General features: G+C 37.7%; 2 protein-coding genes across 3 annotated transcripts; both read right to left on the bottom strand.

Moving 5' to 3' along the window:
- Positions 1-11,009: 11,009 nt before the first annotated feature.
- On the bottom strand, positions 11,010-12,218 carry LOC110919622 (extensin-like). Its single transcript, XM_022163891.1, has one exon. The coding sequence runs from the start codon at positions 12,216-12,218 to the stop codon at positions 11,010-11,012; it is 1,209 nt and encodes a 402-aa protein (XP_022019583.1).
- A 31,990-nt stretch (positions 12,219-44,208) lies between these two features.
- On the bottom strand, positions 44,209-52,743 carry LOC110918409 (heat shock 70 kDa protein 16). Of its 2 annotated transcripts, none has more exons than XM_022162735.2 (10): positions 52,602-52,743; positions 50,305-51,492; positions 49,043-49,255; positions 48,547-48,636; positions 47,914-48,030; positions 47,586-47,759; positions 46,156-46,302; positions 45,759-45,887; positions 45,527-45,657; positions 44,209-44,498 (listed from the first exon to the last, which is right to left on the bottom strand). In XM_022162735.2, exons 2-10 carry the CDS (start codon positions 51,472-51,474, stop codon positions 44,396-44,398), a joined length of 2,274 nt encoding a protein of 757 aa, XP_022018427.1. In that variant the 5' UTR covers positions 51,475-51,492; positions 52,602-52,743; the 3' UTR covers positions 44,209-44,395. The 2 variants fall into 2 exon arrangements, with proteins under 2 accessions (XP_022018427.1, XP_035841065.1); XM_035985172.1 differs by having other exon boundaries at positions 50,305-51,576; positions 52,602-52,715.
- Positions 52,744-72,089: the final 19,346 nt, after the last annotated feature.

Below are 72,089 nucleotides of genomic sequence, written 5' to 3'. Positions count from 1 at the left end.
GTGGGCATCTTCGGCTCTTTCCAATTCATGATAGCTTCAATCTTAGCGGGATCTACCTGGATACCACGCTCACTTACAACATGTCCAAGGAAGTGGACTTCACGAAGCCAAAACTCACATTTTGAAAACTTGGCGTAGAGCTTCTCATGCTGAAGAAGTTTAAGAATACAACGAAGGTGCTTCTCATGGTCAGCTTGATTCTTTGAATAAATAAGAATGTCATCAATGAAGACGATAACAAACTTGTCCAAGTAGGGTTTGCAAATGCGATTCATGAGATCCATGAACGCTGCTGGTGCATTAGTGAGCCCAAAGGGCATCACTAAGAACTCGTAGTGACCATAACGAGTTCTGAATGCAGTCTTATAGACATCTTCATCTCTAACCTTCAGCTGATGGTAACCTGACCTTAAATCGATCTTGGAGAAGTAACTTGCCCCTTGCAATTGATCGAACAGATCGTCGATCCACGGCAATGGATATCTGTTCTTGATTGTGACCTTGTTAAGCTCGTGATAATCGATGCATAGACGCATCGATCCATCCTTCTTCTTTAAAAACAGAATCGGTGCTCCCTAGGGAGATGAACTAGGTTGAATAAAACCTTTGGCCAACCAATCATCCAGTTGAGTCCTCAATCATTTCATCTCTGTTGGTGCTAACCTGTAAGGTGCTCTTGCAGCAGGTGCTGCTCTAGGAATAATGTCGATTCTGAACTCTACTTGCCTATCTGGGGGTAAACCAGGTAGTTCTTCAGGGAATACTTCTGGATATTCGGAAATGACAGGGATGTCTTCAACCTTGGGCTTTGGTTCATCAATGGTTACCTGTGCCATATAAATGACACAACCTTTCTTCAAACACCTTGACGCCTTAAGCATAGACACTTGCTTAGGCAACCCTGTTGGTGCACTACATCTGTTGATTCCGTCTAGGTGTCTAGGATCAGGTCTTGCATTGTATAGTATAGGGCACGTTTTACGAGAAAACAGGAGTCTATAGGTTTTAGGAGCATGGATCGCTCATAGGGTCTTTAGAGGCTTGGGTCGCTTATTTGGCACATGTGGGCCGCTTATGTGAACAAGTCTGGATCGCTCATATGGACAAGTGTCACATGAGCGGTCCCAGAGGTCTATATATAGGTGAGTAAGAGCGATCCTTAGTAGTCAGTCCTTGTATTCCACGCCGAAGCTTTGCCGGTGTGAAGATCGAGCTGTAAATCCTTTCAAATCAGTAAAACAAGCAGTTAGGAGGAAGAACAAGCTATATCTACTTGCATTTCTTATTATTCCGCATCTGAATCGCAAGAGTTAACCTCTGAACGACTCATTTGGGTCAGCATTCGATCCTACAAGTGGTATCAGAGCTTGGGAGGAGGTTTTCTGCAGATTATAGCCGAATTTCAGTGTTTCTTCTCGTTTCTACATCTTCTTTTCATATTTCTAGGAGATTTCACGGTTGAATTTCGTTCAAAAGCTCACAGACTGTGTAACATCATACCTAGACAAACCCTTGGAAGTTTCAGACCGAAATTCAGCTTAAAAACAGATCAAAACATGTTCGGAATGTGGACCGCTCGAAGTGACGTCATTGTGAATCGCCCTTAGGTCACTGTTTGGACCGCTCATTCGTTCACATTTTAGCTGGACCGCTCGTAAATTTGCTTCTGGATCGCTTTTAGAACAACTTTTGAAACCGCTCGAACAAACAATATCTGGACCGCTCGAGTGATCAATTCTATTTCTGGACCGCTCGAAATTCTGTTTCTGGACCGCTCGAGTGTAAACTTTAGGACCGCTCCAAAGATATTTTCTGGATCGGTTCAAAGGACATATAAAGATCGTTCTTTTGGTTATTATCTGGGATCACTTATTTGTTCAGTGTTTGAATCGCTCATTTGTCATTTGTCTTGAAAATCGTGCTAAGACAACATGAATTCTGAGTTTTACAACGCCTTTGCTACATCGACAACTCCAGCCGCAATCGCTCAAGCAATGAATTTAGAAAATGAGACGGGAATGACTCAAAATCCCCCTAGATTGATGAGCATTGAGGAGTATTATGGGTGGAAGGATAGGTTTGAAAACTGGGTTCAAGCAAACCATCTTAGATCTTGGGAGTGTATATTGAAGAAATACACTTTGCCTAGAACAGAGTTGCAAGTTATTAAAGAGATATCTGAGTTTACTGAACAAGAACGAGCAATGTATAGAGCCGATAAAATGATGATCAGTTTGTTGCAGCAGGCTATTAAAGAAGATATCTTCATTTTGTTACAACACGACAAAACTGCTAAGTCTATTTGGGATGCATTAAAAGTCAAGTTCGAGGGAAGTGAAAACATGATAAAGAGCAAGAAAGCATTATTAAAGAAAGAGTTCGATCTGTTTAGTAGTTTGCCAGGAGAGGATACTAAGAAATTGATTGAAAGATATTGTCACCTGGTGCGATCGTTATCGATGTTAGGAGTTGAAAAAGGTCGAGAGGAATGGGTGGATAAGTTGGCGGATGCGTTACCTCAGAAAGAGTGAACGTATTTGATGATCTTAAAGAATACTGGTGTGTATGATGGGCTGACAATTTCACAGTTTATTGAGAAAATTGAGAGTCAGGATCTTGAACAGCAAAAGATCGCGAGGATGAATAGTCCGAGTGGTCAACAAGATGTGAAGATGTATTATCGTGGTAGTATTCCAGCTACTGAATCTGAAAGAAGTCCGAAAATTCAAACTGCTTTCAGTGCTGGTGATTCATCTGAGAAAGCTGATCAGGGCTCGAACAAGAGTAGCAGCGGGTTTTCATCGTTTCCAAGTGTGAATCCGAAAGAGACTAACACAAGTTTTCAATCTCAAAGTACAAAAACTGGAAACGGATATGTGATTCAATGCAACATAGCTCTCAACCTACCAGAAGGTCAAAGCTTTTCTGAAGACACTGCGAAAGATCATATGGCACTTCTGGGTTCAGTTCTGTTATCCTATGAAGGTCTAGTGGCTGGTCGGATCGGAAATCCTATGCTCACTAAAGAGGATTACGATCAAATAGACGCTGAGGAAATGGAACTTATGGATATCAAATGGTGTCTTGCAAGTGTTCTTCGTCGGGCTGAGAAATTCAAAACCATTACCGGGAGAAATGACTTTTTAGATGCTCATGTTTCAACTTTAGGTTTTGATAAATCTAAAGTTACTTGTTTTCGATGCAGGGAAAAAGGCCATTTCAAGCGGGAGTGCAAAGGAAGAGAAGCTAGCGGAGCACAGAATCCATTCGGGAAAGATGATTATTATCGCAAAGCTATCTATCAGCAAGTTGGACAATCCCAAGAACCTCAGACTGCTCATGGGAGAAAGATTGAAGATCCTAAGAGAGCATGTTTGGTAGATTTCAGCTGGAGTGATTACATATCATCTGAAGCCACAGAAGCACGCATTATCGATCAAGATGATGAGAAACTACCTGAAGGTTTCAGTTGGGATATGTTTGTGGATAAGAAGGGAGAGTTCAAAGCCTTCACTGCCAAAATTGTCCGAGAACCAAATTTGTTTGCTACTTGGATGAGATCTATCAGAGAGAATGTGAAAAGTGAAGATGAAAAGTCTGTGTCATCTGATGAAAGTTCAGACAGTACTGATAAACTTTCAGAACACTCTGGAGATGTTTCAGATAGCTCAGTTGATAGCATACAGAGTTTAGATGAACTTGAGCAAAATGAAAATGTTCCAGAAAAGGAAGTTGTTTTTGACAAAACACCGTCTGATTCTGATATATCAGATGGTGATTCTGATAAATCTGTACACTTTGATAAATCACCTGATAACAGCAGCAGTGATGATGAGAAAGAGAAACACATAAATATTGCAAAATCTCATTTGTCTCCTAAAAATTTTCATTTTTATTTTGCAGAAAGAATGAAGACACTGAAGGAAAAACAAGCTGCAAAAGAACAACAATCTGAATCTGAAGGTGATGTTCAGAATGTTGAAAGTGTTGATGAGAAGGTTATCAAGGTAGAGAAAGAAGTAGAAAAAGTGATTGAAGTTGTAAAAACAATCGAAGTTGAAAAAATTGTTGAAGTCGTCAAGCCATGTGAGAAGTGTTTGGAAGCTTGCAAAGAATGTGCAGCAAAAGGTGACATCATAGCTGAGTACGAGAAAAAGAAAGAGCAGTTATTGTTCAATCTCAATTATGTGAAGGAATCGTACGACGTGTTGAACAAAACAGTAACTGGTCTCCAAACAACAAACTCAGAAAAAGAACAGGCACTGACAATGATGAATGCAACTTTAATGTCGAAGCAAAAAGCTATAAATTTTTACATTGAAGAAAGTGCCAAATGGAAGCAAGAGTTAGAAACTAAAAAGATTGAAAATGAGAGAATTAGGAGGTTATTGTTGAGTTATTCTACCTCTGATTATCTTATTGATCGTGTTTATCCAACTGTTGCAGGTATGGAAGCTTTTCAAGACGAGAAGCCGAAAGAAAAGAAAGACTGTGGTAAGAAAACAACTGTTAGCTATAACAAGTGTCCACCTCCAATTTGGGATGGGTATTCACCTAGGAAACCAAATGAGGAGCAACTTGCAAAAGCAGTCAATATAAAGCTTAAAACCGACACAACTGACGTTTTACCAGAAAACATTGATGTGACGTTTACCTCATCCGATACTGATCATGAGTCTGAATTAATCAAAAAGGTGGTCGATCAGGTGTTGGATACTGATGAGGAGACAGAGTCGAAATCTGAGTCTGAAAAGCCAAAGTCGTCAGTCAACAGTCAAAATTCGTCGGTTAAACGGTCTTATAGTAAAGAATTTTTGTTATCAAAGGCAAATTTGAATGATGAAACATTCGAAGTTGTGTATACTTTGAATGGTTCTGACAAATTATATTACAACAAAGAGTTTCCGATAATGAGTATCAAAACGGAATTAATCAACAAAACTTTTAAACTAATAGAGGTTAATATTCCTGAATTAAAAGTTTTGAAAAGTCTTGATAAACCTAAAAAATATACTTCTAGAGTTCAACAACGTCTAAACAAGAAAAAAGGTTACAATTCCGGTTCTGGTTTTTCAAAGAAACTTAACCAAAATCGTAGCTACAAAAAGAAAGCTTTAGGTTTTGTTCCACCAGAAAATCATAAAAATGAGAAAAATTCTAAATCAAACATTGAATTTGTATCAGGTGGAAGCTCGGAAGATGAATAGCAGAAACCATTTTGGAGACAGTCTAACAAAGAGTTTCTTGCTGAGAGGAGAAGGAATGGAACTGGAGTATTTCATCCGAGAAATGCTCAAACCTGTTTTAAATGCAATAAAACCAGTCACATTGCATCGGATTGTCCGAAAGATATCAAAGCAAAACAGGGAGTTTCTCAGAAGTCGAAAGAAAAAGTTGTTGAAAAATCTAAAATTTTTGAAAATTCGAAAAATGAGGTTGGGGAATGTTCAAAGAAACATTTTTACCAAAGGAAAGGAAAAGACAACCAAGTGTGGGTTGCAAAAAAGGTAGAAGGAAAAGTCGGCGATGAATCTGGTTCCACAAAGCCAGAAGAGCCACAAGTTGTGAAGAAAATTTCAGTAAATGATGATGTTCTTCCATCACTGAAGTTTGAGGAAGTTAAAAAGAAAATTGGTAAAATTGAAATTTCAAATCAATTTTATGATGATAAAAAAGAATTTGATGTCGAGAAAACATTCAACGGAAATGATAAGAAAATATTTGGGAAAATGTTGAGTGGGAGAGCTAAAGGGGTAAAAGATTTTTACACAACTAAAAAGGCGACATACAACCCTACAGCTGAAGAGTTGAAAGCCCTCAAGTCTGAGAAGACTTGGAGGGAAGTTTGTTTCCCATAATAGTTGAAGGACTATGCCGGAGATCCCAAGTTTATATCGTGGATCAGGAATCGGCATCTTTCTAGTATTTAAGAAGTTTGTTTGTAAAATTTTGAAATGTTTGGATGTTTGCAGGTTGAAGGACTATGTCGGAGCTTCCAGGTCGGTAAGTGCGAAGCAGGAATCGGCATTCTGATTGGTAAAATGGTGATGTGGACGTAACATTCCTACAAGTGGTAACCTTGATATTACAAGTGATATTAGTGGTTATGGTTTGAGATGTTTACATTTACAAGTGGTACAGAAGAGTCTAAGATGCAAATGGTAAATCAGGGACATTAATTTGTACTTGATTTACTATTCATGATGAAAGATAGACAAGATGATGAACCACATTCCCGTTTTTAAAAATGATAGACCTAAAATTGGTTTTATCAACACAAATTCATTTTCCGAAAAAGTCATTTTGATTAAAACAAACTTAAGTGTTTTGAAATCTAAATGAGAAAATGATTTGTGAAAGGGGGAGTTCAGATTGTTTATGCATAGTGAATGGCGGTTTGATGTGATTCAGTGTCAGTTGTCAAGTTTCTGTACAGTTTGTTTTTATGTTTCTAGTAGGTCAAGAGTCTAGAAGTTTTCAAATTTTCTTTACAATTTGTTTGCATTTTAGGGAGAGTAGGGAAATTTTCAGAAAATCCAAAAACATTTGAAAATTTGAAATGCCAAAAACATGATAAAATTCAAAAATGAGTTTTTGTTGCGAAAAAAGAGGAAATGATAGTACATCAGTGGACTATCACGGCACGCTAAAGAATTGAAAAATTAAGAAGTGTTAAACAATCTTACTGCGGATGTGTCAGTAGATTTTCGCACATTTAGTAAATTGAAACGAGATATAAACCTAAATCAAACTTGCTTGATTCGTGGGTAACTATTCTTGAATATATGGGTAACCCCCGAAATCTTGTTTGAAAGGTCCCATATTCTGAGATACTAGGTCTTTATACTCAGTGATATCTGGGGTATTATCCCGGGACTTCTGCTGTATGGAAATACTGACCTAGTCCCCGGATAATACTTTATGCAAATGCTTGAAAAAGCGTCGCCCTCAGCATGCTGATGAAACAATAAAATTGATAGTCGCTGCTGTTGAAATGCAAAAAGATCCTCTAAAGGGGACCCACCAAAAGTCGAGCCGTCATCTCTCTGCTGAACGGAAGTTCTGACCTGAGCTCTCATGGTTTCGCACCTAACCCTTTACAGATATCAGCTGTGGTATACTCACCTGTAAGACTGAATATTTGGGATCTGGATACAGGAGTATATTCAAGTGGAGTGATACACAATTAAGTTTAAGTCTCTAAAACATTAATATCGTATCTCGAATCGATTGAAATTTGTGTTGAGAATTTAAGAGGACAAACATACTGACAATCTAGGTAAATTGTTTAAAGCTTAAAATGAAATCAAGCTTAACGGTGTTGGTGATTTGTCTCATAAACTGATATGATCCTCTTGCACGAACTCACAAAAATATTGTTTGTAAATATTTCATTTTTATATGTTTGTATTTTCAAGTGGTGTCAGATAATATCTCTCAGAAAATCCAAAAACATTTTGTGTGTGTTTTAGCATGATTTTTTAAAAAAAAATATCAAAAAGATTTTCGGCAACTGGCATTGGAAAATTGATTTTCAAAGTTCCGAGTGCTAAACATGATGAGCTGAATTTGAGGGGGAGTGTTTGTGTAAATCTAATTGTTTTCATTAATTCTAATCTTCTTCAAGTGGTTCATCATAAATTGTTTTGAGGAGAGTTATGTGTTAGTATATAGTGATTTGAAATGTTAGTGAAAGAAATTTATTTCTAGGTTGAGATTGTGCAGGTAGCTAAGTTTCGATCCTGGAAATCAATTCTGAAGATTTCTGTTAGAGTCAGATTGATAGATTCTGAAAGCTTGTGAAGATCAGATTATGATTCTAAAGATCATGTCAACTGTTGATGCTGATGAACTTAAGGAATCAAGAGATCTGATCAAGAGAATTAGAGAGTTTTATAGCCAGGCATTGATCCTGAAGATGTTACTGAAGAACAAAAGAATGCCAGTAAATCGAGAGGGGGAGTCTGAAAATAGAGACAAAAAGAAAGCCCAGAGACTGATCAAGATTAAAGATGTGAAGACGGTGCTCGATAGTCGACTCCATCAACATCTGAGGGGGAGTCTGTTGGTGCACTACATCTGTTGATTCCGTCTAGGTGTCTAGGATTAGGTCTTGCATTGTATAGTATAGGGCACGTTTTACGAGAAAACAGGAGTCTGTATAGGTTTTAGGAGCATGGATCGCTCATAGGGTCTTTAGAGGCTTGGGTCGCTTATTTGGCACATGTGGGCCGCTTATGTGAACAAGTCTGGATCGCTCATTTGGACAAGTGTCACATGAGCGGTCCCAGAGGTCTATATATAGGTGAGTAAGAGCGATCCTTAGTAGTCAGTCCTTGTATTCCACGCCGAAGCTTTGCCGGTGTGAAGATCGAGCTGTAAATCATTTCAAATCAGTAAAACAAGCAGTTAGGAGGAAGAACAAGCTATATCTACTTGCATTTCTTATTATTCCGCATCTGAAACGCAAGAGTTAACCTCTGAATGACTCATTTGGGTCAGCATTCGATCCTACAAACCCATACTGAGGATCTCCTTGTATGGTAAGTGGCTCACCATACGGAGTCTTGACAACCACTTGTTTCTTGTCACAAACAATCTGGGCTTGGTTATGAGATAACCAATCCATGCCTATCACTATGTCGAAACCAGCTAATTTCAAAGGAAGCAAGGATAACGGAAAGGAGTGGTTCCTAATGGATAAACATCCATCTAACATAGTTGAGGCAGTTTCTATGGTACCATCGGCCAATTCTACTTCATACTTTATGCTTAGGGTTTTAACAGGCAGATTTAACAATTTACAAAACTTATTATCGACAAATGACTTATCTGCACCCGAATCAAATAGTGCCCTTGCATAAACATTATTAATAAGAAAGGTACCTGTTATCACGTTATCATCCTGAACTGCGTCCCGTGCATTCATTTGAAAGACCCTAGCATTGGTCTTTTTGCCTTCTTCGGGTTTCTTGGCATACTTTGGGCAGTTGGACTTGATGTGCCCCTTCTCGTTACAGTTATAGCACGTCGCATCCTTTATCTTCTTGCAGTCTAACGTCTTGTGCTCATTCGACTTACAAATCCCACAAGCCCTGGGCTGCGATTGGGATTTCGATTCGTACCTGCATTTTCCCAGATGACGTTTCTTGCAAATTTTACACTTGGGCTTTTCACCCGACTGTTGATCATCCTTTCTAAACCCGGAACTTTTCTTGTGATCAGAGTTCCCTTTGTGCTTCTTATCGAAACGTCGTGAGCTCTCATCCTTACGCTTCCTCTTTCTCTCGTCCGAATTCCTAATTGATCTCTGTCTGACCGCGTCGAGGGTAAGAGACAAAGATAAATCAGCTACAGACCTAAAGGTAGTAGGTCGGGATGCCTTCACACTGGCCTTGATCTCCGCGGCTAAAACCCCAATGAAACGGGCTATTCGTTTTGGTTCCGGCGTCACCAAATAAGGAACCAATCGAGACATGGTATTAAAACTTGTAAGGTATGCTTGACAATCCAAATTTTTCATAACCAATGTCAGGAAGTCAGTCTCGATCTTCTCAACCTTATGTTGAGGACAAAAATTTTCCTTGATCAAAGTCACAAACTGATCCCAAGACAGATTGTACAACGGGATCTTTCCAGTAGCTTGGATTAGAGACCTCCACCAAGCTAGTGCTTCTCCTTTAAACGACTGAGATACAAACTTCACAACATCCCTATCAGCGCAACCACTGATATCAACCATGGTATCCATCTCATCTAGCCACGTCATGCAGTCAATAGCTCCTTTTTCCCCAGTGAAATCCCTGGGTTTGCAAGAGACGAAATACTTATAGGAGCAGGTCTTTGCACGTGGCTCCTGATCAAATACAATCTTCTTAGACGGAACACTATGCTGATTTGAGGAGTGTTGAGCATCATCCTTCTTCGACTCATGTAGTTTAGAAAGTGGCTTACTATGAGCCTCAGAGTGAGTCTTAGGGTGTGATTTGGAATGGGGTACTGATAAGGTCTTGCTATGTGTACCACTTGATTCCCTAAGCTGCCTATCCACGGCTTTAGCAACAGCACTATCGATCAATGCTCGAAGTTCATCCCCAGTTATATTGATCCTGGTAGTATCATGATTTTCCAAAGGGTGACTGTTGACTTCTTCAGACTCTGCCATGTAGCTTGATTGCTACATAAAATGATGACAATGATTTATTCAGAAGTCTATAACAGAATTGTCATCTTGATAATTTATTAACCATGGCATTAATAAACCATATTGGTTAATTTGTTAAGTATTTTCATTCAGGATTTTCATTATAATTATCCTTAGTTATAATTAAAAATATAATAATGGCACAAAAGTCCAAGTCACAAGGACAAATTTAATTTATAAGCCAAGATCTTATAGGATCGAGGCATTAAGGTTTGAATCATAGTTCATTACCTTTTCTTGACAGTGAGTCGTAGACTACAACTGTCTTCAGTCTCAAAGGACATTAATTATGGCCCGTAGGCACTTCGTCACTAATGAATGATTAAATGATAATTAAGAAAAGGAATTGGAAGAATCCAATATGAGGATGACTTATGCGACTTTATCGAATCACATTTGCCAGGAGTGTTAACATGTTTTCAGATGTTAACTAGGATCTGAATCTTAATAAGGAACTACCATCATGGCCCTGTCTTAAAATGACATATGGGCTAGGTTTTGCCTTTAAGACTTTTGTTTAATAATGACAGATCTTATAAAAGGAATGATATTTTTATTTTTTTCATATATTATATTTATGCATATAATGACAAAAATGAAATTTTTTTTAATTTAAACATTCCACTAATATTAAAAAGGAGTACATATTTGCCCTAAACGGGACTTTTAACAGAAATAACTTGCCCATGCAAGGGCTAAAATGAAAAGACAAGTCCTCGCAGGGACTAGGTACAAAAATAGATAAATGTCCACACAGGGACTTGATTGAAAATTAAAGGAATATAAAACAAACAATTTAGAAATTTCAATGATCCCTTCTGTTCTTCCCCTTTATTAAATTTGCCAAACCCTTAAGGAATCCCCGGTGGCTTCTACGCTCCTCTTGCACTTCACGTTCCACCTGGCTCAACCTTTGAAGAATCTCCTGCTGCTGCGGTGGTTGAATCTGCGGTGGCTGCGGCTGCAGAGGTTGAGGAGGTGGCGGGTATTGGTACCCATAGGCCGGGTATCCAGTCTGCCAGGGACCTCCATAGGGCCCTTCAGGATGGAGAGCATTGTAGTTCGCCGCTACAAGGTATGGGTCAACCTCAGCGTAGTTGTAGTTGGTATGGGTTGGTTGCTCAAAAGGGTTATACGCCGCTGTACCGGCGTATGAAGGAATCAGGTTATCATAACCCATTGGTGGTGGTGCGACTGGCGCAGAGTCCACCTCAGAAACGGGGTTCGAAGGCCCACCCATCTGCTGGTCTTCATAAAGTGGCGGGTAGTGACTGCCACTGGAAGGTTGAGGGGTGCTGAAACGGAATCCCCCTCTCACGGACATCCGTGCGTTTGATCTTCTCCGCCTCGGTGGCTCCGGGAGCGGCTGCTGCTCTGGCGGCGGTGGCGGTGGCGGTGGAGTGACCGCTACAAAACATGAATCCTCCGAGGGATCCTGCTGTTGATGCTGCTGAGACGGGTTGTAAGAGGGAGTAAACACCCAGTCGTATTGGGAAAATCTCGCCTCATAGCTGTCTGGACCACGATAGGGTGATCCATGAAAAGATGACCCATCCGAAATCTCGATGGGGTGAGTAGGTGTCCCAGATGGTGGTTTGGCAGGATCTGGGTCATCATCCATATCCATGTCCTGAGCTTCAGGAAAATGGTCTTCAGGGCCCAATGGGTTATGACCCATTGGTTCTTCAAACTGATTTGCCGGGTTAAACTGGCTCTGGAAATACGGGGTCGGATTTTGAAACGCGCGGTGTGACCCCGACCGCTGCAGTGGTAGGTAAGAGTGGTGTGAATCATTGGGCTCGTTCTTCGATTGTGGCCCAAAGGAATGATGGTAAGAGGGTGATGAGCTTAGCGAGATAGACCACCTCGCGGGCTCCAAATATGTCCTCCAATCCTCTTGAGGGCTTCTGCTCATTGTTGCAGACGGAGTTCGCCGGTGGGAAGGTCCGACTTCATGATCATGGCTGGTGAATGGTGCCTTGCCTCTTCCTCCTCTTTGGAACCTTGGTGGCATTTTTGTTGATCCTGTCAAAACAACAAAAGAAACAACAAACGAAACAATAAAGGGCAAAATAAAATGAATTAGGATTAGTCCTAAGTTCTTTGCCTAGAATTGGAAGTCGAGGAATGTGTAAACTGTGTCATTGAGATTAAACACAAAAGGCTAGTGTTTAATTCACTCAATGTTGGCTCTGATACCAACCTGTCACACCCCCAATATTTCCACATATTACCGGTGGGCCCGGTGGGGAGTATCGTGACGTAGTTGATATCATCATAGACAATTTATCACAGTTTAATACACAGCGGAAGTCGAAAGATAAAAACATTACAAACCGAATGGAAGTAATATCAATTATTACAAAAACGGTTGTAAGGGATCCACAGGCGGATCAAAGTTAAAAGGAACATTGTTCAACAGATTTATAAACATCTAAGCTTGCAAGACTCTTTATTGATGCTAGGAGTAGCCATCCTATTCCGCCTAGTACATGCACTTAGTCTTTTTGGAAAATACATCAGTTTACACTGGTAAATACAGTTAACCGACTCATTTTGAAAATGTTTAAGAAAATTAATTTAAATGCACAACGCACAAATAATCTTTATAACTTGGGATAATTATTTAAATATAAACTTGTTAAAGGATTACATGTTTATTATACGTTCAGTAGCCCGGGCTGAATATCGGGTTAAAGATTAATAGACACACCACATAATATATCCCACGGCGAGTTATTCTCGATCAGGCGGGGATATTATTTTTACATACGCACCGGCAGGTGTATGCCTACACTCGTGCTTAAGTCGTGGCCATTTCAATGAATGAGCCGAGGATATCCAGGACATGGTCATTAACCCCCCAAAGGCTTAGAATAAACAAAACAGATTAAACGGGTTATCTCAATAATTTAACCTTCATACGATTAAAAATTCAATAACCGACCAAGCGGTATTTTATATACCGTACTCCAAGCCCGTATAAGGGAAAATAAGTTAAAAGTATTTACCTGAGCAAATTATACAATTTATCCCAGCCGTATACAATTGGCAAATGCAGATATCTTTTACTGGGCTCCTAAATCTGGAAGGAAGGTTTTAATAACCTATTAGATTCCTAACGGGTCTTAAATAAGTCTAAACTTAGACCGGTTAGTTTTAAAGGAAGATATACGGTTCAAAACGCAAGATTAAGCGAAGACCGGATTTGAATGTGATTTAGACCCAACAAGTTTGGAGATTTGTCTAATATGGGTAAACTAAACACATTCTGGATTTTGAAATAAAATGATAAGGTTTGACCCGTTTCGGTCAATTTATGCAAACTAGTCACACAAACCGTACCGAACGCGAAAAATGCATAACGGGTAACCAAAAGAGTCATGAACAGGTTTCCTAAGTTAATATGCCTTAAATATGTTGTGATATCAGTAGGATACCTTCCATTATGCCCAAAATGAATTTAAACTCAAATTAAGCCCCGTAGGGGTATTTTGATCATTTTAAAGGTTATAAAAGAGATTAAATTTTAATCTGAGGTTCAGGTCTAAAACGATTAGTAAAAATATTTAATTCAATAAGTTATATCAGTAGGGTATTGCATATATGTGAAATTTATCATTTATAACTAAACTATGCACCGTAGGGGCATTTTGGTAAATTCACATAAGCTTTAAATGTTAAATTTGGAAATCTGAGTTCAAAACTTTTGCTTACTGTTAAATTATAAAAATTTACTTAAAACATCAGTAGGTATTAAGTCTTATATGCCAAAATTAGTTTTAACCCATACTATGCGTTTTAAACGCGTAAAAGTCGGTTTTAAGCGATTTTCGGGTTATAATAGGAAATCTGAGTTTTTGATCAGTTTATAAGGTTCAAAATATTTTATTTATTATATAAAATCAGTAGCAAAAAGTTTGGTATCAAAATGCTATGTAAAACTCATTTTATTAGCAAAAAGGGTATAACCGACAATTACCGAATCAAAGCTAGAACCCTATGTTTTGATCAGCTTAAAAATAAATAAAAATCTTCAAAAATCCCAAAATATTATATTACATTAGTGGGTAAAAAGTTTGGTGTCAAAATTTAGGTTTAGATAGGCTTTATTCTAATAATGCCGTTTAATTAATAAAAAGCTTTCAAATTACGATATTGAGCATAACTCCTAATTTAGACCTCAAACTGATGTCAAATTTTTAGGACGTGTTTATAAATCAGTATCAAAGGTTTTTGTCCTCTCACATTTTCAAAAATCTCGTTTTAATGTCAAAAGGGCATAATGGTCAACATTAAAGCAATTAACGGAAACATGCAAATGAATCGGATTACAAAGGTACCACATTGTATAAACTCAGAGGGTTATACTAATATGTAACATGGTCCTAATGGAACCCTAAGGCATTTCTAAAACATGCTAAATCGGGTCAGAACTGAAAGTCAAAGCAAAAGTCTACTTTTGCGACTTTCGATTCCGAACCGAGCTTAAACTCAAAATTGTCGGGTTGAACATGCTTAGACATGTTCTTACATTAATTACCAAGTTATATAAGTGTTAAAACAGGTTTCATAGCTTCTATATTGTTAATTATGAGTTTATTTGCAAAATAGCTTTCTATTGACTTTTTATAATTAAGTTTGACCCGACAATTGACCTAGTTAGAATGGAAATCAGAGGGTGCCCTTTTAAGGGATTATTACCCACATAATTACCAACTCATAGCCACTTTTAATTCGAAAAATGACTGGACCATTAGTGATTAATCACTAAGTCAAAGCTTAATTACGATGGCTTTGACTTTCGGTCATTAAGCTAATAAAACATGAACTAGAGAGGCTAAGAACACTCACAATGGTCCTTAGCACGAATTAAGAGCTGATGGAAGCTTGCTTGAAGTCCAGAGAGCTCCAGAGAGTGGTTTAAAATGATTTTGAAATGAGCAAGTTTAATGTTGCAACTTAGGCTCCTTATATAGTGATTTCAATTGCACAAGATCATTACACACAAGTCTACCATCGATCCCTGATGAATCCAAGTGTCCTCTATGCATTAAAAACCACTGGTGCAGCCCCTGAATTCGGAAACCATTCATCTAAAGCGGTGGAACAGGCTGAACAGGCAGCTGTCCATTTTTCTGCCCAGTTACAGGTCTTACGGACTGTAAGCTTAGGGCCTTACGGTTCGTATCCGCTTTTAATCTTTATCGCCCAGATCAGCCACCTTACGGTCCGTTAGGTGGTCTCTTTGCAGTCCGTAAGACTTGGTCAGAAGACAAAAATTTTGAGAATTTTTAACATTTGACCATGCAACCTATCATACCTCGAATCTTTGGTTATTATTAGCAGCAAGGGCCCTTATGATCAGGTCTGAAACATTCAGAATGCATTCCATGTATTAGTGTTGCCTTGGAGTCTTGTGAAAAGGCCATTAAATGTAGATTTTGTCACATTATATACATGTGATCCCATTTCTTTGAATGTTGATTTATTTATTACAAGATTAACCGGATACCCATGAAATCCTTATCAGATTTTTATGAGAATGTAAAAATGTTAAAAGGTTGCTCAGAGGTAATAATTTAACATGTTGACGCTTTTAATTACTTCATGAATCTTTTTACTTGATTCGGGTTCATAACACGCTTTAAATTACGTGTCTTTATTATATGGGGCATGATTTTATGAGGTGTTACATTAAACGTTAATAATTCTTTCATACGACATTATTTTTTAAAAAAATTGCACCAAAAAACGAGCGTTTTTTATCTTTAAAACGAGTATACTGTTGCTATATTTTTGAAAAAAAAAACAATCGAAAACCCAGATGCGTAAAATGCAATGGACAAAAAGCATAAAAATGACTTTTTTCTAAAACGCAATTGACAAAAAACACAAAGAAATGTCTTGTTCTAAAATGCAATGGACAAAAAACACAAAAGAAATGTGTTATTTCTAAAACGAAATGGCTGAAAAACACAAAGAAATGTATTTTATTTGTAAAACGCAATGGACTAAAAACACAAAGAAATGTCTTTTTTTTTAAACGCAATGGCCAGAAAACACAAATGAATGTGTTTATTATAAAACGCAATTGACTAAAAACACATAAAAATGTGTTTTACCTAAAATGCAATGGAATAAAAAAAACAAAAAATGTGTTTTACCTAAAACGCAATGGACTAAAAACACATAAAATATCTTCGACCTAAAACGCAATGGACTAAAAACACATAAAATGTGTTTTTTTTAAAACACAATGGACCAAAAAACACATATAAATGTGTTTTTCCTAAAACGCAATGAACTAAAAACACAATAAATATGTTTTTCTTAAAACGCAATAGACTGAAAATACAAAAGAATGTTTTTTTTTTCATTGCGTTATAGAATACAATACAATAAAATGCCTTATTTTTTGTTGTGATATAAAACAAAATTCGCACAATAAACATCTCACATAGTCATTGTCAAATACAAGATAACAAACACTTTACTAATATACAAACAACACTTTATTAATGAATTCAAGTTTGCTGTCAAAAAAATGAAAATAATCACATAAAAACACATTTTCCTTTCACCAAAAAGATTGGTGAGAAACCGACAATAATGGTCAATCATCACCTCAATAATTGACCCACCATAATCAAATTAAGAAATGAATAAATGTCTCGTAAAACGCAATCCTTTTGTTTAAAGAATTTTCAACAGAAAGTGTATTAAACTCAACTTAACATTAGATATATTAATAAATACAAATTCAAATTTATCTGCCACAAACAATAGATATATTAACTTTGAACAGTCATGGTTAGAAAAAACGCAATCCATATATTACAGTAAAACGCAATCCATCAAGATTGAAACCAAGCTAACTCGATAGCTCCAGCCATGGTGCCGATGGCAAACGCCACAAATGCCATCTTATTAACCTTTTTATGCATGTGGATGTGTTCATTTTGAATTGGGATTGAAAGATCTAGGGCTAGGGCTAGGGTTACGTTTGGGATTGTGATATTTGGATGGTGACAGAGTGGTGATGGTGGGGTGACGGTTGTGGTGGCGATGGGTGATGGAGGGGTGGTGGTGGGCGGCGGTGGTGGTGGTGTGGGGGTGAGATGAATGGTGAAAGACAAAGACGTACTGGGTTTTGTTTTAGAACTGGGTTTTTTTATCTAGGGTTTCATGAGAGTAAATTGTGTTTGACTAAATTGCTCATCTCTATGTTTTTTTATCTTTGACATGTCACTTATTATTGCTTCTTATCCTTCCTAGTAAAAACAAACTTACTATTTGATCCATTCCGTCTTCATCAAACCTCACTCACCACTTTTCAAACTATAATGATGATGATGCGAATTTCTCTTGTTATCAGAATGGTGTTGACGCAAGAACTTAGACGTATTGTTGTATGAACTTGACACGTCATCACAATTAGTTTAACGCACCGATACAAACATGTGCCTTGAAGAAAATAACAAATTTACTACGAACACAATGATGTAGTGACAAAATGGTGACCAAAACCTTTATTGATTCACCTAAACCTAAAAAACACACCCCAAACCCTAGAACACACAAAAACGAGTTCTCAACAACAATACAAAGATCAGATTTAATTGATTAGCTCAATCACTTGAATGGTCTAAACAAAATACAACATAAATAACATAATCACACAAGAACGAAAGACCAAACCCTAACGATCTAAAACAACTTATCTGGATGAATGATCTAGAAACCCTAAAGTGAGCTTATATACCAGCTAGCCCTTCATTTGTCTTGTACATTTCAACCTTTACTCCCATATTGACTTCCTCATTTGCACATGAGCCCTTCAACATTCACATCCTGCACACTTTAAACTCAAACATATCAAATATAACATTTACATGTATTTGACATATGAATTAATTCAATTATTCATTTTAATAGCTTTAGAATCTAGAACCTTAAAATGTTTTGCGTTGCATACATGTGCACCACAAACTGTCTAGATTATGGAGCTCTACCTCAACCGCCCACAGAGTATATTTCTTCTCAAAAGATTTTATATATATATATATATATATATATCATAATAATATTAAATTACATGGATAGTCCCTGTTGTTTGGTTTTTTTATGACCAAAGGTAAAAGGGTAATTTGAAATCACTTTAACATAAAAAAACTAACCATTTTAATAGTCTGGACCAGAATTGGAAAAAAAATGGTAATCATAGGGCCTTAATCCAACAATAAATACTTTAAATATGAAATCCAACAATAAACCACATGAATCATTTTTGTAATTTGCTTTATTTCACATTTAAAATGACATTTTTAGTGTATATATATATATATATATATATATATATAGAAATAATGAATTTTAATAATCCTAACTATTTGTCATTGACCGGTAACAGACCCAACTAACAAAAAAACCACTAATGGTCCCACCTTTTAACCTATTGTCCACCAACAGACATTTTCTAACTAAGGTCTAACCCAGTGTCACACCCCAACCAATGTTAAAAACATCGGAGCGAGACGAAACGAGATTGCTCGAGACTTCATAACATATTAACATATTAATTGTGATAATAATTTAAGTAAACAATATTTCATTTCATACTAAAAGGAAGTACATTGTCTTGAAAGGGAAAAATACAACATTTTGCAACTTGAACATAAACAAACGAAAATAAATACAAAACATAGAAAGTAAGTGTGTTTCTAATCCACACTAAGTAGATTTCTTTGAGCATCATCATACATTCCCTGCAATATGTATTAAAGTATATGTCAACACAAAAGGTTGGCGAGCATACAAATTTGGTATTACATAACATATAAAAAGGTTCTCAAATCCAACATGGCAATTCGTATACTAAGTTAAATTACATACTAGCATGCACAAGCTAAGTCTCAAACCAAAGATTCCACCAGCGTAATCTTGTCAATAAGTGAACAAGACCGTTTACAATTGAATACTTAACATATACCACGGAAACGGGTGGTGTGCTACTCCTATAGCGTTATACATGTTAAGGTAGGCTAGCAAAGTTAATGACACGTAGTTGCATGAATGAATATCTAGCATTGATAACCTAAGCATAAAAATAATAATTTTAATGGATTGAGTGATTTCATAAGTTTGATTGTGTGCATAAGTGAATTTCATTATTTTATACATGTTACACCCCATAAAGTGATTAAAGCGTAAAAGGGGTTTCGAGTATACTTACGGTTTGCAAAGCTTCCAAAAACGTGAGTTGGAGAGTCTTAAAGATTTGGACACCGAAGTTACCATACAATGGGGAAACGGAGGTGTGTGAGTTCATGGGATTGTTGATGGATTCGGATTCAGAATTTCATTTACTAGAAAGTATGTATACAAAGGAAATTACATCTTGTCTAGACACTCAATTTGAACACTATGTTTTAGTGTGTTTTCATGGGTACTATATCGCCCATTCGAATCCAATTTGAGGAATCAAGAACAAGAATGATATCTACCATAACTTGTAACATTCAACCATGATTTGATAGGGGCCAATTAACATACATTGGGTACGAGATGAAATTACGCACGTTATAAACACACAAAACTCTAATCACGCATGTTGAAAAAACATAAATCACGCATATTTGAAAAAACATAATCACGCATGGTTATGATTTTCAACATGTGTAATTATGGTTTTTCAACATGCGTAATTATGCTTTTCAACATTCGTGATTATGTTTTTCAGTTATTATGGTTTTTCAACATGCGTAATTATGTTTTCAACATGCGTAATTTCGTCTTGTACCCAATATATGTCACGGCCCCCGACCCGGTTTGACCCGTTTCCGGAGCCGCGGGACAGAAATCCCGTGATAATTATGTAATTGAGTTTAGCAGCGAAATTTTTATATCAGGATCGTTGTAAAGCTAAAAACTTTTCCCGATTATTTTATTTCACAATTCGGGATAAAACCCCGATAATTTACAATACATAAGTTTTAGTGATAAATCCTTATTTCAAAACATATTTCTTTATTTTATACTGAGCCACTATTTTAAGCTTGAAATGCTCCTCAGCACTTTTCCTGATTTACAGCAGATCACCTGAAACATGTTTGAAAAAGGTTTTGTCAGCGGGAAATACTGAGTGAATCATTCTATTCACTGAAAACGACACATTTGTTATAATTTACAGTATTAAGGGTTTTTACATATGTTTATTATCAACCAACTTTCAAGAATAGGTATTTGTCACAGACCAGCTCTGTGACTGTGGTCATATCACCATTGGCTGTCCCAATGAGTGACGTATGTCACATTTAGGCTCGCCCACCTAATGTGAAGGAAACAATAATAATAATACTGTGCACAATACCCCACATACCGGCTGTAATTTGGTGATTACATAAACTTAATCACTGTAATTATAATCTTTGGAAAATGATTTGGAGTATTGTAAAATAGTTGATAAAAAGATAATGACTCACATTGCAGATTTAGTATGGATAGAATATGATTTATTCCTGTTAACCTAATTTCAACAATAATGCACACAAAACAGGGTTAGTGATCAATATAGCAGTTACGATAACTCACGAGATCAAATTCTCACAATGAACGACAAAGTGCGATACTTAAACTCATTTATCGAATTAACGACAAACGACAAAGTATAACCCTAATGTGGGCAGCACTTAAACATTCTTTGGATATATTGATCTCGGAAAATGAATCGTAATAGCGATCGAGTAATTACCCTGTTCCGCGGCAGCGATTCGATATTAGTGTGTGTGTGTTGTGGACTGTAATTAATCTAGCTCGACGTACAGAAGGCTTTTGGCCATCGTTTTAATTCCAAACTTCAAGTCCCGAAGTCGGCTATTTATAGTGAAATTTTGGACACGCTTACGGACCGTATGCTAGGTCCCTTACGGTCCGTAAAGGAACCGGTTTGCTTACGGTCCGTAAGGACTTACCCTTACGGTCTGTAAGGGGTGCAGTCTATACGGTAGAGTAGGCTAGTCAGTGGCATAGGTTTGATGATTCATTCAAAAATCGAATTCAGTATATACAACTCGATTTTACAGATAATTATCGAGTAGGATTTAACCCCCCTGAGTTTTAGGGGCCCTGATCCTGATTCCGATTATTCCGGAATTTTTAGGGTTAGTACGGAATTACTTGGGTGTTTCAATTAGGGTTTCCTTTTTGACTAATTATCATTCTAATTATTAATTTTAATGAGAGTTGTTACATCCTCCCCACCTTAGGAAAAATCTCGTCCTCGAGATTTACTGGAATAGATGAGGGTATTTGTGCTTCATTTCTGATTCCAATTCCCAAGTGTATTCCGGTCCTCTCTTTGAATTCCATTTGATTTTCACCAGTACTAGTCGCTTATGTTTGAGAAACTTGATCTTTCGGTCTTCTATTTGTAAAGGTTTTTCTATGAATTTCAGCTTTTCATTTACCTCTATATCTTGAAGAGGTACTACCAGGGATTCGTCTGATAAACATTTCTTGAGGTTGGATACATGAAATACATCATGTACTCCAGCTAGTTCTTCTGGTAACTGTAAGCGATAAGCAACTGGTCCGATTCGTTGAATCACTGGGAATGGTCCAACATATCTTGGACTCAGTTTTCCTTTCTTACCGAATCGTACCACTCCTTTCCAAGGAGATACTTTCAAAAGTACTTTGTCTCCTATCTGGAATTCGAGTGGCTTGCGACGATTGTCTGCATAGCTTTTCTGGCGATCTCTGGCTGTTTTTAATCTTTCCTTGACTTGTGTTATCTTGTCGGTGGTTTCTTGCACGATTTCCGGACCTGATAATTGACTTTCTCCTATTTCCGCCCAACATACGGGTGTTCTGCACTTGCGTCCATACAATGCCTCGAATGGAGCGGCTTCAATACTTGAGTGATAACTATTGTTATAGGAGAATTCAATTAATGGTAAATGATTATCCCAATTACCTCCAAAGTCAATTACACATGCACGGAGCATGTCTTCTAGAGTTTGGATCGTCCTCTCACTTTGTCCGTCGGTTTGTGGATGATATGCGGTACTTAGATTGAGTCGGGTTCCCATTGATTCTTGGAAACTTGTCCAGAAACGGGAAGTGAAACGACTATCTCTATCCGATACAATGGAGAGTGGAACTCCATGTAAGGATACTATTTCATCTACATATAATTTGGCTAACCTTTCCATGCTAAAGGTTTCCTTTATTGGTAGAAAATGAGCTGATTTGGTCAATTGATCCACGATTACCCAAATTGCATCGTTACCTTTTCTGGTCTTGGGTAACTTACTAACAAAGTCCATTGTTATGAGTTCCCATTTTCATACAGGCATTTCTAACTGTTGTAGTAGACCTGAAGGTTTCTGATGTTCGGCTTTAACTTGTGAACAAGTTAAACACTTAGATACATATTCGGCTATATCCTTTTTCATTCCTATCCACCAAAAATTCATTCTTAAATCTTGGTACATCTTATTGTTTCCTGGGTGTATAGTATACCTAGATTTATGAGCTTCCTCTAAAATCTTTAATCTTAAATTTCCTTGTTTGGGTACCCAAATTCTGCTTTTGTGGAATTTCCAAATTCCATCATTTCCTTGTTCCAATTTTTTTAGGTAACCTTTCATTCCTTCGGCATCGTCCTTGATTGCCGTTTCCTGAATTTCCTTCAGTTGTTCCATTAAATCTACTTGTAGATTTATTCTAAGAGCACGGACTCGCTTTTGCTTTTCATGGAACTTACGACTTAAGGCGTCAGCGACTACGTTTGCCTTTCCTTCGTGATATTGAATATCACAATCATAATCACTCAGGATTTCCATCCATCTTCTTTGTCTCATGTTTAACTCTTTTTGCCCAAATATATATCTTAAACTCTTATGATCTGTATAAACAGTAAACTTACTTCCATACAGATAATGTCTCCATATCTTAAGGGCAAAAATTATAGCTCCTAATTCTAAATCATGAGTCGTATAGTTTTCTTCGTGCTTTTTCAATTGTTTGGAAGCATACGCAATTACCCTCTTGCGTTGCATTAACACACATCCGTATCCTAATTTCGAAGCATCACAATATACTTCAAAATCTTCTATTCCTTCTGGTAAAGCTAAGATTGGAGCATTTGTTAATTTCTGCTTTAGAATTCTGAAGGCTTCTTCTTGTTTAGGTCCCCACTCAAACTTAGTGGCTTTACAGGTTAGCTTAGTTAATGGTACAGCTATTTTGGAAAAATCCTTAATAAACCGTCTATAATAACCGGCTAAACCTATAAAACTTCTAATTTCCATTGCAGTTTGTGGAACTTTCCAATTAATAATTGCTTCTATCTTAGCAGGATCTACGTGAATACCTTCGTGATTCACCATGTGTCCTAAGAATTGCACTTCTTGTAGCCAAAATTCACACTTTGAGAATTTAGCATACAACTTTTCGTTTCTTAACAAAGTTAAGAGTGTATGCAAGTGCTGGCAATGTTCAACCTGACTTTTTGAATAAATAAGTATATCGTCTATGAAAACAATTACAAATTTATCCAAATATGGTTTACAGATCCTGTTCATCATGTCCATAAATGCTGCGGGTGCATTAGTTAATCCAAAGGGCATGACTGTAAACTCATAATGTCCATACCTAGTCCTAAAAGCAGTTTTAGGTATGTCTTCTTCTTGAACCTTTAATTGATGATATCCGGAGCGCAAGTCTATCTTAGAAAAATATTTAGCGCCTTGTAATTGATCAAAGAGATCATCAATCCTAGGTAATGGGTATCGATTCTTAATTGTAACCTTATTCAATTCTCTATAATCAATACACATTCTCATTGATCCATCTTTCTTTTTCACAAACAACACTGGTGCACCCCAAGGGGATGAACTAGGTTGTATAAATCCTTTGCTTAGTAATTCATCTAATTGCTTCTTTAATTCTAGCATTTCGGTAGGAGCTAATCGATAGGGTGCCTTGGCTATCGGTGTAGTTCCTGGAATTAGATGAATCCTAAATTCTACCTCCCTATCTGGTGGTAACCCAGGTAAATCTTCTGGAAATACATCTGGGTATTCTGAGACTACAGGGATTTCCTTAAGTTCTTTTCCTTTAGTACAAATGATTACTGAAATCATATATACTATTCCCTGTTTCCGTTCATAATTAGCAACTTTCATTACTGATATGAACTTCAGTGGCTTCCGAGGTTTATCTCCTGAAATCTTAATTACCTCTCCATTAGGTGCTTGAATTTCTATAGAGTTTTTATCACATATGATTTGAGCATGGTTGGCTATCAACCAATCCATTCCTATTACAACGTCAAACTCAGCTAATTTCATAGGCAATAGGTTTGCAATAAACTTATGACCTAAAAGTTATATTTCCACTTTTTGCAAAACCTGATTGATTTTGACTGAATTCCCATTTGCAGTTTCGACAGTAAAAATCTGCCTAACGGTAGTTAAAGGTAACTTAAGAGCTTGACAGAATGAAGCATTTATAAAACTTTGGTTTGCACCAGAGTCAAATAATACTTTTGCATAAACGTTGTGAACTAAAAACGTACCGGCAATCACATCCGGAATGAGTTCTGCTTCTTGAGTAGTTAGCTGGAATGCTCTGGCATTCTTCTTAGTAGTTCCTTCAGCTGTCTTGGATTTGTTATCTACTGGGTTAACTAATTTAGGACATTCTGGTTTGATATGTCCAGCTTCTCCACAATTGTAACAAATTATGGATTTCTTTCTGCAGTTTTCTTCCCGATGTCCTGTTGTTTTGCAAAAATTGCAAAGTTGGTTACATTTTCCAAAATGTTTCTTTTTGCAAATTTTGCAGAATGGCGCAGTTGAAGATTGTCCTGTTCCTCTTTTCTTGAAATTACTACTATTACCCATCCTAAATCCTTGGGTAATTCTTTGAGCTAATTCCTTTTTCCTATCTTCATCTCGTGTGCGTATTAGTTCATCAGTTAAGGTGTTAGCTAATTCGACTGCATCGTCAATGGTGCGAGGTCTCGCAGCCTTAACGATATTGCGAATTTCGCTAATTAATCCCCAAATATAGCGAGAAATGAGTACCGGTTCTGGCGAAGCCAGTGTTGGTACCACTCTAGCATATTCAAAGAATGTCGAAGTGTAACCACGACAATCTACACCTAACATCCGATGATTTAGGAACTTATTTTCCATTTGTTCCTTCTCATACTCAGGACAGAATTTTCTTTCTACCAGACTCTTGAATTCTTCCCAGGTCATAGCATACGCCCTAGTTCTTCCTTTAGCTTGTAACACAGTGTTCCACCATTCGAGTGCTCCTTCTTTAAACAGATTTGAGGCGTACATGACTTGATCTTCTTTGGCACACTTGCTTATTGCAATCACTGCTTCGGTTTTCTCTAACCAACGCAGCGATGCAGTTGCCCCTTCATTGCCTGCAAATTCAGTGGGTTTACAAGCAAGAAATTCTTTGAAAGTGCAACCAGATGTTGCGGCCTTTCGCTTCTTAGGGAGCGGCGTGTGTTGGGTTTCGTTATCATGATTGGTATGATTATTACCCCCGTTTATACTATTGCTGGAGTTATCCTCAATAGTATGTTTACTAGGAATAATATGTTGCGGTTCGATTGGATTTTTCACAGCAGCAACAAATGCTGGAATAGCATTAGCTATCCCTTGAGCAACAATGGTTTCAATATCTTGTCTGGTCATATATTGATCTCCCGGATGTTGCTCCGATTGATTAACCTCATTTACTGGTTCATTATCACTATTTGCCATCTGATAATAATAATTCTTATTAGTATTTGATAATTAGCAATTATACACAACAATCAGACAATTCATAATGCAAGTAAAGTCAAGACTATCGATTTCTCGATTCCATTTTATATCAGTATAGTATGCATCAATACACGCCAATATTTTACAATGTTTTATTCGTTATGTTACAACTGGTTTCACTATTACTATTACTATTATACAACTAGAGTTTTACCATCCTCCTATCTCTCGTAACTTGTCACCCTAAAAACGAAGTTCCCTTTCGTCATACTTCCAGGCAATCTGTCCCCCTATCTCTCTGATTCTATTCCCGGCATCCATCAATTCTTCACCAAAATGGCGCAGTTCAGCCATATTCTCATGGCTCATTGGTGGATTAGGTAGGGGTTCTGGGTCGAATTGTGGAAGGAAGGAATAAGGGTCGTTGACAATATTTTGAAATTGCCAATCATTCGTCCACCATTCTTCCATTTCTACAGGTTGGTTATGGACTATTGATTCAGGGATTGTTGGTGCAAAATTCATAGGGATTGGATTTTCGATAGGATAGGTAAAAATATTTGTGTTGACAGGCTGCATAGTCTCACAGTTTCCAATAGAGTATCTATCTCTTCCTGAAAAGTAATTTTCTTGTTTTGATTAGAGCTCTCTCCGACTTCTACCTGAGTTGGTCTAGAACTTTGCCCTACTTCCATTTCTATTTCTTGAGAATATTCCTCAAACTGTATTCCCATTTGCCTAGTCTCTTCCTCGACTTCTATTACTATTTCTGGCTGTTTACCACGTTCTTTTGCTATTTCTAAAGGATTATTTATTTTAGGAAGTTTCGGGGCTGACTTTTTCCTACGGATACGACTCCCCCACACATAATTCTTCTTTTTCTTTCGTTTTGATTTTGTCAAAGGTGGAGCATGGAATTCTACAGGTTGGTCTACATCAGCAAAGTATCCAGTAAATTCCTGGGAAACTTCTATCTTCACTGGGTAAAGATTGAGGTTCTGAAAAGCTTCAGATATCTCGTTCATGCTGTGTAGCATATATGCAAAATGCACAAAAATATTAAGTTAAAACTTTGGAACAAAGTTTAACAAATAACATCAAAGTTTTATTGCACACTTATTTGTACAAAATACCAGAAAACACACACTCAGATTTATTTATTTACTTACTGAGAAATACTAGTACTAGTATTTTAAAGATTTGCATTTTCTGCTACAGTAGCTAGCATATATAAATTTGTCCATTTTTCATCTAGCTTATCTTCCCACGGTGATTTATCGATTAAATCCTGGGTTTCCTTTTTAATCCTCTTTCCTCGGATTTGCTCCTTACTTTTCTTAATAATCATACTCCTTTTTCTAGGAGAAAGTGGACTCTCATACTGTGCTTTACGCACAAATATTCCTTCTTCAGGAATTGTAGGGAGCTTTGAATATTTTGTTTTGGACGAACTTCCCTCTTCATAAATTGATCTATCTAATTTAAGATAGATATCTTGCAACTTTTGTTTACCCATACTGTAATTAACAAATAATCAGTTTAAGTAAAACACATAATCACATAAGAGTAATCAGGAAAAATTAAGTATCGTTTAAATACTTAATTAGCTTAACTCAGTGGCTCTGATACCACCTTGTTTCTGTCACGGCCCCCGACCCGGTTTGACCCGTTTCCGGAGCCGCGGGACAGAAATCCCGTGATAATTATGTAATTGAGTTTACCAGCGGAATTTTTATATCAGGATCGTTGTAAAGCTAAAAACTTTTCCCGATTATTTTATTTCACAATTCGGGATAAAACCCCGATAATTTACAATACATAAGTTTTAGTGATAAATCCTTATTTCAAAACATATTTCTTTATTTTATACTGAGCCACTATTTTAAGCTTGAAATGCTCCTCAGCACTTTTCCTGATTTACAGCAGATCACCTGAAACATGTTTGAAAAAGGTTTTGTCAGCGGGAAATACTGAGTGAATCATTCTATTCACTGAAAACGACACATTTGTTATAATTTACAGTATTAAGGGTTTTTACATATGTTTATTATCAACCAACTTTCAAGAATAGGTATTTGTCACAGACCAGCTCTGTGACTGTGGTCATATCACCATTTGATGTCCCAATGAGTGACGTATGTCACATTTAGGCTCGCCCACCTAATGTGAAGGTAACAATAATAATAATACTGTGCACAATACCCCACATACCGGCTGTAATTTGGTGATTACATAAACTTAATCACTGTAATTATAATCTTTGGAAAATGATTTGGAGTATTGTAAAACAGTTGATAAAAAGAGAATGACTCACATTGCAGATTTAGTATGGATAGAATATGATTTATTCCTGTTAACCTAATTTCAACAATAATGCACACAAAACAGGGTTAGTGATCAATATAGCAGTTACGATAACTCACGAGATCAAATTCTCACAATGAACGACAAAGTGCGATACTTAAACTCATTTATCGAATTAACGACGAACGACAAAGTATAACCCTAATGTGGGCAGCACTTAAACATTCTTTGGATATATTGATCTCGGAAAATGAATCGTAATAGCGATCGAGTAATTACCCTGTTCCGCGGCAGCGATTCGATATTAGTGTGTGTGTGTGTGTGTTGTGGACTGTAATTAATCTAGCTCGACGTGCAGAAGGCTTTTGGCCATCATTTTAATTCCAAACTTCAAGTCCCGAAGTCGGCTATTTATAGTGAAATTTTGGACACGCTTACGGACCGTATGCTAGGTCCCTTACGGTCCGTAAAGGAACCGGTTTGCTTACGGTCCGTAAGGACTTACCCTTACGGTCCGTAAGGGGTGCAGTCTATACGGTAGAGTAGGCTAGTCAGTGGCATAGGTTTGATGATTCATTCAAAAATCGAATTCAGTATATACAACTCGATTTTACAGATAATTATCGAGTAGGATTTAACCCCCCTGAGTTTTAGGGGCCCTGATCCTGATTCCGATTATTCCGGAATTTTTAGGGTTAGTACGGAATTACTTGGGTGTTTCAATTAGGGTTTCCTTTTTGACTAATTATCATTCTAATTATTAATTTTAATGAGAGTTGTTACAATATACGTTAAGGGATATTGTATTTTACACTTTCACTATATATATATATATATAGGATTAGCTTCATTTGTGAACAACATCTTCATAGTGAACTGTGTGAACTAATCAGGACCATTGATTTCCTTTTTAGTTGTTAAGGGTAGGATTGTACTTATACAATAGCTTAGTTTTAAATCTGTATTTTAATCATTGAATTTCAGTTACACTTTTAATTTTAGTAGTTTTCTGAAATTGCATAGTTATCTTCTTCATCTCTCTTAATTCAAAATAATTTTATTTTCCATTTCTCTGTACATTCATGTAATTCAGCAGACCCTTGATAAGGGATAATTATATTCACACAAGACTAAGAAGTATTATTTTTTTAATAAATGAATTCATATGTTTGTGTTATTTATTCTTTTTTTAATTGCATATTCATGCAAGAATGGATTATTTACAGAACGTTTGATTACATATTTTTTTTATTTTTGGATTAAATATTCAATTTTTTTTACAATTGCATATCCATGATTATTCTTCATGTACTCATCATGAATCTTGTGTGATAATGTACACTTGTTCTGAACATAGGTGTGATAATGTACATATGTGTACATACGTGTCAAGAATATGACTTGTTAATGTACATATATCTATATACGTGTTGAGACTGTTATGTACACATATGTACAATGCCGAACAATCATCTCAGATACTTGCTATACACATATGTACCATGTTGAACAACCATATCATTAACTTCTTTTTTAGAAGTATATTATGAATGTACATATGTGCACATTACAAATCGGACATGTACACTTAAAGAAGATGATCGATGGAACAATATTTGTTAATGTGCATATATGTACATACGTTTTTAAATTGTGAATACGTATAATACATATATGTACATTCACTTCTACATTGTTTTTAATTATGTTCTAGATGGAACAATATATTATATAATGGTTATATATATATATATATATATATATATATATATATATAGTTAATTGTCCATTGTTAGATTAGTCATGTATGGTCATCTAAAGGTAGGATTAAAATCCCTTAACCTTGTTAATTCACCATTACACAAAATCATCACAAAGATGATTTCGAATGGTCATGAATCTATGAACAAGAATAAAATACTCTAATTCACCAAGACAACCAAGTGAGTTAAACTAGATGAGGGCATTTCAAACATAGATAGTATTTGAAGACTTGGTGTAGTTCGTTCACTTTGTTTACTTGAAAGTTATTTGGTGACTTGGGGAGTGAACTAACTAATTAGCTAAGTAATCAAGTGAGGTAGGTGGAATAATAGTTTGTAGAACCTAAGTCCCATTGTTCACACCTTTAAACATAGCACAAATCCTTCAACAATGAAGGTTGAAGTCTTGGTTTGGTTTTTACTCACATAGAGACCACTTGGGGTCTTTGAAACATAAAGGAAGGAGGTGTTTGAACCTCATACTTACTGAAGTAAACCTCAAATCAAGTCCCTCATCATGATAATTAATTGGGAACTTGGTTTCAAGAAAACATTTACACAAGATGAATGTATAAAAAATTTGTTAAAAACAGAATTTAAACCAACTTTGGACCTCAATAATGGTGATGTACCACCTTTGTTTACCTTGGTAAACATTGGGTAACATCCCTAGAGGTTATCCAAGTGGTTTGAAGAAGAAAAAACATGAAAGAATGGAGAATGAAGTGGCTTGAAAGCTCACTTGAACACTTGAAACTTTCTGCTCAAACTTGGACAAATCCTTGGAGACTTGGGATATTTAAGAGTGAAATGAGGTTGTGGAAAGTGAAAATATGTTAGAGAGGCTTGGATTTATAGTCGGAAAGTAGGGTTTATGTCATAATAAGTTAGAAGGTGATTTGACGAGAAGAGAGGTGGAAAAGTGGTTGAAAAGGGTGAATCCGGACTTAATTCGCGAGTTGTCCAAGTTTCTACCCGTCGGACATGCTTACGGGCCATATGAACTATGTCTTACGGTCCGTGAGGCATGTTAGATTTCAATTTTTGCATTTTCATCCTTTGTTGTTTGGTGGTTTGTTCATTTTATGCAATATCTTTAATATGTTAAGTGTTTTTAGGGCATTCTAAGGTATGTATAAGCATGTGTATATTATGAAATGTTTATGAACAATATTCCAAGCATAAAATGAATGTAATGTATGATTCGATCTCATATATTAAATGCGTATTCATGTTTGATTATGTATCGTGTAATGAAGGGGTAAGGTCCCAAAAACCTCACATCAAGTATTTAGGACCATACCACAACCTCGTCTTTTAAACCTCTTTAGGCCTTGCACGGCCGCGCACTGGTCATACAAAGAGTTAAGAAGAAAGACAGCAGACAACACCCGCGCGCCAAAAGGAAGTAAATAAGTCCTTGCGCCACTTCCCTATAGAAAAGGGATAAAAATCCCAGCAAACACTTCCGCTTAAATAATAACCAGACTTGGATATTATTTATTAAGCTGATACCACACAGTAAGGAGTCACACTGGATTATGGCAATAATCTTATAGAAGACTCAATCATGCACCACCAGACGGTTACAACGGTCTGAGCCACGTGTCATCACCCTGTTCTCCCTAGAAATCACGGTGATGGCATGGAATTAGAGAGAACCCTCCATTAGCCCACTTTCCACGTGGCAACTCCCCAGCCTTTGATTAAGATCGCGATCCGTGTGCTATCACAATCCGACCTAGAGAATTAACGGAAGGAAAATAACCGCTTATGGGGTTAGCATCTTCCGTTAATATTTCAATAACGAGTTTTCCCGCCCAAATTACCGGCTATAAATATGAGAATAATTCAGGTATGAACTTCAAGTTACACACACTTCTTCAATACTTCTTCTTCTTCACAAACACATACTTATTCTCACGCCGGAGTCGGGTCAAGGAGAGAACCTCCCTTCTCCCCTTGACGACGCTAACAGTGTTCTGTTTTGCAGTGTTCACCGGAGAAGAAGATCTGTTCCCCCAAATCAAACGAGAGAGAACCACCCTTTTATGCAGAACTTAACCCCTAGATAATTTGATTCCGGTTAATTAACTAGTGTTTCTTCATTGGCGCCCACCGATCTTTCTGTTTCACACGTTTTTTCTCGTTTCAATTTGTTTCCTGTCGTTCTCTGTTCTCACATGGCAGAGAATTCATCATTCCACCTGTCAAGTCCTCGATCTGGATTCAAGGGTTGTACAACCCTAGGTACTCAGATCGACGGAATTTTGGGAATTAATGAAAACAGCAACAATCATCCAGAAGGAAATGACCCCATAGTACAGACAAGAGTTCATAATCGTTCAGATCAAATCTTAGAAAGAACTCCGGAATACTGGTTCGGCAGATTCCAGGTCGCTACAAATCAAATTTTCAAACAAATCAACAGATCTGAGTTATCAAATGTCAGATCTGATAAAGAGAAATTTGACACTACAGTATTGGACCCACAGACACCTGATCTGTGGTACATCCAAACTGGTAGTCAGGACAAGATGATTCAAAAATTAGAAGATACCAAAACAACCAGATCCAAGCAAATACACATGGTGCAAGGAGGCCCTTCCCGAAGGCCAAATAAACGAAACCATAATCAGCATTGGAGGGAACAGCAAGTTGTGTTTCCTATTGTCCCTGGAGGCCCTCAGGAAGAACGACCAGTAACCATTACTGGCATCTTCGGCCACTACAGAACGGACTATATGTTCATAGATCCAGGAAGCTCGATGGATATCATATATGAGCAGTGTTTCAAACAGCTTGATCCAGAGGATAAAGCACGCCTAGAGCCGTTTGATTTCCCTCTCACCGGTTTTTTGCAATGAAGCCGTATTTCCATTAGGGCAAATTGCATTTCCTGTGACTCTATCAGATGGCGAGCATTCGCGAACAGTCACAGTACACTTCATGGTCATGCCAGCAACATCGTGCCACGATGTTTTGCTGGGAAGAAGATCACAAAGAGAATTCAGCATGATCACTTCTATTCCACATGTTGTGTGCGGATTTCCAACAGAAACTGGAGTCGCAATCCTGTACTCAAGCAAGGAAGTCATGTACATTGATGATGAACCACCAACTAAGATGGCCAAGCCCTCAACACCAAATGAACCGGAGAAATGGGTCCTAAACGAAGAATACCCAGAACAGACAATCTTACTAAGGCACGCCATCTCACCAGCAATACGAATACAATTGAAGGAATTGCTGTCAAACAATAAAGACATATTCGCCTGGTGCCCAGCAGACATGACCGGAGTTCCGCGAGAAATAGCGCAACACTGTCTAAATGTCAAGCCCTCAGCAGAACCTGTCGTGCAGGGAAGACGTAGTCTCAGCATGGAGAAAGCGGATGCAATGCACGAGCAGGTCACAGAATTGCTCAACGCCGGAATTCTGCGCGAAGTACAGTACCATACCTGGGTCGCAAACCCAGTCATGGTCCAAAAACACAACGGTGGGTGGAGAATGTGCGTCGACTTCAAAGACCTAAATAAAGCTTGCCCAAAATATTGCTACGCGCTTCCAGAAATCACAAAAAAGTTGATTCACTGGCGTCTTTCTGATGGAAGTGTTTCCTCGATTGTTACAAAGGCTACCATCAGGTCTTAATGAAAGAGGAAGATGAAGACAAGACAGCCTTCCGAACCGATAAAGGTATCTTCTGCTATACAAAAATGCCCTTCGGGTTGCGCAATGTCGGGGCTATGTACCAGAGATTGATGGATACGGTTTTTGGAGAAGACATCGGGAAGACAGTCGAAGTATACATGGATGACCTCATCATCATGAGTCACGAAGAAGAAACTATGCTCGAAAACATTCAGCGAACGTTCAATTCATTACGCAGCGTCAACTTAAAGCTCAACCCAACAAAATGTTCTTTTGGGATGGAAGAAGGAAATTTTTTGGGTTTCATAGTAACAAGGGACGGCTTTAAAGTTATCCCGGAAAAAGTGCAAGCCATCCAGCTGATGCCGTCGTCTGCAACAGTAAAAGAAATGCAAAGACTCGCAGGACGATTAGCAGCCTTGAACAGATTCTTAGCAAATCATGCTGCAAAGTCTTACCCGTTCATTAGCACTCTGCGTAATTGTGCCAAGAAAAGTCACTTCCAGTGGACACCGGAAGCAGAAACGGCTTTCATACAAATGAAAGAGTGTTTAATTCAGCTACCAACACTAACAGCACCGCGAGAAAAAGAACCGCTAATTCTGTATTTATCCGCAGCAGAGGTGGCGGTCGGCGTGGTGTTAATGGTAGAAAGAGAAAATGTCTAGACCCCAATCTACTACATCAGCAAGATGCTCACTGGAAACGCGCTACTCAATGATAGAGAAACTGGCCCTCGCGCTAGTACATGCATCTCGACGACTTCGCCGGTACTTCTCAGGTCACGTCATTACTGTTCTCATTAACTATCACCTAGGGCAAATTTTATCCAAACCCGATGTTGCGGGGAGACTAGCTAAGTGGGCCATAGAACTGGGAGGATACAATATCCTATATAGACCACGACCAGCAATCAAGGGGCAAGTTTTAGCAGACTTCGCCACCGAAGTACCATAGACAAAGTGCAGGAATGTGAAGCAATCCAAAACCATGTTCCCGTTTTTGAAGACAGGGTCTGGACTCTGCACACAAACGGGGCTTCTAATGATGATGGAGCAGGCGCAGGCCTCCGATTGGTCAGCTCAGATGATCACGAACTTACGTATGCGATACACTTAGATTTTCGAGCACAAACAACGAGGCAGAATATGAAGCGTTTCTAGCAGGCCTCCGTTTAGCACTAAAAATGGGAGCGAAAAATCTGGAAGCTAATGTTGATTCAAAACTAGTAGCCGAGCAAGTCAATGGGCACTACGATGCGAAGGGTGAAGCTATGACGTTATATTTGGAACAGGCGCGGATACTAATAAGCCAATTCCAAACGTTCAAAATAAATCACATAAACAGAAGCGAAAACAAGCACACAGATGCACTAAGTAAATTGGCGGCCACCAGCTTCAAACACCTAGCAAAAGAGGTGCGCATTGAGGTATTGTCCATTCCTTCCGTTCCTCTCAAACAAGTAAACGTCATAGAGATCGGCAGTCCATCCTGGATGTCCCCGATTATCATGTACTTACAGAACGGCAAACTTCCGGAATGAAAGGCAGAGGCCCGAAAAATCCAAAACAAGGCAATAAACTATGAAATGGCGGACGGAATTCTGTACCAAAAATCGTTCTTGGGACCACTCCTGCGCTGTGTTGACAAAACAGACGCACAATACTTAGTCAGGGAGATCCACGAAGGCTTATGTGGAATACACGCTGGTCCGCGCATGGTAGTAGCTAAAATCATGAGCGCAGGCTATTATTGGCTGGGGATGCACGTGGACGCGGTAGAGTTATTACGAAAGTGCGCAGCCTGCCAACGTCACGCACAAAAAACCCTCCGTCCAAAAAATCCACTAGTACCAGTCACATCCGCCTGGCCCTTCCAGCAATGGGGCATCGATCTTGTTGGACCATTCCCTGACGCGTCTGGCGCAATAAAGTTCATTATCGTGGCGGTAGACTATTTCACAAAGTGGGTCGAAGCCAAGGCACTAGCTTCAACCACAGCAATGGTAATCCGCAAATTTATATGGGAACATATTATTTGCAGATTCGGATTACCATTGCGCATCATCTCTGACAACGGCACCAACTTCGCCTCAGAAGATCTTCAGAAGTGGTTCAAGGAAATAAAGATTGAACACAATTTTGCCTCTGTAGCACATCCACAGGCGAATGAGCAAGTTGAAAGTGTCAACAAACAAATAGTTGACGGCATAAAGGCAAGACTTGGGACGGCGGGCAGAGGGTGGGTCGACGAGCTCCCCAGCATATAATGGGCTCATCGCACCATGCCAAAAACGAGTACCGGAGAAACCCCATTCAGCCTTGTGTACGGATCAGAGGCGGTTATCCCAGCCGAAATTGGCCTTCCATCACCGCGCATGCTTGCCATGGAAAAGCAAAACAATGAGAAAGAGCGAAGGATGGATTTAGACCATCTTGAAGAAAGGCGTGAAAACGCCGCCATCGCAGAAGCAAGATACAAATCCAAACTGGAAAAGTACTACAACGCGCGAGTACGCGTGTGTACTTTTGTCCCAGGAGACTTCGACTTACGTGACAACGAAGCTTCGAATGCGGAAAAACCGGGCAAGCTCGCGCCAAAATGGGAAGGGCCATACAATATCAACGAGGTCTTAGGCAAAGGGGCATACACTCTAAAAAGAATCGACGGAACATTAGTCCCTCGCACCTGGAACGCGCAAGGTGTTATATATAGCCGGGCTGTTCAGTAAGTCAAATTTATACACGCAATGTATTTTTTTCCTATTTTACTCTGTACAAATTGGCTCTACGCCTTATCAATGCAACAGTTATCTTTACACATGTTATTGTTTGTTACAAATCGCATATAATTCTTTTGGTTACACGAAAACAATATGGTAAACATTGTACGCCTCATGAATAGTCTAAAGAAGCATACCCTTGCGCACATTTTAAACATACGTTCACACATGAGTACAATACCATTCTCATTCGCTCTACCTAGACAAAGCAATTAAACATATGCAACATATTGTAATCCAAACATAACTTATGAACCATCAAAATAGGTATGCACAGCAGTGCATCACAAACTCCTTAGTGCAACAAAGCACCTTAAACAAACCATTCACAAAAGAACACACCAGTGTTTCTTCAAAAAAAAAGAAGAAGAGGAAAAAAGTATTAGTTACAAAATAAACAAACTAAGAAAGTTGATCCAACACCCTATACGGAGTATGGAGAACCTCACCATACTCAGACAAGGGACGGGGATCAAAAATCCAAGGATTGACACCTTCATCATCATCTTCAGCAACACCAGCTGGAACTTCAGCCGGAATGACAACACGGCGACGTCGCTGGTAAACAATCGACGAACTCCCTCTCTAATTAACCGGAAAGGACCGGGTCACAAGGTGTGCCGATAGCTGAATAACTCCACCATTGTTGTCGTTTGCAAGACAAAGACGGATCCGGTTCTCCAAAACAACTCGATGATTTGCATTTTCAACACCTTCGTCTCTAACAGCAAGATCAGTCACCGGATTAGAAAGCTGCAACAAACCATCAGCAGCGTCAAGCACCTTCAAAACATTAGAAAGTCTTCTCCATCGAATCGGTCTCTTGTTCTCCATTTTTCCGAAATTAGGAAAAGAGTATCGCACCCAAAGTGAATATATAGGCCAAAAAAAGAAGCGGTAACATCGAGATAAGAGTTGTGATGATTAAGTGTCAAATCAACGGCCTTCTCAACGGCGCTGCCACTGCAACTGTCACATCTCATTTAAAACCCCCTGACAGGGTCCACGCGTATTCCCAGAAACTGCAGTTAAACCAGAAGACGAAGGGTTAGCACGAGCTATAAGAAGTGACGTAAGCTATCGTCAGTTGATAATTACACATACTCTCCGCCCAAGACTGCAACAGTTTCGAATAAACAAAGGTAAATACTTTTTCTCACAGATTATACATCTTACCCAAAGTCAAAGATATCCAAACGACAGCATAAATAAGCAAAGTGTACCTTCTCATAAAAGATTCTTCACCTTTGCGCTCAAAAGCACTACAACAAAAACATTTTTCTCATATAGTCCAGTGCTCCACTTATTTACATAAGAGAAACACTAGACTGGGGGGACTTGAAGGGGTAAGGTCCCAAAAACCTCACATCAAGTATTTAGGACCATACCACAACCTCGTCTTTTAAACCTCTTTAGGCCTTGCGCAGCCGCGCACTGGTCCTACAAAGAGTTAAGAAGAAAGACAGCAGACAACACCCACGCGCCAAAAGGAAGTAAATAAGTCCTTGCGCCACTTCCCTATAGCAAAGGGATAAAAATCCCAGCAAACACTTCCGCTTAATAATAACCAGACTTGGATATTATTTATTAAGCTGATACCACACAGTAAGGAGTCACGCTGGATTATGGCAATAATCTTCTAGAAGACTCAATCATGCACCACCAAACGGTTACAACCGTCTGAGCCACGTGTCATCACCCTGTTCTCCCTAGAAATCACGGTGATGGCATGGAATTGGAGAGAAACCTCCATTTGCCCACTTTCCACGTGGCAACTCCCCAGCCTTCGATTAAGATCGCGATCCGTGTGCTATCACAATCCGATCTAGAGAATTAACGGAAGGAAAATAACCGCTTACGGGGTTAGCATCTTCCGTTAATATTTCAACAACGAGTTTTCCCGCCCAAATTACCGGCTATAAATATGAGAATAATTCAGGTATGAACTTTAAGTTACACACACTTCGTCAATACTTCTTCTTCTTCACAAACACATACTTATTCTCACGCTGGAGTCGGGTCAAGGAGAGAACCTCCCTTCTCCCCTTGACGAGGCTAACGGTGTTCTGTTTTGCAGTGTTCACCGGAGAAGAATATCTGTTCCCCCAAATCAAACGAGAGAGAACCACCCTTTTATGCAGAACTTAACCCCCTAGATAATTTGATTCCGGTCATTTATCTAGTGTTTCTTCATGTAAGTATGGATAAACAAGTATGATTAAAAATGCTTTTCCATTATGATCGAAGTCTCGGATTACAAAGATTGAAATGAAATACGAATTACAAGCTATCGAAAAATACAACGGAAATACGGGACATTACACCCAGTTAGTTTTTTGGTGATTTAGCATAAAACTTTTTTAGTTGATGAGGTGACTACTTATTTGGCACTCTCATCACCACCACCATCAGCAGCCACCACTGCCATCAACCATCATCACCCAACAGCATCAACTACCTCCACCTCACTTCCACCACCACCACCATCATTTGAATCCCCCCATCCATTCTACCATCAATAATCACACTTTCCCCACCCCCTCTCTCTATTTCTCTCTCTAAGGTTTCAATTTTAAAACGATATTCATAAAAGGCGAATGACGACTCCTGGCAGCGTCAGGAACAACAACTTGTTGCATCCAGGTCTGGTTTTGAATCTACAAGATGTTCTTAACAAGAAGAAACGTTACATATATAATTTCCCCACACAGCTTGAAGACAGCGACAACAACAAATCGAACAATAAACAGGGTGAAGATGAATCTATTGTTCAATCTTCATATTTTGCTACTGATGATTATGATCCATTGAAGTTGTAACTTTTGTTACAAATAGTGAGGGGATCGGTTCCCTTGGTCTCACGTTTCTTGTTGAAGCTCTTGTGAGTGGACGTTTTAATAATGTTCCTACACAGCTTGAAGACAGCGACAACAACAAATCGAACAATAAACAAGCTGATGATGAATCTATTGTTCGATCTTCATATTCTGCTACTGATGATTATAATCCATTGAAGCCTATGACTTTTGTTACAAATAGTGAGGGGATCGGTTCCCCTGGTCTCACGTTTCTTGTTGAAGCTCTTGTGAGTGTACGTTTTAATAATGTTGTTGTATGTGTCCCTCATAATTTTCTTTCATCTTTATGTTGTCTATTTTTTAAATTGCTTATTGTTTAGTTTGTTTTGTGTTAGAGGAAGAAACTTGATTCTGGTTGGTTAATTGTTTGTGACATATTGGATTGGGGATTTGGAAAATGTGTTTTTATAATTCTTTTAAGTTGGAAAGATTTTTTATTTGTAAAATCTAGAGGTTTATGGCAATATTGGGTAGGGTTTTTGGATTGGGGATTAGAAAGTGCTAAAAGTATATGGGTTTTTTATTTTTGGATTGGGGATTTGGAGTGGTGGTGGTGGTGGGTGATGACTGATGGTGGTGAGTGACGATGGCCGATGGCGGTTGATGGTGGAGGGTTGAGGTGGAGCGAGGTGGTGATGAGAGTGTCACATGAACAGTCACCTCATCAGATAACAAAGGTTTGTGCCACCTCATCAAAAACTAACTATGTTAGACCTCAGTTAGAAAATATCCGTTGGTGGACAATAAGTTAAAAGGTGGGACCATTAGTGGTTTTTTTGGTATTGCCGGCTAATGACAAATAGTTAGGATTATTAAAATCCACAATTATATATATATATATATATATATATAAAGTATATCGTACAATATGTCTTAACGTACATTGCGTACGTGAGGCAAAATCGCACTTTATATTACGGAAATGTGAAATCGCATGAATATGTATTTGAGAAGTCGCATGTACATATATATGTATAAAAGTCAATTTCGCATGTACATATACATATATGTATAAAATCGCATGTACATATACATATATGTATAGAATGAAAGTCGCATGTATATATAGAAATGAAGGTCGCACGTTATAAACCCAATTTCGCATGTTGATACTGAATCGCGTACGCAATGTACGTTAAGGGATTTTATACGTTAACCGGCCTATATATATATAGGGTAGGGGACCGCTAAAACGAGAACCACCTCGAGTTGTAAGAACCGTGAGAACTACCCCGTACGGGGCGAGGTGGACCAACTTTTTTTTTCATAAATGTAGATGCGTGTATTATAAACACATTTGTAAAAAAAATTCAAAAAAAAATGTCGTGTGTGTAGTTTTAAGCACCACAAGTTTGTGTTTACGGGTACCGTAAATCTTACCGGAAAATTTACGGTACCTGTAAACACAAACTTGTGGTGCTCAAAACTACACACACGACATTTTTTTTTTTGAATTTTTTTTACAAATGTGTTTATAATACACGCATCTACGTTTATGAAAAAAAAATTTGATCCAACTCGCCCCGGATCAAGTAATTCTCACGGTTCTTACAACTGGAGGTGGTTCTTATTTTAGCGCAATTCTATATATATCTATATATGTGTGTGTGTGTGTGTGTATGTATGTTAGGAGTTAGCTACAAAGTCTAAAACTCCTAAAAAGTCTATATAGCCATTGTTTTTAAATTTTAGACATTGCGTTTTAGATTCTTTTGGCATAGTATTACATAGAAAAACACAAAACCTAACAATTTAAAGCACAATGAAATGTATTCTAGGCATGAAAACTAAAACACAATGACAAGAAAATTAATCAGTGTGTTTTAGATTGCATGCCTTGTTTACATTTCATTATATTTTATATTGTTACGTTTAGTGTTTTTCTATATAATATAAATGTTAAAAGAATTTAAAACAGTATGCATAAAATTTAAAACATAAAGAATACATAAACTTCTCACACTTTTTAAAAGTTTTTAACTTTGTAGTCGAGCCCTACCCTATATATGTTAAATAAAAAAATAATCTCAATATTATGATTAGTTTTTTTTTAAAGAAAATAATAAAACATATAAAGTTATTTGTGATTAATTTCTTTTTATGAAGCTAGTCTTAAATAAAAAAGAAAAAAAAGTCAACACACGGGCAAATTATGCAATCACAACCATTAAACAACTTTCAAATCGATTTTAACTGTTAAATTAGTTTGGTCGAAGACCAAAATATTTTGTACACATTTTAGACAAAATAAACTTTGTTTTTAAACCTCATTTCATGCATATATATGTTTATGTCGTGATCAAGCATTTATCATTCTCTTAATGGTATTTGTCTATTCCAATCCTATGGACTACATCATTTTAATAAAATAAATTACATAAAAACAATACATTTTTATCTATCTCACCCATTCGAGTGATGTGCTATGAAAATCTTTATCAATCGTAGCCACATAATGTAATTATTTACTTTTAATAACCACATAATCTACCTTATAATTTAAATTAATCTTTATCACACATTCAAAGTTGTGACAGAAAGTAACATGATGCACATAAAGAGTCATTAAGCGGCAAATCTGGCTTTCTTTTCTTTTTATAAAAAAAAAAAAAAAAAAAAAAAAAAAAAAAAAAACTAACCATGAAAGCAAAATTTGTGTGAGTTTGATTATATATTAAAGATTAGGTAATACACACCATTTTTGTACATCCATACTCTTACTCGTACAGTCAGCCGTTCTTTTATCATAGTTTATAACACTTTTTTTTTATATATATAATTTACATGTACCATGCTTTACGTAAAAGTAAAACTCGAGTATACATGGAACCATAGATAATTTTTTTTTTTTTTTACCATGAGAAACCGTTAGACAAAAATCTTGTGAACCGTCAATACACTACGCGACCAAATAAAGTCATCTTCACAGGCAGGGCGGACCTGCCCACACTCGTGGGTAGGCGGCCGGATCTGTTAAAAAAAAGTATTTTTAGTGTTAATTTTTCGGTAAAATCTCAACCGTACCCCTTGAATTTTTCACCCACACCCCTTGAAAATTTTCATAACGCCCCCCTTAGAAAAAATCATATTTTTAATTTAGATTAAAAAATTGTAATAAATACTTATTTTTATAAAAATATAACACTATTTATAAGTTTGTAACTCACTCATTAAAAATTTAGCTTGACCCAAACCCACTTAACCTAACCTAACAAAATTTGAACTATAATAAATAACCCTACCCAAACTGCCCCTTCCTATTCTATTTCTCCCGCTCTCTCTCGTGACCTCGTCTGCCTCTTCGATCCTCATCCCCAGCGACGCAACAGCCAACAACAGCCATCCAACTCCAATTTCTCTCCGGAAATCGTAAATATCTGGCCACCAAACTCACCGGAATCCAAACAATACAAGGTACCTTCGTTTTTTAATGTTATATTGTTGTTTTATGTTGTTTTTTAGAAGAAATAGAATTATACAGATGCTAAAAATGTTTAAAAGTTTGTCTTTTGATGCTTTTTTTGTTCTAGACTTTAATAGGGTGATTTTGTTATTTAGATTTAAGTGATAGTTGTATATGTTATATAAAAAAAGACTTGCTTAGGAAAGTAGCTCTAGATGATATGTTTGATAGATTTCAACAAATGAAAACCCGTGGGGCGACATTTTAAATATGTTTGTAACGACGTTTGACATGTTTTTTTATGATTATATAAATTTTAGCTTGATGCTGTTTGTTTTACATGACCTGACCCGAACTGATCCAATATGAACCGAATTTTTAATATACCTATGGGCCTAAAATTTTTATAAATATTTCACACCTTTATAAAAAAAAATTCATAGATCCACCGCTTTTTACAGGTCTTGTACAGAATTAAGACAAAAAACTTTGGGTCCAAACTCTATATAAAGTTTGTCCGTAACACACTATCACGTTTGGCACTTATGCTACGTTATTTTTTAATGCTTCCTATTCATATACTTCAGGTCTTCAGTCCCACTTGTTATGGTAACTTAGAATACATTTTTTATATTAGTTTTTTTACAGAAGTATTATTTTGTAATGACTACTTATAAGGTCATGTTGGGGCTAATTAATCTTTTTTTTTCTTTTATTAAATCTTAGTGCTAAATTTGTTTTGAGTATGTCAAGAGTGTGATGCAGTGTTTTCTCCACCGTTTACTCCTGCAACTAAGGTCCAAAAAAAGTCGCCCATTTTTGTCTTGTTTTATTTGATCCTATGAATTCAGATTAGATCGGCATGTTCGTCTTGTTTTATTTTTATTTTGTTTATTTTTTTAAACTTTTTTGTGATCTAGACTGGCACTTTGTAACCTCAAGTGTCATTTTCAATAGACAGAAATCATTGAGCTTGACTTGAATTTTACCAAACAAAGAAATCAAGTTGAATTGCAATTCTTTTGGTGCGAAATTATTTATAGTTAGACGTGGATCATATAAAATATGGAAAATAAAAAATAAAAAAAAAAAGCACATGGGCTTACACACATCGGATGTGTGAAGCTTTTTAAAAATGATAAAATTTTAAGGAATGATGATTTCTAGTTAAATTGACGATAAAGAAAGGATTGTAACTGCTCTTAGTGTCTGTTTTAAAAAGGTAGTTAACTCTATAAATGTAATTACAACAAAAGCTAACAGGTGATGAAAATAATATTCTATTAATGGTTCTGGTTCCATATCCCTGATATTATATTAAGATTATGTATTATTCCCTTAAAAAACTTTATTATGCAGAGAACCTCCCATAATATTTATAATAACCGAAAATAGCAATAAAAACACACACGATAACTTAAAATGACATATCTCAAGACAGAATGAAAGCACACAATTCAAAACCCCCCCTTTGACACATCAAGTTAAAAGCAATACATTCATCAAGTTTCAAGTCAAAATGGTGAATTTAGCAAACAAAAATGTAGTTGACACCAGAGCATCATAATGTTAGAAAAATGATTTCAAATTGCTTGTTAAGTAAGCTGGCTGCAGGGTGAGATGAACTTTATCAGTCTACATACATGTCATCGGGTTTGTCCCTTTGGTTTGAATCAATGCCATCGTCGTAATTTGAGGCTGAATACTTGTGCTTCGTTATGTGCTTCAACATTCTGAAGTAAATAGTAACGATAACATGTCAAAAGTAGAATGTGACCATCCTGACCCGTTTATATCCGTTTACTAATTAATAAAAGAGTCGGTTCAGGTTATATTTTATGTTTTTACCTTAAACGGATCATCAAAAAATTCGGCAAAATCACTTTATTCACAGAATCAGATATTATTGCTAAAAGTAGGTCTGTAAACGAACCAAGCGTTCATGAGCTGTTCGGTGGGAAGTTCGTTTATTTAATAAACGAACGAACATGAACACAAGTGTTTGTTCATTTGATTTAACGAACAAACATGAACACACGTTTTGTTTGAACGTCCGTTTATGTTTCATTTCTGTTCGTTTATTTACATTCGTTTATGTCTGCTTCATTTTAAATACATAACTAGTTATATTTATATAAATATTAAACATAAAAGGAACTTTCTAACTGCTTAATAAAACTAATTGGTAATTACACTTTCTAGTAATAAAACTGGGTTTTCCAAAGGAATTTATCGTAATTAATTACTAATTTAATTAAAAATTACTTTATGTTCGTTTACGTTTAGTAAATTATGTTCATTTGTGTTGTTTGTTAAATTATTGTTCGTTAAATTATGTTCGTCTAAGTTTGTTTACGTTCGTGAACTGTTCGTTTAGGTTTTAAACAAACGAACATAAACGAATACGAACATGTACATTTTCTTAATAAACGGACATGAACAACGAAATGTGTTTGACTATATGTTCGTGTTCGGTTACAGTTAAATGAACGAACACGAACATGCCTCGTTGATGTTCGTTCGGTTCATTTACAGGCCTAGCTAACAGTATAACGTTTGTAATTTCATAATCAACACAAGTTATTTATAAGAAAAATTATAAAATCAACAAAAGTCATAGGTTGACGCAACCCAACCTTTCGACCCGTACCCGAAATTACCCATTTTGACCCGTAACCCAACCAGCCAGCCCGTATCGACACCTCTAATACAGACCGACACTTTATAGGTTTAAAGTAAAATCAGTGACCAGGTAACTTACCTCTCGAGAATCTCAGCTTTTTGATTAATTTCACTTGAGGAGACAACAGGATCCGCGTTCTTCGGCATTGAAGCCTGCAGTTGGGATTTCTCGAGCAACCACTGTTCGGTTTTGGTGCATTCGCTGTGAACCTGCCCACATGATTAAATAATTAATAATACTCTTAAAAAGACTTTTTTTCAAATAATTAGATTCATCATTTTTGTTCCAAACAAAAGATCTAGAATCATACCGCCTCTTTCTCAGCAGCAGGCAATGAGTTCGCAGCCGTACGATATTTATTTATACAATTCGACAAAGCTTTTGTCGCTTGTGCTCGAGCATCTTCTTCCTTATATCTACTTTCAACAGGTTCTACCAACTACATTAACACACAAAATTAGATATGACATTTCAACCCATTTACTTGTGAACGATTCACTTGAGTTACGTTTGTCTCTAACGGGTCAAACATGTGTGATAAAACTCTAGCAAAAATCGAAACCAATTAAATGGGTATATTCGATCCCTAAATCAATTTCTTACACGAACTTATATCATATTCAAATAATATAATTGTTTTTGTTCATGTTTAAACATGCTAACTGTTTATATAAAAATGTATAATTTTTAACATGTGTTTCTGGTACCTTTCTGAGATCCTGTAACCTTCCAGTATAAGCTTGTTCAGTTTCATCATCACCGTCTTCATATAACCAGTCCTCGGTTTCTTGAAGATTTCTAGAAATTCCGTCCCTCTCTTCATCTGTAGCAAAGCTTCGGTACGAACTTAGAAGCTGAATCAAATAAATATCGTTCAATTTGTGTGTAAGTATATAAATGTGAAAAGCACTAATAATTGCAACAACTGCAATGAACATAATGCATAGAGGTGGCAAAATGAGTGGGTTGGTTAACTGATTAAAACAATAACTTTTGATGTGTAGCGGGTCAAATTAACCAAAAACACACTCTTTCAAAATTTATTTTGTTTTTTTTATAAATAATCAGTATGTAAAATTTGATAACAAAAAGTATCATAAACAGCAATATAATTTTTCAAAGAGTAAATTACGTTTTTTGGCCCCTGTGGTTATATCACTTTTACTATATTAGCCCAAAATAAGAATTTTTAACATATCTGCCCCCATGGTCTCTATAACTAACCATTTTGGCCCCCATGATCTCTAGACTTAGGGGCCAAAATGGTTAGTTATAGAGACCACGGGGGCAGATATGTTGAAAATTCTTATTTTGGGCTAATATAGTAAAAGTGATATAACCACAGGGGCCAAAAACGTAATTTACTATATTTCAAATAAAAATATTTAGGAGGTTTTACGCGTAAAAAATACACCTTGAGCAACTTTTGGCCTATTCAACCTGCTTCCAAGCTCACTCTTTTTCTTTGACCCATGTGATATAAAACATATCCCATATTGACCGATTCATAAGTATATGGGTCAAAATTAGGGGTGCTAAATGGGTCGTGTTCGCGGGTTGGCGGGTTCAACGCGACCCAAACCCGAAAATTTTAGACGAACCCGAAAAACATGTCATACATATGAACCCGAACAAAACCCGAATATTCACAGGTTGACCCGAACACGACCCGTTCAACCCGATTTCTTTATTTAATTTTTTTTTTTGCAAATTTATATATTAAAATTTACTAAAAAACACAAATGTATATAATACAATTACATCTAAATTATAAAATCTTATGTTAGTTTCTCTTTTTAAGTGATAATTATGGCACAAAATACACACCCAATTTAATTTATGACATAAAACATATTGTGAAAAAATATAATATAATATAATATAAATGGGTTAAACGGGTCACAACCCACCAACCCGACCAGGTTGACCCAAACCTGACCCATTTAGCTAAACAGGTTCACGGGTTCAACCTAAAACTGACCCAAACCCATTTAGACTAAACCCGAGCTCGCAAATTTCGTGTTAGGTTCGTGTCAGAAATTCACACCGCTAGTCAAAATTGCCACATCCAAGCATAATGAATCAAGACTTGACGCAAACTGGTTACTAAATCATATATTTTAAAGAAAAGATATACCTTGTTGCGTGTGTCATAGACAAAAGATTCGAGTGTGTTCTTCTTTTCTTTAGTTTGCTCTACCTTTATGTCTTGATCTGCCAAAAACCCCTCCATATCTCGAGCTTGCCTTAGCTCGTCTATTTTTGTTCCACCATAGATATTCTCGGAAACCTTAACATTCCGCCTTCGCGCCTATTATTTGTGCACCAAAAATTACAATTATATGTGCATGATAGTGTGAGAACTGAGAATTCAACTGCAAAATGCATCCAAGATGATGTAACATATATACAGAGTCTAATAGTCTATCAGCATGCAGCGTTAAACTTGACATTATGTTACTTACGGAATGTGTTGTCGAGGGACTAGACTCGGCAGGACCACCGTTTGACATGTCATTGTCGACCACCATTCGTTCTGAATGTGAATGGGCATTGCTACTTGAGTGACCTTCTCGTATTAGCTGAAACAAGAAACACAAAGGAGGTTGATTATCATATATAAGACCAAATTTATCTTTAAAACATGAGTAAAATGCCATTTGCGTCCCTGAGGTTTGGCCAGATTTGCGACTTTCATCCAAAGGTTTGTTTTTTCGCGTTTGGATCCAAAAGGTTTGAAATCTTGCCATTTTCATCTGGCTCGTTAACTCCGTCCATTTTTCACTGTTAAGTCAGGGGTATTTCCGTCTTTTTTGTTAACTTAAAAGGCAGTAAAGTACAAGCATTTAGCATAAAGTACAAGTATTTAAAAGACTAAATTGCCCTTTAAGTTAACAAAAAAGACGAAAATACCCTTGACTTTATGGAGAAAAATGGATGGAGTTAACGAGTCGGATGAAAATGGCAAGATTTCAAACCTTTCGGATCCAAATGTGAAAAAACAAACCTTTGGATGAAAGTCGCAAAACTAGCCAAACCTCAGGGACGAAAATGGCATGTTACTCTAAAAAAATTAATCAAATACAATGTATGCTTACCGAAGCAGATTCTATCATTACAATTCCATGAAGATTTAGATGGAATTTGACTTTGACCTTTGCATTTTCTGAGTTTGAGAAAGGACCAATCTGGAGAAATATTAACACATAAATGCTGAAAGATAAAAAGGATTCTCGAAATAACATAAAGATGGAAAAAATGGGTGGGTCGGGCAGACGGACAATGATTGACCCAAAATAATATTTATTCAAATTTTTTTTTTTTTGTAAATAACTAGTGTCTAATTCAATAATTATCTAATTTTTTAAATTAAAGGATACCAGAGGTATTAACTTTTATGCATTAAGAAATATACTTTAAGCAACTTTCAACCAGTTGGGCCCATTTGTGTCCTTTTTCGCTGAATTTATTTCATCTTTTTGAACATTAGAGGTAAAACATCTACCCAAGTCGACCTATTCATAAATAAGTATTTCAAAATTGCCAACTCTATATAAACCTAAACCTAACATGTAAAAACAGAAAATTCCTTACAGTAAAATGGCTGACTTTAGGTGATACTCCAAGAGGCAGGTCATCCTCGTTGGAATATACGACCTCTAAATGGAATGTACTACTTCTACGCAATGAAATCATCTTAACACTCGGAAACGGTTGGCCTTTTGGAAACAACGTGCCACTGGGCAGGTTAATATCTTCACCTTCATCTGATCGAAGTCCTATGGCAAACGGAAATGAATCTTGAACCTACAGATATTAAATAAACTTGCTCAGAAAAGAAAAAGAACAGGCTATACAAAAGAAGAAAGTGAGCTCTCTCCTTTTATATGAGTATAGACAACATATTTTCAAATCACTTGTATAAAAATGTAAACAAAGATTTCTAGCATCTAGGTAGGGATGAGATTTTTTTTCCCAAATACCCGTACCGTACCCATACTAGTACCCGTACCAATTTTGGGTATTCGGTACATGTATCGGTACCCAGTTTTATTGATTTCGGTATTTGGTACTTTCGGTATCGGTATGGGTAAAATATGGTCCCGGTACCGAATTTTATATAGAATTTCAAGAGTTCTTTTAATGCATATCTTTTTTTATTTTTCTGAATATACAAAAGTTCAAGAGGTTTAATCGATTTTACCTATTTGGTACCCATAATGTATTGGTAGACTGGTAGTCGTACCGATTTTACCTATTTGGTACCCGTACGAGTGCTCAAAAATAAAACAATGAAAAACAAAGTAGTACCAAAGCAGGTAGCCGGGTACCGTACCGAAATACCCGTACAGCCGTACCCGTACCAATATATTCTGTACGGTATTCTGTACCCAGTTTTGTGGTATAGCTATCTTCGGTACGGGTACTATACCGATCCCATCCCATTCTGGATACTTGATAGATGATACCATAAAACAAAGTTCCACGTGCACTCTAAGCATTAACTCTTACTAATCATACAAAACAAGTATATCAATAATGTTCATGGGGAATATGGGCATGGTGTATCGTCTGAAACATGAAATTTAAATATTTCTACATGGTAACTAAACAACCAAAACTAAAAGATTGTCAAAGCGTACTTGTAAATAATACTAGGCCAACAGAGATAAGAAAAAAAAATTATGATGTTCTTAAAAGCCACTCAACTTTTTTTACCCAAATAATATTTTGGAATAGAGAATCTTTTCAAGGATAATGGTTCAATAATTCACAAAATAGAAGTTTACAGATACAAATACAAATACACAGAATACTACCAAATTAAATTAAAAGAGTTACAGTTACAGACAAACCTGATAGTCTCTAACACGATAAGTCGGGCTAAGCATTGCACAATGAAGAGCACATCCTCTAGCAACGCACTCACTCGCATTAAGTGTTCTCCTTGGCTCTTTCCTAAAAAGAGACGTTAATTTTCTCATAATAGCTGGTATGCGGGACCCAGAACCAACAAGCTCAATAGCGTATATTTCATCGACACCAATTCCCGCATTATTTACAGCGTTAACACAAGGAACAGTAACTCTCTCCAACAAATCCGAACACAGATTCTCAAAATCATCTCTCTTTATAAACCCTTTCACGTCTTTTTCATCCATTAAACATTCAATATTAATCGGTGCTTCGGCATTCGCGCTTAAAACTTTCTTTAACTTCTCACACGACGTCCTTAGCCTTACACAAGCCCGAGTGTTTGTATAAACATCAATGTTGTATTGTTCTTTAAATTTTTCAGCGAAATATTTGAACAGAACTTCATCGAAGTCTCTTCCGCCCAGATGACTATCGAAAGAATGAGATAATATTTTCAGGTGCCCGCGTTCAAAAGCCGCAACGGTAACCTGAGTGTCGCAATGCCCGATATCTACAAACACGACGTTTGTGGGTCCAGAATCGGTAAAATCGTTCTTGTAAATACCGTAGCCTAATGCAATTGCGGTACAATCGTGAACCAGTCTCAAAGGTTTTAAACCGGCAATATGTGCAGCGTCGAGATAAGCGCGCCTTTGCAAATCGGTAAAATAGGATGGAATCCCGATGACGCAATCTGAAACGGGACTTTCGAGATTTTTCTCTGCCATTTGTTTTAGATGTGCAAACAACATGCCCAGAATCTGAACGGGTGTAAACGTGTATCTTTCGTTTAAATACTGTAAGTGAATCAAAACACCGCCGTTAGGAGCCTCACTAGTCTCAAACGGTAGCAAATAAAGATCCTTTTGTACAGCTGGATTCCTATATTGGCTTCCGATCAATCTTTTCACCTGAGATATAGTAGATTTAGGGTTCATAGTAGCAGATGCAGCCCCTGCAGACCCCAAAAACCTTTGCTTCTCACCGAAGCCCACAACCGCAGGCGTCTCACGGTTTGACTCATCGTTCAACAACACGTCGATTCCACGGTTTCTTGCGGCAGCAATAACGCAGTTTTCATTGCCAATATCAAACCCTACCACACTCATTTCCAAGCTCAAAACCCCCTACACAATTTACAACCAATGGTCCGATTCAATTATGAACTCTACCTTCACATACAACAATCAAGCCGACCAATTCACATAAAACTACAATTCAAACACATCAATCAAACACCAAACATCAAAGAAGCATTTCCGCTTACATAAACCTAAAAAGTGAACAATCATCACAAACTCAAACCCAATATCAAACCCTACCAATTGTCCAATTCAATTATGAACTATCACATACAACAATCACACATTTCACATAAAACTACAAATAAAACACATCAATCAAAATACCAAACATCAACAAAGCATTCAGGCTTACATAAACCTAAAAAGTAAACAATCATCACAAACTTAAACCCTACCAATTGTCCAATTCAATCAGGAACTCTACTTCACATACAACAATCAAACAAACAAAACTTCACATACAACTACAAATACAACACATCGATCAAAATACCGAACATTAACAAAACATTTAAGCTTACATAAACCTAATAAATGAACAATCATCACAAACTCAAAACCTAATTCTTCAAAGTTCAATCAGAATTTACAACCAGTTGTCCAATTCAATTATCAACTCTACTTCACATACAACAATCAAACAAACAAACACTTCACATAAAACTACAAATACAACACATCGATCAAAATACCGAACATTAACAAAACATTTCGACTTACATAAACCTAATAAGTGGACAATCATCACAAACTCAAAACCTAATTCTTCAAAGTCCAATCAAAATTTACAACCAGTTGTCCAATTCAATTATGAACTCTACTTCACATACAACAATCAAACAAACAAACACTTCACATAAAACCACAAATGATACATATTATTCCAAAATCAAACATCAACAAAGCATTTAGGTATACATAAACCCAAAAACTAAACAATCATCACAATTCACAAACACAAAACCTAATTCTACAAACTTCAATCAAAAGTAACCGAATTATAACGCTGATCGTTGCAAACATACGTCGTATGATCTCTACACGTTAATGCGATACACAAACCGCTAAATTAGATCATCGAAATTCAAATAAAACACGTAAAAAGGTATACAGATTGCAGCAAATTGAAGAATAATGCGTACGAAGTGTACCTGATTGATGATTATGTGTCAGTGAAGAAGAGATTTTTACAAATCGAGTACCAAATCGGAAGGAGAATAATCGCCCAAGGATCTATGGGGGCTGATAAAAAGGAAAATATAAATTGAAATGAAAATAACTTGTAGATTTTTATTTTTTATTATTTATATTTATTTTTGTGTTGTTTTTGTTTTCATATATTGCTTTGTGAAAGTCTAACCGTTGGTTAGATGTAGTAATTAAGTAGATATGTTAAGTAGAATTATGGTGGTATAATTGAGATAGTTATTGCAATGATTTTGAGGTTAAATGGACATGATTTAAGTGGCGGATCTAGGTTCCGACCAAGCGGGAACGTTTTATAAATAGGCGGTAACGAAATCGAAAAAACGTCAAATTTTTCCAAAATTTACACTAAAAATGTCAAAAATTTTCCGACCAAGCGGTAGCGGAGGCTACCCCTTGATATAAGGTGCATCCGCCCCTCCATGATTTTGAGGTTGAATGGGCATTTGGGGTTATAAAAAGTTCTAAGTATGGATAATTTAATATTCAAACGGATTTGAGTGTAAAGATTCATATGAATTAATGTATTTTTTAACAGTGAATTGAATCGAATCGGAGATGCTTGTGGTGTAGTTTGGTTAGAGCAAAAGGTTCTTGAATTTAGTGTGGGTTACTCTAGATCTATGGTTATTTAGGGTTTAGAGGTTGATTTGGAGTGAACTTGTGATGATGTGAGTTGTGTTTTGATTCATGTAGTACTTGAATGTGTGGTACATGTTAGAGACACGGAATTCAAGTTTGTTGTTTGACATTTAAAGAAATTGATAGAGAATTATATTTAAAACGGTTGTGTTATTATAAACTCGTTGTGTGATTATAATTATGTAAGAAAGATCTTTAGATTGCTTGTTTGTGAATTTGTGACATATATATAGTAGCATAATCAACACATGAACAAACGATATATAGTGTCCGAGGTGGATATAAACAAATTTACCTTACATCCACTACTTGGCATGCCAAAATAGCTGATGCCAACTAGTGTTCTAGTTAAATGGTAGAGATCATTGATGTACCAATGTTTCACTAGTAATAATAATAACTTATTCACTTTTCACAAAAGAGAGGAAGTGTTCATCGATAGAGATCACCTTAGCTTCGCATTTTTACAATGTGGAAAAGGTCATGATTAACTTATCACATTCAAAGAAATGTCCACTTGTTTATAGTGATTATCAAGTGGAAACTGTACTCTCACTCTCACTCAATCTTCTCTTCCCTTGGTCTTCCTCTTGAGTTTGCAATTTCAAAATTGTAAAGAACTAAATGATGCTGAATATGCTATAAAAAATTAAAAAAAAAAACCTTTAAACTAATGAAGTGAAATCACCTTGGGATTGAATCAAGAGTTCTCAATCACTAAAGTTATTCCTAAACAATAACAATAACCGATGTACAAGTCCCACGGTAGTTCGTACCTTTTTTTACATCTCACTAAAATAGACAGTAATACCTTACACATTTCTTTCTTTAAATAGTTTTCATGGTTACGGTGTGGAAACGACACCCACAAACTTTTCATTGTCTAGTAATTGTATCACATGTTATAAACATTTATTAAATAAAATAATAGTATATGAATGACGCCTTTCACTTCATCTCTCTTCTATTTCTTAATTCTTAAGGTTGAAATCCCGCGAAGTATGGATAATTAATCACCAATGTTTTGGTGCATTTGAATGTCTCTATACGCAAGAGACGTCGAATGTGTTAGAAGGAATAATCCTTAAATATGTGTGTGTGTGTGTGAGAGAGAGAGAGAGAGAATGACATAATTTATCACGACTGATGCATGGTCTAACGTTGATGTTGATTGTACCATGTCTCACACGTACTTTATATTCATTGCAAATATCAAAATTTATTTTAGTTTTATCTCATGCCTTGTATGCATAAGTAGTTGAGCATTAAAATTTAAATTAGAAAAATGGGATGAAGTGTTTTACAAGATTTGTAAGGAATTATAACCAGAAAATGAGCATTTGTTCATAGTAAAAGTGCACGTTTTCATTTAATGAATTTACCTTTTTTTACTTGGTTAGTAAAAGTGCACGTTTTCATTTAATGAATTTACCTTTTTTTACTTGGTTTTAAATATGAAACCTTACCAAAAATTTTTGACCTACTCTTATACATTTTAAATCAAAATGTCTGGTGAATTTTCCATATATGTTCCTTCTGTTAGATATTATGTCCGGTTCGATAAGTCAATGCTGCTGACCGGGTCTTGACCCGTAAGAGTTACATCTTGGGCAACGAACTAAAAATCCACTTAATCTGTTTAACTGGTAATTACGAACAACATACGAGACTGATCATAATTATATTTATGATCATAAGCGGGTATTAACTGAGAGACGGATACATGGACCAGGTGACACGGGTATTCTCACCCATTGCCACTTGTCGCGCACCAAACCTTTGGTCAATTACAACACATGCAATTTTGCATGAGTGTCACTTGGCTTGCATGCAAGAAGGTCCATGTCTTTAAATTGTGGGTCTTGCATTTTGGAGTTGAAAAGATGAAAAAAAAATTAGTTGTTGCAACACAAAATGCTCTCAACAACACCCACAATATAACCGGCCACCGAGCCAGCCGCGGGTCGCCGTCTCGCCGCCGCCGTCGCCGCCCCGTCTCGGCCACTGCCAGTCGATGCCAGCCGCCACCTGCCGACACTGCTGCCGCCACTGTTTGCCGTCGCATCCTTCTTCGCGTTTCGTTGTTTCGTTTACTAGCACTTGTTCGTTGAACCTCGGTGTCTCGACCGGTTAGTCATTAACCGAGGTATATTTTTCTCATCGGTAGTTAAATATATATTTCCCTGTGCTCGTATTTGCATGTAACCGGATCCTGTCGGGTTTCGTTTTGTTGATCGTTAGTTTATATTTCCGCTGCGTTTTATTAATTAACTCGTTTAATCAATTAACTATTATTTATTGAACCGGGTTTTTGATAAATCAAATTTTGACTGATCACCACGGAAACCCAACAGTGGTATCAGAGCCTTGGTTATACAAGTCGGTACCGGTCTTTTAACCGGAATTAGAACACAAACTTTATTTATTTAAAGTTTTTGATCTAAGTGTTTTTAAGGGCACTTTTATTTTGGTCAATATTTTATTTTTTTTCTTGACCAAAATATTGCCCGGTTTATTTTGTGATTGTTGTGTGATATGTAAATCCGGCCCCACCTTGTTTTGTAGTTTATATTTTATTCGGTTTTGTAATTATTATTTTTGGCCACCGAGATGGTTCAAAGTTGTAATAGATTAGTTTATGGTTTTGGCCCGTCTTGTGGTTCAAAGTTGTAATAGATAGACTTTTGTCTTTGTTGTATTTACTTGTTAAATATTGTTGATACGAAGACCCGAAGCAAAACCGAATGCCAAGAGGAGTCTTGGAGTTAGTGGGAGTTGCTCAAGACAACAAGATGCACTCAAGTCCATCCTTGTGGTTGTTTGTGTGTTGTGACCCTGTGACCCGTTTGATCTTGCTATTAGGCTCTAACAAGATCGAACAATTTTGGTCATATGGATTTACATATTTATCTTGCTATTGTGGTTGCTTTTATCTTATAAATTATTATAACGTAACCAACCTATATACCAACATGATTTTAAAAGGAGTTTTAAAATATTAAAAACAATCACATTAAAACAAGTTCTAAATTGTTTTTACAACTTGTTAAAGTTTTTGTTATAAAACAAAGGTTGTTTTTGAACAAATAGTAACCAATTAAGTTTTGCAAATTAAACTAGTTTTTATTTTCCAAAACTATTAACTTAATAGTTTTCTATTAACTTAAAATTGGTTATTCCAGGTCGCGACAAACTTAGTTTTATAGGTTATCTAAAACTAATTGTCCCGAGAGGTGAAAAGGTTTTTTTTGGTTATGTCGCAAATTTAATATCTAAACTAAAACCGACTATAACGACCCTATTTGGTAAAAAAATTAAAATCAATAGTCTGTGCCATCTTACTACTAGTAACACTTGGGGCATAATGCGAACCATCAGTGTTGGAGCCACAGCACGACACTTGGTGTCTAGTTTATCCTTCCAAGGTGCAAGGGATTCGTCGACACATCCGACACTTCCACATGTGACCGTTTTAGGACGACTATTACTTTTCTTCTCGTGTTACGTGCCCCAGCTGTCTCGAGAACAAAAGTGGCATAGAGGAGGTCAAACGTATCAATGCAAGGACAACAGGTTATCCTCGCAGCCTCATAAACCTCGGGAGTTGTGCTTTTCTCACAATTGACAATCGTTGTCAGTCCGCTTGAACCTCTTGCTAATGTTGCGTGCCTCAGCCGCCTTTGGAAAGAGCTTCTAACCGGATTCTCATTCCTTATCGTATCACCTCACGAAATAAGGAAATATACATCGAAAATACTAATTAAAATCACCTTGCTTACATAACAGATGTCTAATGAAAACAACTCCTTCATTTTCAAGTCTATACTTGAAAAGGAAAAGAAATAAAAATTTTGAATAACACCAACCTTCTCGAATGGCACCGCAATCTGAGAATAGTTCTCAAGATGGAGGAAAAGCTGTATATCTTAGATGGCCCAGTCCCTACCGAGCCTGAAAGTAATTCTACTACTGCTCGCAAGGCACTGGAGAAACATAACGAGGATGCCGTTGAGGTAGCCTGGAAAGCCACCATGTCTCCTGATCTTCAGAAGAACATGGAAGATATGGATGCTTATGACATGATCCAGCAACTTAAAGGCATGTTCCAGAAACAAGCCCGACATGAGCGATATGACACCATGAAACAGCTCATAAGCTGTAAAATGCTGGAAGGACCACGTATCAGTACTCATGTGCTAAAGACGGAAGGATACATTGACTAAATGAACAAACTTGGTTATTCCACAAAACCAACCAAGTTCTAATGGTCAAGTATGGTGGTGTTAAGAAGCCCACAAACAAGAAAAGGAAACATAAGGGCAAAGGCAAGAGAAAAGTTGTTGTTACTACCAGAAATGCCACCAACAACAAGCATGTTGCAAAACCACACCCTCCTAGGAGCGGCAGTGCTTTGAATGCAACCAAATGGGCACTGGAAGGGAAACTGCCCACAGTATCTAGCCAAGTTGAATATAAACAAGGCCAATAACATTGGCACTTCTTCCGATATTCTCATTTATGTTATCGAACTTTTCACTGTTTCTAACAACACATGGGTATTTGATACCGGATGTGGTTAACCACATCGTTAATGTCTTGCAAGAGCCTGAAAAGTGAAAGAAACTGAAACAAGGCCACCTGGAAACTCATAGTTGGTAATAGAAAGAGAGTTCCAGTTCTTGCAACTGGAACATTTTTGTTTTTCATGTTTCCCTGGCCTTGTAGTTACTTTAAATAACTGTTTATATGCATCCGGTTTGACCAGAAACATTATTTCAGTTTTTTCGCTGTTTGAACAAGGATTCAATTCAAGTACGTTTTAAATTGTTCTTCTATTATAACCTACTTAAATGATGTCTTTTATTTTGAGGCTAAACCTCGAAATGGTATTTATGAGATTGATGTTCAAACAAGTAGTAACATATATCATTTTTCTAAGCGTAACAAAGCTGGCATAAAGGAAACATATTTATGGCAATGCAGACTTGGCCACATAAGTAAGGCACGCATAAAATGGCTCCAGTCTAAGGGGATTCTTGAATCCACTAGACAGGATTCCTTTGATGATTGCGAATCTTGCTTAGCTGGCAAACTCACAAAGCACCCCTTCACCGATGTTGGTGAACGGATCAATGGTTTTCTAGAACTCATTCACATGATGTATATGGCCCTTTCAGAACCATGACTAGAAACCATGACTAAAAACCAGTTTGATAGAAAGATAAAAGTACTTTGATCAGATCGAGGTAGTGAATATCTCAGCTTTGAATTTCTCAATCATCTAAAAGAGTATGGAATAGTTTCACAACCCTCTCCACATAGCACACCCCAACTTAATGGCGTGAGTGAAAGGTGAAATCGAACTCTACTTGATATGGTTCGGTCGATGATATGTAGAACTAACTTGCCTCACTCCTTTTGGATCATGCTCTTATGACCGCTACCCGCATTGTCAATTTGATTCCGACTAAAAGGTAAACAAAACCGCCATATGAGATATGGCATGGGCGTAAACCCAATTTGGAATACCTTAGAGTATGGGGATGTGATGCATACATCACAAGTGATTCTGATGATAAGCTCGATCCTCGATGCGAAAAGGTTGTTTTCGTCAAATACTATAAAAGAAGCGGATATTATTTCTACCATCCTGATGCAAATGTGATTTCCATCAAACAGAAGGGACACTTTCTCAAGGAAGAACTTCTTAATCGAGAAACTGGAAATAATGTGGTTGATCTTGAAGAAATTCAAGAACCACAAACAACCGCTAATGTAGTCGGACTGTCTGATCAACAAGTAGTTGTTGCCAATGAATCAGACATAAAACACAAGCGTTTGTAGAAGTAGTAGAATTCAAAAGAATCTGATAGATGTCTATGGCATCTAAAAGGTCATGAAGTCTTATTAGTAGCTGAGTCTAATGACGAATCTGCTAACTACGAATCAGCAATCTTAGATTCAGAATCTGAGAAATGGCAAGAAGCCATGAACGTGGAGATGCAGTCTATGCATGACAATCAAGTATGGGACTTGGTTGAGCTACCCCCCGAATCTCGGCCAGTAGGGAGCAAATGGATTTTCAAGAGTAAAACCGATATGCATGGAAATAAACACCTATAAAGCACGACTAGTTGCAAAGGGTTTCACTCAAATTCAAAGTATTGACTATGATGAGACCTTCTCGCCCGTTGCTATGATTAAATCAATCAGGATATTGCTTGCCATAGTTGCGTACTATGATTACAAAATATGGAAAATGGATGTCAAAACCTCCCTTCTTAATAGACATCTCTCTGAAGATGTCTACATGGTTCGGCCTGAAGGTTTTGTCGATCATAAATATCCGAACCAAGGTGTGCAAACCCAATAAGTCCATTTATGGACTCAAGCAAACATCTCGTAGCTGGAATCTTCATTTTTTACCAGAAGATCAAAGAGTTTGGTTTTGTCAAGAATGAAGATGAGGCTTGTGTTTACAGAAAGGTTAGTGGGAGCACCATATCATTCCTCATCCTGTATGTGGATGATATACTAATCATTGGAAATAACATCCCTATGCTTAACGAAGTTAAACACTTTTGGGATCTTGCTTCGCAATGAAAGATCTTGGAGAAGCTGCTTACACTAGGAATGAAGATCTATAGGGATAGATCTAAGCGGCTTCTAGGGCTAAGTCAAATAACGTACATAGACAAAAATGTCGACACGCTTCAGGATGGGAAACTCCAAGAAACGAAGTGTTCCTATGACTAAAGGAAACCGTGTTGAACAAATCGCAATCTCCTTCAACGGACATTGAAATTAAGCAAATGGAAGTAGTTCCATATGCTTTAGCGATTGGTTCAATCATATATGCTATGTACAAGACTTAACGTCTCGTATGCTTTAAGCATGACCAGTCGTTTTTCAACATAGTCCTGGCATTGCCATTGGACTGTAGTAAAGAACATTCAGAGGTACTTGAGAAGAACCAAATATATGTTCTTGGTGTTTGGAGGAGTGGAAGAGGAGCTCACTATAAGGTGTTACACTGATGCTGGCTTCCAAAGTGACCGAGATAATTCTCGTTCACAATTAGGATTCGTATTCACTCTCAATGGAGGAGCTGTCTATTGGAAAAAGCTCCAAACAGAGTATAGTAGCGGATTCAGCCACCGAATCCGAATGTATAGTTGCATCAGATGCTGCATAAGAATCTGCTTGGATGAAGTAGTTCATCAACGACCTCGATGTGGTTTCAAGTATTCAGAAACCGATCTAAGTGTTCTGTGATAACACAGGAATCATTGCTCAAACCAAGGAGCTCGGATCACAGGTTTAAGCACATTCTAAGAAAGTTCCACTATATACGGGAAATACTGGAACGAGGAGACATCTTAATAAGCAAAATAGACATAGATCAAAACCTAGCAGGCCCGTTCACTAAACCGATGACTCAGGACAAGCTATCGGTCTTACATTGGATAACCATTTGTTTTGATTTAGTATTTGGATGTACGAACATTCAAACAGTTGTACCTTTTGAATTCACCTTTGATTTACTGGCTAAATGCAAAGTTTGAATCTTACAACTGTGTTCGATTTTGATACGTTTAATCCATGAATCTTGTATTCTAAATTATCCGTAGTCGGTCAGGCTTATGGGAACGACTCTGAATTAAGACTATTCTGACTTTGGACTCAAGGAGTTGACTTCCAGACTCACAAACCTCATTATAAATGACGTTGGATGTAACTCGCATCAAATCATCTTCATGGATCATGGTCATAAGATGTATTTGATTTAGGTATATCCTCTGACCTGAGATACATACTAGAACTTTCGTTTACTAAATAATATTCTTTGATCAGTGTCCAACGCTGTCGCGTAACTGCCAGTCATAAAGGCATTGGTTGGGAGTGGTTCTGAAGTTCAGTGGGAGTTGTATGTAGTCAAGATGGGATTCTGTACTCTTACATTATATGTAACAGTTAGACATCTGGGCGCCCTCGTTGATTCAAACTGGTGAAGTGTAAGGCCTTACCCAAACTTACTATGTGTTTGATTGGACCACTTTGATTCTATGAATGAGAACGATAATGATTGAACGCCATGTGAGACTGAATCTGATCCATGTCTCATTGTTCAATTGATGTCTTTTACAGAAAGGATAGATGACGAAGATTGCCATAAGTCTACTGTCTTCATGTAGCAAACTGTTGCTAAAGAGAAGATACCTTGGTTAATGACTTTAAAGTGTCATGACCTGTTGGGGGCAGCTATGTGTAGCTAGAGCACCGCTGGCTGTCTGCGTTGAGATCTTATCAGAGACCGTCCAAGTGGGAGCTGTTAGATATTATGTCCGGTTCGATAAGTCAACGCTGCCGACCGGGTCTTGACCCGTAAGAGTTACACCATGGGCAACGAACTAAAAATCCACTTAACCTGTTTAACTGGTAATTACGAACAACATACGAGACTGATCATAATTATATTTATGATCATAAGCGGGTATTAACTGAGAGACGGATACATGGACTGGGTGACACAGGTATTCTCACCCATTGCCACTTGTCGCGCAACAAACCTTTGGCCAATTACAACACATGCAATTTTGCATGAGTGCCACTTGGCTTGCATGCAAGAAGGTCCATGTCTTTAAATTGTGGGTCTTGCATTTTGGAGTTGAAGAGATGAAACAAATTAGTTGTTGTAACACAAAATGCTCTTAACAACATCCACAATATAACCGGCCACCGAGCCAGCCGCGGGCCGCCGTTGCCGTCTCGCCGCCGCCGTCGCCGCCCCGTCTCGGCCACTGCCAGCCGATGCCAGCCGCCACCTGCCGACACTGCTGCCGCCGGCTGCCGCCGCTGTTTGCCGCCGCATCCTTCTTCGCGTTTCATTATTTCGTTTACTAGCACTTGTTCGTTGAACCTCGGTGTCTCGACCGGTTAGCCATTAACCGAGGTATATTTTTCTCATCGGCAGTTAAATATATATTTCCCTGTGCTCGTATTTGCATGTAACCGGATCCTGTCGGGTTTCGTTTTCTTGATCATTAGTTTATATTTCCGCTTCGTTTTATTAATTAACTCGTTTAATTAATTAACTATTATTTATTGAACCGGGTTTTTGATAAATAAAATTTTGACCGATCACCACTGATGTGCGTTAGGTGTAATATAATTTAGGTATATATTTTAAGCCCTTTTTACACTTTTTAGCCAAGTTTTAAATTTATAAAACACGATATTTACTAACATTAAACACACATATGGGCAAGTGCACCCATCGTGGATGTAGTATAGTGCTGGTAAGATACCGAGGTCGTCCAAGGACACAAGAGCTTTTAGTATCGGTTTATCCTCAACGTCTAATCAAATCAAAATGTTAGAAAAAGGTTTTAAACTAAGAAAATAAAACTAACTAAAATGCTGAAAAATAAAATAAAATAAAAATAAAAACAGATAGACAAGATGAATCACTTGGATCCGACTCGTGTGTAGTGTAACCTTTGATTATTTTTCGCACTTTTGCACTTTTTTAAGAGATTATCTTAGTTATTGTAGTAGGCCCCTCTTTTGAAGGCGACGTTACCCTCAACCCAGTAGTTTGAGTCAGCAAGGATACAATCCTAAATGGTTGGATTATTGAAAGATAATTAATTAAGTTATTAATGCATAATGTGGTAGGCCCCTCTTTTGAAGGCAACGTTAACCTCAGCTAAGTAGTCTGAGTCAGCAGGGATACAGTCCTAAGTAGCTGGGTTAAAGTTTTAATAGTAGTTTAACTTATGAGGGGATCAAAGAGTTTGGACCCCATCCATCCAATACCTTTGGGTATTGAAGGAGGTCCTACTAAATTTGACCCAGGTCCTTTGCATGATCTATACACTGAACAATGGCAAGACTCTTACCAAACCGTTCCCTTAACCCCCGACCAGGTAGCCAACATACCTCCATATAGACCGTGGAGATATGAATGGTGAAAATCTTTTATTTTATATAGACAGTAAAATAATGCCAAGACACCACGGACAAACGATAAGGAAGAATCACCTTCAACATAAGAAACTACTAATTAAAGTCATTAATACAAAACCAATTAAAAAGTGCAAAAGATTAAAAATAAAAAGTATTACACTAAACACTTGTCTTCACCAAGTGATGTAAGAGACTTAGGCAAACATGGCCTTTGATTGTCAAGAACTCTTACGATCAATCTTGGATCCCGAGACGACTCACACACTCTATGATGGACAATGGATGATGGTGGTGGATGATGGTGTTGTGATGGTGGTAGGTGGTGGGTGAAGTGTGAGAGGGGTGGTGTGCCAAGGGATGAGTTGCAAGAGCTCCAAACACTCCTATTTATAGGCTGAACAGAAGCTCGGGCATGGCCCCATGTCCATATGACTCTCTCTCTTCGTTAATTGTAATTCGCAATTACAATAAATGCGCCTGCAGGAAGTTGACCACGCCCCCGTTTCCGCTGGGCACGACCACGTGGTGGGCAACAGAAGCTTCCATGAGTTTGTCTTTTCTGCTGGCACTTAGACACGGCCCCGTGCTCACTGAGCACGGGGCGTGTTCAGTCTTCTGTCTTCTTTGTTTTGCTTGGGAAGATGCTGTCGGGTGGTCGGGCATATCACTTTTGTTCCCTTTCTTGTATTTATGTTAGATTTTGCTGTCTTTTTGCTTCTTTTGTTATTTTGAGCCCATTTAATCCTGAAAATACAAAAGGAAGACAAAAACACACTTTTTCCAACATTAGTACTAAAAAAGGGTTAGTTTTAATCCATAATTGATGTAATTTATATGTTGCATTTTGTGCACATCAAATACCCCCACACTTGAATCTTTGTTTGTCCTCAAGCAAAACTCTTTATAATGTGACTTTATTCACTCCCAAATGGAATGGGTAGAAGAGAAGGCTTTTGGGCTTGTCATAGAGTGTCGGGATTTCCAAGATTATTTAGGTTTTATTTTTATTTATTTACAATCCTATTCGTCATAATTTATTAAAAACGTTTCTTAAGATAAATTACTTATTAGGGCATAACATACTTCTTTAAAATTCCATTTATATACAAGTTCACATACCTCACGGGGAATCACTCAACACTCGGCCGAAGGTGTATTTTTAGTGAATCACTCGAGAGCGGCATGGAACTTACTCCTACCATAAGCTTGCCAAGCAATCAATCCTCCTCCTTTTTAACTATATACCTTTGTAAGTATCAAGAGGACTTTTTGGGTGAAGGGTTAGGCTTGGGCTAAAGGTGGGTGGTTGGGTTAGTGGTTAGTAAAATGGCGAAAAGCGTAACAAACGTTGGTTTTCAAAAAACTTTTTATTTTTTTATTTTATTTTGATGAACCACTTGTTTCAAACAAAGTTATTTCTGATGAACTTGTTTGTTTGTTTGGTTTCATCAATATATATATATATATATATATATATATATATATATATATATATATATATATATATATTAACTAGGAAGAGTTATTAGAAAACCGAACGTTGTTACTAAAAGAAAGGGTTAAAAATAAAAATGTTTAGGTGGGTAAAAAGGGTGATTGTTTTTGGGTTAAGAAATGAAAAGGTTTAGGCTCAAAGGGGTTAACTAGGGGGATTTTGGGTAGGTGGTAAAAACAATAAAAAATAATGGTGTAGAAAGAAAAAGGGTTAGTCCTAATGCCTCCATCATTTACTTACTCGGGTTTAAGTTGGTAAGGACCGGGAATGTATTGTTGTGGCAAGTTCTAGAGTCGTACGAACCAAGCGGCTATTCACACAAGAAACGAAAAATGAGCATTTAGTGTAAAGATATGTATTTGTATGCTCGATAAAGGCTCAAAACTCACTTTTGTGGGAAAAGGGTTTTTTTTTGTGATCAAGTATATATAATCAAATTTTAACTAAGTTTGTCATGCCTTTTCATAATTTTCTTATGTGGTTCTTTTTTCACGACGCTATCGGTTGTAAACTTGTAAAAATATAACCTTGTTAGAACTTGAATTTCCAACTTAAACTTAGACAAGTAAAAAAAAAATGAAAATTTTTGAAAAAAATTGGGGTGATTAGCGGTTCCAATAGAGTTTTGTGTAAGGCTTGTTATTAGGATTTGCAAGATTCAAGGTTTTAGCATCCCCCCACACTTAAATTACACATTGTCCTCAATGTGTCCCAAAAATAAGTTTTTAGGTTGATTGAATGTGTAAAATGGTGTTAAAAGCAAAATTTAATGTTACTGGCATCCTGGACACGGCCCCGTGTCGGTTGGACAAGACCCTGTGTTCAACTGCCAGTAACGAAAACTTACAGAAGATGGACACGGGGGCGTGTTGGCTGGGCACGACCCCGTGTCTGGCAAAAATCTGCAGAAATTAAATAAACAGCAGGTCTGGGAGGTGGGCACGGGGGCGTGCCGGCCGGACACGACCCCGTGTGGACAGTCTGTAAGGCTGAAAAACAAGTTTCTTTCTCCGGTTTTCCTGTCCTGGCTTTAGTACTACTAATGTTTAGCACTCTAAGCCTCGTTTGTACCTGTTTTATCAGTAAATACCACACCAAACAATACCAAACATCCTAAATTACCAAGTTAAACATCCAAACCATCAAGTTAAAGATAAAAACAAAAGCAGAAAATAAAAATAAGTTAGGAAAAGTAAATTGTTCAACACTTCGGCACGCAGGGCGGAAACTGTTCGATAGAAAGGGAATTTAACCTGTGGGATCACCAACCAGCCGCTCCTACTCCTGCTCCACCCGCCTAGTCCATGTCTTCATCACTGTCATCACCTCCTTCCTCGTGCCCCGCCATATACTCCCGGATGCTTCCGATGTCATCTTGGGTATCGGTGATGTTTCTTTCAATGGCTCCGACCCGGTGGCATGTGTTGTTGGCGAGGTTGTAGGTGTTCCTGGTGCACATAAGGTTTTCCTGCAAAAGATCATGTAAACTCTGAAAGTTAGGAAAACCACCTCCTTGTGAGGAGGACTGGCCCGGTTCACTGTGGGGTTGGTACTGGTATTGGAGGTGGATAAGAATCCTTCAAAGGATTCCAAAACCCAAATTGATGATTTATAAATCATGGGTGTAAAATCATCAATTAAGATGATTACTTATCAAACATCCATTAGTGATGTAGTGCCTACGGGCCATACTTATTGTCGTACAAGACAAAAGACAGTTGTAGTCTATGACTCCCTGTCAGAAAAGGTAAAAGAACTATGTTCAAACCTTCATGCCTTGATTCTCTGAAATCCTGGCTGATAATATAAAACGTCCTTGTGACTAGGCTTTTGTGCCACTAACAATATTGGTTGTAAATAGGATAAGTTATATTCAAATCCTAAATAATGTGAGTAACAAATTAACCAAATATGGTCTATGTTTATCATGGTTAATGAATTGCCATAAAAGACAATTCCATAATAAACTCCTAAATAAAATTTTGTCATTATCTTCTGTAGCAGATTCAAGTTTACAATGACTGGCTCAGGAGGAGTTAATATTCATCCAAAGGAGAATGACAATGATAACGCCCAAATTAATATAACGGGCGCTGAATTGAAAGCTTTAGTAGACGACGCTGTTAAGACGGCCTTAGATCGGTAATATGAAGAGTATAGCGAGTCTCGAAGCAGGACCCTATCTGCACCACATTCTAAACCAAGAACCCATTCTGCATCTCACAGCAAACCACCCTCGACCCAGTCTAAACCTAAGAAGGATGAAGATCGACACTCATCAAATGAGAATAGTGTCCGTCCCAAAAAGATAGTGTTCAATGATGCACCTCGCGCCAAGGGTTGCACGTATAAGTATTTTGTTTCCTGCGAGCCCTGAGATTTTACTGGGGAAAAAGGCGCGGTGGATTGCATGACCTGGCTGGACGAAATGGACATAGTTGTGGACATTAGTGGTTGTACTGAGAGGGATGTGGTGAAGTTTGTATCCCAGTCATTTCAGGGTGAAGCCCTAGCGTGGTGGAGATCATTAGTTCAGGCCTCAGGGAAGGTTGCTCTGTACAGCATGTCATGGGAGCAATTTATTGCCCTCATCAAAGAAAACTACTGCCCTCAACACGAGGTCGAGAAGATAGAATCTGATTTCCTATCACTGGTCTTGAAGAACCTGGACTGCCAGGCATACCTCACGAGTTTCAACACCCTGTCCAGATTGGTTCCGTACCTTGTGACCCCGGAACCCAAAAGGATCGCGCGTTTCATTGGGGGTCTGGCCCCGGAAATCAAAGCTAGCGTGAAGGCTTCTAGGCCCGCTACATTCAGATCCGTAGCAGATATATCTCTATCTCTCACACTGGATGCAGTGGGACAGAGATCATTGAGAAATGCTGACACGGAGAAAAGGAAACGTGAAGATGACGATTCACGTCGGTCAAGCAAGAAGTCTCGGGGGAATCGTGCCCACAAGAAGGGATCAGAGACCAAGAAGAATGACCGACAGTCGGGCGATAGGCCCAAGTGCAATGTTTGCAAGAAGCACCATTTCGGAAGGTGCAGGTATGAACAGAAATCCCAGCCGAAGGCATGTGGGATTTGCAAGTCCTCTGAGCATAGGACTCTTGAGTGCAAGAAACTGAAGGATGCAACTTGTTATAGTTGCAATGAAAAAGGGCACATCAAGACTAACTGCCCAAAGCTAGTGAAGAAGGCTGAAGAAAGGAAAAAGACTAATGCCAGGGTCTTTCAGATGAACGTTCAAGAGGCTATCCAGAACGACAACGTCATAACCGGTACGTTTCTCATTAATGATGTATTCGCAAGAGTATTATTTGATTCTGGAGCAGATAAATCCTTTGTGGATAGTAAGTTTTGTGAGTTGTTAAAATTGCCTGTTAAAGCCTTGAATGTGAAATATGAAGTAGAGTTAGCTGATGGGACTATGGAAACAGTCTCAACCGTGTTAGATGGATGTGTCATATCCATTAGGAACCACTCATTTCCTTTATCCCTGTTACCCTTTAAACTAGCTGGTTTCGACATAGTGTTGGGTATGGATTGGTTATCGCATAACCAAGCCCAGATTGTGTACAACACGAAACAAGTGGTGATCAAGACTCCGTCTGGAGAACCACTTACCATTCAGGGAGATACTCGACATGGATTGCCTGCACAAGTGTCTATGCTAAAGGCATCCAGATGTCTGAAGAAGGGATGTGTCATTTATATGGCACAGGTAACTATTGGTGAGGAGAAACCCAAGATTGAAGACATCCCAGTCATCTCTGACTATCCTGAAGTTTTCCCGGAAGAACTGCCTGGTTTGCCACCAGATAGGCAAGTGGAATTCAGTATCGACATCATTCCAGGAGCAGCGGCTATCGCAAGAGCACCATATAGATTGGCACCCACAGAAATGAAAGAATTGAGGATGCAGCTAGATGATCTGCTAGCCAAAGGTTTTGTTAGACCCAGTTCGTCTCCATGGGGAGCACCAATCTTGTTCGTTAAGAAGAAGGATGGTTCGATGCGCCTATGCATCGATTACCGTGAACTTAATAAGGTTACAATCAAGAATAGGTATCCTTTACCCAGGATCGACGATCTGTTCGATCAGTTGCAAGGAGCAAGCTACTTTTCCAAGATTGATCTAAGGTCAGGCTACCATCAATTGAAGGTCAAGGACGAAGACGTGCACAAAACTGCATTTAGGACTCGTTATGGTCATTTCGAGTTTCTAGTGATGCCTTTTGGGCTCACTAATGCACCTGCCGCATTCATGGATCTCATGAATCGCGTTTGCAAGCCTTATTTGGATAAATTTGTCATTGTCTTCATCGATGACATCCTCATATACTCAAAAAGTCAAGCTGACCACGAAAAGCATCTTCGATGTATTCTTAAACTGCTTCATCAAGAAAAGCTTTATGCCAAATTCTCTAAATGTGAATTTTGGCTACGAGAAGTCCAGTTCCTTGGACATGTAGTTAGTGAGTGTGGTATCCAAGTGGATCCCGCCAAGGTTGAAGCCGTCATGAATTGGCAGGAGCCGAAGACGCCTACGGAGATTCGCAGTTTCCTAGGTCTAGCAGGATACTACAGGCGCTTCATCGAAAATTTCTCAAGGATTGCTGCACCCCTAACTTCCTCAACTAGAAAGAATATAAAGTTTAATTGGGGCCCTAAGCAGCAAGAAGCTTTTGATATCCTTAAGCAGAAGCTGAGCAATGCTCCTATATTGACATTGCCAGACGGAATGGAAGAATTTGTAGTGTATTGTAATGCATCACACACCGGGATGGGTTGTGTGCTTATGCAGAAAGGCAAGGTGATTGCTTATGCTTCACGACAATTAAAAGTGCATGAAAAGAATTACACCAGGCAAGGTGATTGCTTATGCTTCACGACAATTAAAAGTGCATGAAAAGAATTACACCACCCATGACTTGGAGTTGGGTGCCGTTGTATTTGCACTGAAGTTATGGAGGCACTATTTGTATGGCATTAAATTCGTGATCTATTCTGATCACAAAAGCCTCCAGCACCTGTTCAATCAGAAAGATTTGAATATGAGGCAGCGACGTTGGATGGAAACTCTGAACGATTATGACTGTGAAATAAGATACCATCCAGGCAAAGCCAACGTAGTCGCAGATGCCTTGAGCAGGAAAGAAAGAGTAAAACCGATAAGGATCAACGCTAAGAGCATTGAAATCAAGAACAGTCTGAACGAGAGATTGTTAGCTGCACAGAAAGAAGCTGTGTCAGAAGCTAACTATCCTAATGAAAGCTAGGAGTAACTGAAGAACAGTTATCCTATGGCAAGGACGGAATTCTGAGATTAAATGGAAGGATATGGGTTCCTGTTTATGGAGGTCTTCGTGACGTTATCCTTTAGGAAGCCCACAGTTCCCGATATTCCGTTCATCCTGGAGCTGATAAAATGTACCAGGATTTGAAGGCAAACTTTTGGTGGATAGGCTTGAAAAAGTCTATAGCCACCTACGTAGCAAAGTGTTTGACTTGTGCGCAAGTAAAAGCTGAACATCAAAAGCCGTCGGGCTTGCTACAACAGCCTGAACTTCCTGAATGGAAGTGGGAAATGGTGACGATGGATTTCATCACCAAGTTGCCAAAGACAAAGAAGGGAAACGATACAATATGGGTAATAGTTGATAGACTGACCAAGTCAGCACATTTTCTACCCATAAAGGAGACCCATAGCTCCGATATGTTAGCCCAGTTGTTTGTAGATAAGATTGTATCCCTTCATGGCGTGCCTGTATCCATTATCTCTGACAGAGATACCAGATACACGTCACACTTTTGGAAAAGTTTCCAACAATCTTTGGGCACACGTTTGAACTTCAGTACGGCTTACCACCCTCAGACAGATGGACAGAGTGAGCATACAATCCAAACGTTGGAAGACATGCTTTGTGCATGTGCGATCGACTTAGGTGGTAGTTAGGATAACCACCTACCATTGGTCGAGTTCTCCTATAACAACAGCTACCATACGAGCATTAAGGCTGCACCTTTCGAAGCCTTATATGGTAGAAAGTGTAGAACGCCCGTTTGTTGTGCAGAAGTTGGAGATGTCCAGATGACAGGACCTGATATAATCTTTGAGACAACGGACAAGATTGTCCAAATTCGCGATCGATTGAAAGCTGCCCGAGATAGGCAGAAAAGCTACGCAGATTTGAAGCGTAAGCCTTTCAACTTCGAAGTAGGCGACAAAGTATTGCTTAAGGTATCACCCTGGAAGGGGGTGATGCGATTTGGTAAGAAAGGCAAATTAAGCCCGAGATACATTGGACCCTTCGAGATAATTGAACGTGTCAGATCAGTTGCCTATAAATTAAACTTACCGGAAGAGTTCAGTGGTATTCACAATGTGTTCCACATCTGTAATCTAAAAAAGTGTTTTGCTGATGAATCACTGGTTATACCGCATACAGATGTACACATCGATGAGAGCTTAAAATTTGTTGAAAAACCTGTGTCGATCGAGGATCGACAGGTTAAGAAACTTCGCAGAAAGTATATACCGATTGTGAAGGTAAAATGGGATGCCCATAGAGGTCCCGAGTACACGTGGGAAGTAGAATCCACGATGCAAGAAAAGTACCCTCATTTGTTTCAATAAATCTCGAGGTCGAGATTTCTTTTAAGGGGGTGAGGATGTAACACCTCGAAATTTTGCGTCCTATAATGTATTGACACGTGTCATAAGTTTACACGTGATAATAAATGCTAAATGAGGACTAAATTTGACAAACATAGAAAGTATGTGAATCCGAGGGTTCAAAATGTCAACAAGGGATAAATATACTGTACAGTAACCCTAAATGATGCTCGTACCTTCAAACGAATAAATCATGGATCATACGGAACGAAATGTGGAAGAAAGTGAGAGATTTCAAACTACAGGGGTTAAATGTGTCAACATGTTTAAGTTATACCTCTGAGTGACCCTTTAACAAACCCGAGACTTTGTAACAGTAAATTACGCTCACTAGAATGTACGATATAAATTTCGCAAGGTTCCGTTTTAAAATGAGAAAGTTATGACCAAATTCGTATGCGAGGGGTTAAAAGCGTCAACATTGAAAGTTAGGACTTTTCGAGTAGTAATGAACTAACCGAGGACTTAACGACGCGGGTAAAAGTCACGAGGCCCTTATACGTAAATAAAAGAGGCCCAAAGTGCAAAGTTACCCCTTCGAATCGCCAAAGGCCAACTGCAATAATGAAAAAGATTTGAAAATCTTACTAACAGGTCTCAGGCGGGCAGCGTAAAAGTAGCATAGGGTCTTACGCGGGCCGC

This window comes from Helianthus annuus, chromosome 16 (assembly GCF_002127325.2).
Source record: "Helianthus annuus cultivar XRQ/B chromosome 16, HanXRQr2.0-SUNRISE, whole genome shotgun sequence".
Lineage (NCBI taxonomy): Eukaryota > Viridiplantae > Streptophyta > Magnoliopsida > Asterales > Asteraceae > Helianthus > Helianthus annuus.
The sequence above is the reverse complement of the archived record's forward strand: the minus strand, read 5'-3'. Positions and strand labels throughout refer to the sequence as shown.

Bases quoted from the DNA above. Each gene is read 5' to 3' on its own strand.
- LOC110919622 (XM_022163891.1), bottom strand. From the start codon at position 12,218: ATGCCACCAAGGTTCCAAAGAGGAGGAAGAGGCAAGGCACCATTCACC.
- LOC110918409 (XM_022162735.2), bottom strand. From the start codon at position 51,474: ATGAGTGTGGTAGGGTTTGATATTGGCAATGAAAACTGCGTTATTGCT. The intron at 47,760-47,913 runs GTAAGTAACATA...CACAAATAATAG, and splicing joins GTCCCTCGACAACACATTCC to GCGCGAAGGCGGAATGTTAA. The intron at 46,303-47,585 runs GTATATCTTTTC...TATTTGATTCAG, and splicing joins TCTATGACACACGCAACAAG to CTTCTAAGTTCGTACCGAAG.